The following is a 65836-nucleotide window of genomic DNA, read 5'->3' on the forward strand; positions in this document are numbered from 1 at the left end:
TTTTTTAAATCTTATGTGTATAGTAACTGGATTATGGTCTGAGAGAGATTTATTCAGAATCTCTGCTTTTACCAAGCTCAATGTCAATTTTTTAGAGGCCCAAATTGTGTCTATTCTCCCTCCCAATTTTTTATCTTCGGAAAAATAAGTAATATCCTTTTCAGTGGGATGCTTCAATCTCCAGGTATCGAATAAATTAAGATTATCAGTCAAAAGGAAGAACGATAATGGTGCCCATGTTCAAACAAACCCACTTGAGGGTGTGTTTTTTTAAAAAAAGAGGACTATGAAGATTTGTCTACATTGGGAAAGGGAGCTAAATGTGTATATATGAAGGAAGCCTTCAACAGGTCAAACTGCTGAGCTGTTAACCAAGAGACGGCAGGTGGGGGTGGATCTAGTGCATGATGAGTCTACGGCTGGCCGTCTGATCATCTGTGGCAGCTATAAAAATGATAGCAAGCAAACAAACAGAAGAAAAAAGTGTAATGGAAAAAGGAAAGAGGAAAGAGGACAGAAGGGAAGGGGTAGAAGCAACCAGTATTATATAAATGTATGTGTGGATTTTTTTTAAACAAAACAACTCATTCAATGCTCTCTGGAGTTCCGGTGAGCACGCAGGGTCTCTCCACCAACCCACCACAGTCTACAAAAGACAAGGCAATAAATAAATAAAAGATCAACACATACTGAGCGTCCCATAATTCTCAACCGCCTAGCAGCTTCCAGCTGGTTGGTTACTGGTGATACTGGTGAAGGAGCGTCTCCACCCCCATCGTTCAGCCTAGACACTGAGATCCAGCGCCTAGGGCCTTCTGGCGGCTCCCTCATTGCGAGAAATAAGGTTACAGGGAAACAGACAGAGGGCCTTCTCGGTAGTGGCACCCACCCTGTGAAACACCCTCCCTTCAGATGTGAAGGAAATAAGTAGCTATCCTATCTTTAAAAGACATCTGAAGGCAGCTCTGTTCAGGGAAGTTTTTAATATTTAATGCTGTATTGTTTTTAATACTTGATTGGGAGCCGCCCAGAGTGGCTGGGGAAACTCAGCCAGATGGGCGGGGTATAAATAATAAATAATAATAAAATTATTATTATTATTATTATTATTATTATTATTATTATTATACTGTAATGCACTCTATGTGTGGCTGCCCTTGGGCCTTGGTTCAGAAGCTACAGAATGGGGCAGCCAGACTGCTGATAGGGAAATCTGGCTGGCAGTATGTGATACCCTTGTACGAAACCAGGTTTAAAGTCCTTGCATTAATTTGCGAAGCCCTGAAAAACTTAGGCCCTGAGTACCTCAGGAACCACCTGGAGTGCTGCAGCTGCAGGAGTGTTGTTGGTCATTCCCCAGATTGGTGAGGCAGAAAACAACAGAAAACCGAGCTTTTAGTATCATTGGCTCAGTTTCGTGGAATGCTTTGCCAATAGAGATTCATGGGCCAGGAGTCAGCTTCTGAAGGAGCAGAAGGCAAAGTGACTCCACCTGCTGCTGATCAGCCGTCTTGCTCCTAATGAGAACCACCTGGCTCCAACTTTCTTAAGCAGGGTTTCCAGCCTCAGTCAGTTGCTGCAAACAACATTCGTCGTTCCTGATCAGATCTTGCTGCTTCTTGTGACCTTGGACCCTTGCCTTTCTTGACTCCTGGAACCTTCTGACTATGTGAACTGAGATGCTCCTGATCTTAGGACTGGACTAGACTGGACCTTGTATATGAACTCTGCCTCTAGACAAGTACCTCACTGAGACTTGGCTGGCTGGTTGGTTGGCTGACTTCTCCCTCCACTGAGCTCTGCCGTGGCTTGGCAGCATGAGACTGCGACATAAATGCCTGCTGAAAACTTTTCTGTCAGGTTTATGCAAGCAATTAAGAAATACCTCTTTCCGCAAGTTACCCTATTTCTGATTTTAACACTTTTATATGGCTTTTATTGTCTAGTTTTATGTTCAATTGGTGTAAACCTTGGATATTTTTAATGAATAACAATATATAATTTTTTTTAAGCATGCACATGGACATACACCATGCCTGGATCTAGAACCAAGACTACCTGTAAAACAGAGAATGGCTTTTGGAGGCAGAGAATTTTGAATTCTATCTCCTGCATAAATTAGCCATAGCGAACTAATTCCACACATATTTCCTTAAGCTTGCAAGTTTCAGTCTTGATATTGTTTTGGAGAAAGGAGTGATGCCAGCCTCATCCTGAAGCTATTCTGAGCAGCAACTCCCCCCCCCCCAAAAAAAAATATTGTCTGGCACTGAACAAGTTGGGACCAAAGTTGCTGGAGCCACTGTTAGCCCTACTCAAGAGCAGACATCTTGAAAATGACTTGACCTAAAACAGTCATGTTCTATTTTCTATGGGTCTATTCTGAGTAGGGATAACATTGGATACAACACTGTATCCCCAAAATTGTTCAGGGCTTGATCTATCAGCATAAGTCTTTTAAAGTGGGTTCTATGCTGCCCCCTTTCTTGGGCAGAAAAAGGGTTCTGATTTTGGGACAGGAACGTGGGGCATGTTTTTTGTAAGGACTTATCCCTCTTGTTAAAGGAGAGGGACAAATAAGGGTATAGAGATGGGCCCAAGCAAGAAGCCTTGTGGAGGAACACTTTGGGACTCTAAGAGGATGTTTTACAGAACATTTCTCTCAGCTTTTAAGTTGGTCTGATGGTTTTATATTAGTATACCACTCAAAGACTAGCAACTGTGTTATTTTGATGATGCCTTGGTTCTTCTAGAAAGTGGAGAGTGAGGCAGAAATAGTCTTACCTGGTGCAATCTGAATTTTGCAGCCTGACTCTGCCTGAATCCGGGAAATCTGCTCACCGCCCCGGCCTATAACTAAAACAAAAATTTCAATTGATCAGAATTTAACTGTTGCTCACAGACTAGAAGTTTTGTTTTTTTATCAAGAGTAAGACCCAAGCAAATACCTGGACTGAAGTTTTGCACACATCTGTGTCGGGAGCAACTGAAAACTTGTGTCTTGAAGAACAGGAGGTGGAGATGCCAGCACTCCCAAATCTTTAGTTTAAGTTCTTCACTGTCCCCCACCTGCTTTGGTTATTAAGCGTAACTGAGTTGACACACCTTCAGTCCTAAAAGTTGAGGAAGAGGGGTCAACAAAGAGCTGACCACTTCCATCCAGCACTGCTAATTCCCATATTCTGCTGGAAGGTTATCCTGCTTGTCGGCTTCCTATTGCAGCACCTGGTTGACTACTGTGAGAACAGGATGCTGGACTAGGAGGTGATGATTATTATTATTATTTATACCCCGCCCATCTGGCTGGGTTTCTCCAGTCACTCTGGGATGCTCCCAACCTGAATATTAAAAACACAATACGGCATTAATCATTAAAAACTTTCCTAATCAGGGCTGCCTTCAGATGTCTTTTAAAAGTAAGATGGTTGCGTATTTCCTTGACATCTGATGGGAGGGTGTTCCACAGGGTGGGCGCCACTACTGAGAAGGCCCTCTGCCTGGTTCCCTGTAACCTCACTTCTTGCAGTGAGGGAACAGGCAGAAGGCCCACGGCGCTGGATCTCAGTGTCCGCGCTGAATGATGGGGGTGGAGAGGCTCCTTCAGGTATACAGGACCAAGGCCGTTTAGGGCTTTAAAGGTCAGCACCAACACTTTGAATTGTGCTTGGAAACGTACTGGGAGCCAATGCAGGTCTCTCAGGACCAGTGTTATATGGTCCCAGTGGCTCTTCCCAGTCACCAGCCTAGCTGCCGCATTCTGGATTAACTGCTGTTTCCCAGTCATCTTCAAAGGTAGCCCCACATAGAACACATTGCAGTAGTCCAAGCAGGAGATAACTAGAGCATGCACCACTCTGGAGACACAGTCCACGGGCAGGTAGGGTCTCAGCCTGAGTATTAGATGGAGTTGGTAGACAGTTGCCCTGGACACAGAATTGACCTGCGCCTCCATGTACAGCTGTGAGTCCAAAGTGACTCCCAGGCTGTGGTCCTTCAGGGGCACAGTTATCCTGTTCAGGACCTGGGAGTCCTCCACACCAGCCTGCCCCCTGTCCCCCAAGAACAGTACTTCTGTCTTGTCGGGATTCAACCTCAATCTGTTAGCTGCTATCCATCCTCCAACCGCCTCCAGGCACTCACACAGGGCCTTCACTGCCCTCACTGGTTCTGATTTGAAAGAGGTAGAGCTGGGTATCATCCGCATACTGATGAACACCCAGCCCAAACCCCCTGATGATCTCTCCCAATGGCTTCATGTTAAAAAGCATAGGGGAGAGGACGGAACCCTGAGGTACCCCACAAGTGAGAGCCCAGGGGTCTGAACACTCATCCCCCAACACCACTTTTTGGCCCAGGAGAAAGGAGCAGAACCACTGTATAAGTGCCCCCAACTCCCAGCCCCCCCCCCAACGGTCCAGAATGATGTTATGGTCAATGGTATCAAAGGCCACTGAGATCCAGCAGAACTAGGAAACAACTCTCACCTTTGTCCCTAGCCCGCCGGAGATCATCAACCAGCGCGACCAAGGCGGTTTCAGTCCCATGGTGAGGCCTGAATCCCGATTGGAAGGGATCCAAATGGTCCGCATCCTCCAGGCGTGCTTGGAGTTGTTCAGCAACCACCCACTCAATCATCCAGCAAGCTCTTATGTTCTACTGCCACTGTCAGAGGCAGTGGCTACCAGTTACTGGGACTTGCAAGTAGGGATAGTGCTATTGCACACATGTTCTGCTTGCAGGCTTCTCATAATGTGTGTCTAGTTGGCCACTGTGAGAACTAGCTAAGCCTCCCCTTCGGTTCTACTTCCATGGTTGGAACCAGGATGCCTCTGAATATCAGCTGCTGGGAATCACAAGCAGGGAGAGTATACTAAGCCTGATGGCTTCCCAGAGGCATCGGGTTGGTCAGTGTGAGAACAGAATGCTGGACTAGATGAGCTCCCTTTAGTCAGATCCAGCAGGGCTTCAGTTATGAAGCTGGGACCCTGAGCAGGCAAAGCACATGCTCCATTATCAAGCTGCGCATTCTCCCTGTGAAATGGCTCTTCAGTGGTATATCCTCTTACCACGCACATATGCCCCACACAATTTCCCCTTCGCTTATCCCCCACAGCACATTACTAGCAAAGTTTGTCATCAAGATCTTTAACTACAGGCTGCTGTAGCAGTCAGGAAGTAACTAAATCATCCTCAATTTATTTTAAAGTTCATATGACAAGCATTTCCCCTGAAACTGCCATGTTCTCAGAAGGATTAACAGAAATCTGCAATGCTATGCTGAGCACTACCTATCATAATACAAGTTAGTCTTCCGATGGAAGGAGTGTTCATAGAGGCCCCCTATGCAGCCAAGAGAAAAATTGCCTCAAACTAGAATACTTACTGAATCCAACCATTTTGTCAGGCACTTTGAATTCTTCGGTTATTACCCTGAAGAGAAAAGAAAAGGGGAAGACTTAAAATGACAGGGAGAAATTAATGCCTTTTCCAATAGCATCAACAGTCTCAAAGCATTTCAGAAATTATGTTTTAGTTCCCAGAAAGTGAAGTAGGAACTGTCATGACTAAAGTTTTTGAGAGCAGAAACAGGAAAGTGCTGGAATATTCTAGCAGGTTCACTTCTGAAGCAAATATTGTTTTGACTACATAAAGGTCACGCTGAGCCAGGATAAAATCCTATGCTCAGCGAGCTGCTCTCTCCCTCTTTCTTTCACTTGTACAGTGCTTGTAATGAAGTTTGTTGCCTCAGTAAAGTTTTTGCCTTTACTGTGAATCTTTTGACTCTGCGTCATTCTTTGATTCTTCTTTATTGCAAGACACCACTGTCCGTCAGTAACTAGTTAAAACATTCTGGAAAACTGGGCAATGAAGAATGGAGTTTTCAGCTGGTGGCCTCCATCAGCTTCCTAAGAGGATATATGGAGGAGTGACCCCAAACCCAGCTAGCCTGTGTCCTGAGCACTGTGCAGAAGGCCCTGTCTGCTCTTGCCCCATCCCTAAACGTGAAGCACATTACAGACACGGGATAGGGCTTTTCACTTTGGTGGGGCACCAACTCTAAAAATGTCCTGGTACCAATGCTGCTGAGTTTACAGTACCAGCTGAAAAGACACTTTGTTGTCCAGTTTCTTGCAGGGATTTGATTTGTATCTGTGAATGCCAGATAGTAAAGGATACATAATGTTATATGAAATTCCAAGGTCAAAATATTTTAATACGTTCTCAGGGCTAATCACCACCCTTAGTGTTGGGGTCATGTGTATGCACTGCAGAAGCTGTCATACAGTTAAGCTCACTGCAGAAAAAGGCCATTTAGCAGAGTTGTCTTTACTAGGCCACCACCAACATACACTACTACTACTACACACACACACACACACACACACACACACACACTTTTTTTTTAAAAACAGATGTACAAGTAGTCTTCTCTCACTAAGTCCAGAGGGGGTTCTTTGCTTCAAAGTTCTTGCTGTGTTAAAGTCCACAGACAAGTCCCTAGTTTACAGTAGTTGCTTGCAAAGATTGGGTTCTAAAGTCTGGCAATTTTCCAACTTCTTCCTCAGATGATCTCATCAAAAAGTCTTTACTCAAATCCACAGGTCCAATAGATATGCTGTAACCTGAGCCCTTTATACACAGAGTTACTTCCCAAATCTGCCCAGTAACACAGATAAGAGTCATAAGATGTATGCAGGTGCATTGTGGGGAATGAGTAATCCCTGCTGATTTAAGGATAATTAAAATATTCATTAACATAGTGGCATTGACAAAATGAAACATATGCTGACTAGCAGGGCTAAACCTGTTATGTTCAATCCAGTTAAGTTTGATAAAAGCTTCCCAACTCAGAATAGCCTATGAGTCTAGCCTTGTGACCTGAAACATGTGTGTATGTATGTGTTTTATGTTATTAACTTTGCTTGTTAAAATCTGTTTGCTTATTTGTTTTTAGGCTATAACCTGTATTAGGTTGACCGATAAATTTTGATTCAGCTTGGCTGGCTGCCAATTGAGTAAGTGGTTTACAAAAAAGAATAAAACAATAAAATATCAGCAAAAACTGCAAAAAAGTTATTTAAAACATTCAAAGAATAATTTAAATTGGCAATATGTTAAAAACCAGATTAAAATGCATGTCGACATTCTACATGTCTGGATATGCTTGCCTAAACAAAAATGTTTTCAGCAGGTGCTTAAAAGAATATAGCAAAGGTGCCTCCCTGATGTCAATAGGCAGGGAGTTCTAAATTGTAGGTGTTGCCACATTAAAAGATTGATTTCTTACAGATGCGAAACAAGGAACATGTGGCACCTGTAATATTGGCAGTTCCTGAATTCTAACGGTTTGAATTCTCATTGCAGCTTCAGGGAGACCTTGCAATCAGGAGCAATGATTGCTGGAGTAGACTGACGAGAGTGAGCTTGTGTCTTTTAGAGCCTGATCATTCTGCGGAAACACAGGATTTGAGGGGGAAGAGTTACAGTTGAGAGGAAGCCAGGTTGAGGGAGGAGCTAGAAGCCAGCAGCAGTCAAACTTAGCTCAGTGCACACAGGTGTTTGCAAGAGCGTTTAGCAGGGGACTTTAAAGGGGAGGCCCAGAACTCTGTCCCTTGGTGTGCATAGGACCAAGAGACATGGAGGGTGAGGGAGCTGCTGCAGTGACCTGCAACATCTGTGCTATGTTTATCTTACTGCCAGGGAACAAGCAACAGTACACTTGTAGCAAGTGCAAGCTGGTTGTCTTGCTGGAAGAGAAGCTCCAGCAACTTGAGGCCCGTCTAGCCACACCTCAAGCAATAGGACAACATGCAGAGTTGCTTGATAGAGCTGAATCGACTGTGATGGAGCAGCAAGACAGATGGGGTGCCCCTAGGGAGGTGAAAGATTGCCCATTGCAATAGATGAACCCCTGGAGGAATCTGATGCACAGAAGTAGAACATTCATGAGCCATGCTTTGCGTGGCAAGACCCCTCCCCCAAGAGAAATAAAGACACTGGACACATAATGTAAGGTTAATGGGCATAAAAAGGCCACAACTTTATTGATTACAGAAATGAAGGTATTGGCCTTAGGCATTGGCACCTAACGACTACCCGGCATGCTGGCCGGGAAGGGTTAACCACAAACCGCGGGAGTCCTGTTGAAGTACGCCAACTAGGATTCCACGGGTGTCACCGCTCGGGGGCGTGCCGGAGGCCCTTACCTCCCTAGGTTTCGGACAAGGCCACGCCCCCCGGAGTCCTCTACCGGACTACCCTTCTTCTGGGGGAAGGTGATGGCGCTTCCTCCCCCCCCCCCCCGTTTATTTGCATAACAATAATCCCCTGCCAATGCCTAACCGCCATATACCAAAAGTTGTGACGATTGCTACGAGGTAGGCGAAAAAACCAAAAGGCAGACAGTGCGCCAAGTTGGAAAAATTCCTACCAGGCCCCTTGCGGCGACCAACCGGAGTCCATAGCAAGGTCAAATCTAGCTAATCCTAAAGGGTGGGTGGGATGGGAAAATTCTTCTACCAGCTGGCGAGGGGAAAGAGGGCGGTCCCCGGGCGTACCTGGCCTTAAGTAGGTTAGGCCACGCCTCCCCAGCCCGCCAATTGGCGGGTCGGGTCGCAGGCACGCCCGGGGATTCCCTGAGTCTCGCGGGGGCAAGGCCCGCCCCCGCGTGTGTGGGAGGGTGGCTGCCCGCAACCCCCTCTCCTCAGGAATTCGGAAATGGCTTTGTCATTGGAGTTGCAAAATCGCTTCCATGCTCTGACCATTGACACCAATTCTGTGCCAGAGAAGCTACGACAGCAGTTGCCGTGAGCAAGTCGCACACAGTAGCAAAAATGTCTGCAGTTGAATACTTGATAGTCTATCTTTCAATAAACACTACATACAAATACATAATTATGTTGCTTTGTTCTTCCCACCACCTTGCTGCTCTGTTCTGTTCACTGCTGACTGCAAGCTCCTGCAATCACATCCTTGCAAAACGGCTGTATCCTAAAAGCCTGAAAGTCTCCTGTTGGAGTGCAAAGGCAACTGCCTGCTCCAAACTGAGTAAATTGTACTTACTGTAAACCAGCTCGTGACCTTGAGCCTTGGACATAAAAGCAGATGCATTGGTCCTGAGCCAAGTACTCCAATTAACTGTTGCTGAATGTGCAAATTACTGACACCAAGGTGGCTGTGAAAGGTACAGTGCACAGAATGATTCCTACCACCCCCAGAGAAGAAAGAGACAGGAGAAGATAGATAGACTTGGAGGAGTCTTTCTCCATTCTTGATCCAACCCCTTTGGATCCAGAGTTCCTGACTGAGGGTGAGTATGCAGATAACCCATTTACTACCTTCCATGGAGACGATACTGGAGAAAAGAAACTGCAGTCGAGACATGATAAGGCGAGAGGAAGGAATAGGAAGTATTCAAACCATAAGGTTCCTGCCTTTGTAACTTCTCAAGAATATCAAAATAAGCTCCAATAGACAAGTGGAGAAGACTCAAGAACAGCAGGTGGAAGAACAGCAGGAGGAAGAGATGTGTGGTGGTGATAGGTGACTCCCTACTGAGGGGAACCAAGGCAGTAGTGTGCCAAAGATTCACGATGTGACAGAGAAGTTGCCAAGTCTTATAAAGCCCACTGACCACTATCCCTTCCTTCTGATTCATGTGGGTACTAATATTACTGCCACACACAGCTTGCAGTGCATAACAAGGGACTGTGAGACCCTGAGCAGGGAGCTGAAGAGACTTGGGGCACAGGTAGTCTTTTCATCACTCCTTCTTGTTGAAGGTTGTGGACCAAGGAGAGGAAAATACGTGAGGTAAACCACTGGCTGTGCAGGTGGTGTCATCAGGAAGGATTTGGCTTCTTGGATCATGGTCTCGGCTTCCTTGAAAAAGGACTTCTGGTGAGAGATGGGCTGCAACTCACAGCGGCTGGCAATAATGTGTTTGATAAGAGTATCAAGAACCTGATCAAGAGAGCTTTAAAGTAGATGTTAAGGGGGAGGGAGACAACATTACAAACGACAGAAGAGCACCTGGCACTGAGGATAATAGCTTCACTGATGCACAGGAAACTGAGGTGGTGCTCCAGAAACCTGCTAAAGGGCAAGAAACTACAGGAAAGAAGCAGCTGGAGGGAACGAATCCTGGTTTCTGTTGTCTCTACACAGAGTATGGGAAACAAGCAAGATGAACTGGAGCTTTTAGTTCAGGATGGCAAATACGACCTGGTTGGCATTACTCAAACCTGGTGGGATGAGACTCATGACTGGAATATAGGAAATGAGGGGTATAACCTGTTCAAAAGGAATACAGTGGTACCTCAGGTTACATACGCTTCAGGTTACAGACTCCGCTAACCCTGAAATAGTGCTTCAGGTTAAGAACTTTGCTTCAGGATGAGAACAGAAATCATGCTCCGGTGGCAGCAGGAGGCCTCATTAGCTAAAGTGGTGCTTCAGGTTAAGAACAGTTTCAGGTTAAGTACGGACCTCCGGAACAAATTAAGTACTTAACCTGAAGTACCACTGTAGACTAAACAGGAAGGGAGATGTAGCAGCATTATATGTAAAGGATGCAAACACTTGTGAAGAAATCCATGACCTGGAGCATGGAGAGCAGATTGAGAGTATATGCATAGAAATTGTAGGAGAGAGAAACAACAGTGACCTTACTATGGGGATCTGCTATAGACCACCAACCCAGACTGAAGACTTGGATGATGCATTCCTAGAGCAGATTACCAAACATTCAAAAAGAAGAGATATAGTAATGGGGGGGGGAGGGGCTTCAACTTCCCCAATATCTGTTGGAACTCAAACTCTGCCAAGAATATAAGGTCTGACAAATTCCTCCATTGCCTCACTGGCAATTTCATTTTGCAGAAGGTGCAAGAACCAACAAGGGGATCATCTATTTTGGACCTGATCCTCGCCTATAGGGAAGAACTGGTTGACAAAGTGGAAGTACTTGCAAACTTGGGAGAAAGTGATAATGCTCTCCTGGGTTTCAGGATACAGAGGCAAGGGAGAGCTGAGCGTAGTCAGACATGCACTCTGGACTTTAAGAAGGCCAATTTCAAAAACCTTAAGGAGCTACTGGGTGAGATCCCATGGTCAGGAATACTCCAAGAGAAGGGAGTCCAAGAAGGATGGGAGCTTCTAGCACCCGAGGCCGATCAACTCCCAGAAGCCTTTCCGGAGGACCTCTGGGAACTTGGACGAGAGAAGTGACAGCAGGAGTACTGAGCGCCCTTGCACCATCAACATTGCAGTCCTACACCAGAGCATGGTCCCAATTCGAGGGGTTCAGAGATAAGTTTGGTTTACGACGCAGACGTGCTGCTAAGGAGCATGATGTTCTAAAATATTTGGTTCACCTAAAGCGTAGAGGCATGGCCCTTAGGACCATCAGCCTGCACAAGGCTGCTATCTCATACTTCAGCAACTGTTTTTGGTTCCCAGACCCCTGTAACACTTTCCACGTAAGGAAGCTTATTGCAGGGTGGCGTCGCTCCCACCCGCCCATTCCAGATAAGAGGAGGCCAGTAACCATTGAGATCCTCCAGACGATATGGGATGCGCTCCCCAGCATTTGCTGGTCCAACTATGAGGTTAGGCTCTTCAGGGCGGCCTTCTCCCTGGCCTTCTTTGGTGCGCTCCGTATCGGAGAGTGCATTGGGGGCACACTGTCACCTCATCGCAGGGGCTTGTCTGTGGCTAATATCAACCTTGACAAGCGCATGATACAAGTCAAAATCCGAACCTCCAAAACCGATCAACTAGGTAGGGGTTCCACGCTAAGTCTAGCCTCCTCCCCACACACTGGACCATGCCCTGTCGCGGACACACGAAAATTCCTGAAGGTACGTCCTCCGGGACCAGGCCCCCTCCTCATTCATGCATCAGGCCGCCCCATGACCCGTTGCCAATTTGTCTCAATATTGCGTAAGGCCATACATGCCTGTGGAGGCGACCCAGCACAATTTTCCGGGCATTCCTTTCGCATTGGTGCAGCAACCACGGCAGCTGCGAGCGGCCTCCCGGCCGAACACATAAAAACAATGGGGCGGTGGCGTTCAGCTGCCTTCAAAGGCTACATTAGACACAACCAGCAGGCACTGACAGATACCATATAATCCTTTCTTTCAGACTCAACCCCCAAACATGTGTGGATCTTCGGCCACAGCATAGTGCATTGGGCGGCCATCCACGCCACTACTGGTCCAGGCGGTGAACATCTGGGTCTGCAGCCAAAGATCTCCATTACCTGGTTCGGACAACGTGGAATGCGGTGGGATGCCCTGCTCCCTCGGTTGCGTCACGAACTTGCGTTCCGCCACCCGCCAAGCGCGGTTGTGCTCCACCTCGGCGAAAATGACTTGGTCGTGCGGAAAAGCATAATTCTGATCAAAACAGCGATCGCAGACCTGGAAAGCATACACGCCACTCACCCCAGTATCATGATTTTCTGGTCCGAACTTCTACCACGCTTGCATTGGCGTGGCAACATCAAACCCACTAGACTCAATTACACTGTGGAAAAAATCAATAGGGCAGTGCGTTCTGCAACCACTCGCATGGGAGGTCGGGTCGTGAAACACCCCAACATTAAAGTTTACATGCAGGAGCTATTTCGGCCGGATGGCGTGCACCTATCGGACCTTGGTAACGAGCGTTGGCTAAGCGACATCAGGCATGGCCTGATGGACTGGTTGGAGGATGGCAAAGGCGTTTTTCAGATGTAGGTAGTCTTGGCGGCGAGAACGCAATCTTTGCGGTCTCGGGTGGCGGTATCAGGCCTTGGGCGGAATCCTTTTGTCCATCTTCCTCTTGCGGCGGCGATACCAGGGTTCCCCGTTAAAGGGGTTTTCTGAAGGGAGGCTTTGGCCGTACACCGAAAGGTCGTCATTGCTCTCCCCTTCGGCGGCGGCGTTACGGGGGCGGCCATCTCTGCTTGAACATATGTTCTCCAGAGCCGGCCCATCCCCCCCCCCCACACACTGGATAACCCTGATGCTCCCTAGGTCCCCGGCTGGGGACCGGGGAGGGAGAACGCCCAATGCCTGAGCCAAGGTCTACCCACATTTGAAATTTAATAAAGTTGTGGCCAATTTAATCCCATAGCACGTTGTCTTGAGTCGTTATTCCACATGACGGGGGGACCGTGCAGGATCTGGGGACTCCGCCTGTCCACGCAAATAACAAATCCCTATTAACTTCTATGTTTATTTGAAATAATCCAGAAATTACCTTTATAATCTTTTGCCAATATTCCTTAACCAGATTACATTCCCACCACATGTGTGAATATAGTCATTTTTCCTGACCACAATGCCAGCATTTGGGACTAAACCCTTTCACTATATACGCCATTTGTGCCGGAGTTCTATACCATTTTAATAAAAAAATTCTAAATTCTTTATATTTTTCTATTTTAATATTGTTTATATTCTTCATCAGTTCTTGGGCAGTGTTTGGATGGATCATACCTTCCTGCTCCCATTTAATCTGGATTATCCTTATCATTCTTTCTTTGTCGCTTATCATCAGTTTATATAACATCCCTGCTATCCCTTTCTCAGTCATTTGTCTTTTGTTCAGCACCATTTCTAGTTTCATTTCTGTCCTCTGCTCTTTCCGTTTTTATTAAATCATAAAGTCCTTGCACTTTCAGCCAATATTGTTTTCCTATTTTTTCTAAAAAAACTTTTTTTGTAATTAAATTCCTTTCTTCATCAAACATATCTTTTAATTTATAAAATCCCTGATCTTCTAATTTCTTCCACCAACCAGGTTCCCTTTGACCCTCCTGCATATATTTTAACGGCATCCACCTTGAGTATGTTGGCATCCATTTCGTATTCCAGTTCTTTCAGATTCCTAACACAGTTTTCCTTGGTCCTATTGTCTTCTTAAAAGCCGTGTTCATATCTCTATTAAATATCCGTTATCTTCCTATTCCTTCATTTATTTCATTCTCCAGCCTTATACATTTAATCCCTTCCTTATATCCAATATCTATTAGATTTTTCAAAATACCTTATTCCATGTTTTAAACCATATTTTCCTAATGGGTAGTGTAATTACTTGAAATAAATATAATAATTTTGGTACCAAAATTATTATAAACTGCTCTAACCCTACCTAGAATACATAAATTCTTATTTTTCCATGATTTTATATCCTTCTTGATTTGCCTCCACGCTTCTTTGTAATTTACATCTGGAATCCTAGCAATATTTTTAATAATATTTACCCCCAAGTATTTAATTTTTTCCAGTTGATATCCATCTTTGTCATTTTTGCAAATTCCTTCTTCTCCTCTTTATTTACATCCCAAAATAAAATTTCAGACTTCTCCAAATTTACTCCCAATCCCGACTCCTCTTTAAAGTCCTTCAGGATTATCATAAATTCTCTTACACCCTCTAAGGGGTTTGTAAATAATAATAGGATACCATCTGCATACATGTTTAACTTGAATTCTTCCTTTCCTTTCTTATATCCTTTTATCCTTTACTGAGTTTCGTATTCTGTCTGCCAAGTACTCCATACCCAATTGTCAGGGGTTCAGGAGCAGAGGCACAGGAAAGGGAGGAAATAGAGAGCGAGGGGGAGGAGTCCGAAGGAAATGTTAGCGATGACAGCGGTCCGAGGTCTCTGAGTCTTTCCAGCGAATCGGAAGATTCACAGAAAGGGGCTCCCATGGTCAGAGCAAGGGGGGTGCCGAGGGGGACACCCCAGGAAGAAGGGGCCAGAGGGGACTCAGAGAGCAGCAGTTGGAAATCAGGACCAGCGTCCACACCAGAGTGCAGTAGGGGGGAGGAGTCCCAGGCATCGGGATCAGGCGGCGCACTGCCAGTGGGAGGACATGAGTCAGGATTGGCCACGCCTCCATCGGGGAGCGAGGAAACGGTCGAGAGGAAGGTTGAAGGCTGGGCGCACGCGCCAAGTTCAAATGTACAGGAGGGCGGCGCAGTTGGCAGCCCGGATAGGGAGCCAGGTCCCAAAGCCCGCCGAAAAGAGGGGGAGGAGTCAGGGGGGTCAACGTCAGCGTCAGAAGAATCCAGGAAGGAAGGGACCCCGGGGGGTAGCAGGACCCAGAGGAGAAAGGAGAGACGGAAGAGGTGGAGTAAGGCTAGAATCTTAAACTGGTGTACAGGGGGCGGAGACTCAGATGGAGCTTCGCCGATCTAACCCCTAGACGTAGAGCTGGGGCGCTGCGGCTTGAAAATGGAAACTGTACTTCAATAAAGACTTTTGTACATTACTGCCGGCTAGCGTTGGTCCTCTGTGAGCTGGGACCTGGAGCCAGCTCTGACAGTAAGCTCCATCTCCAAAAGTTTTGCACCAAAAACCTCGTAACGTGAGTGGACGCAGCGAGGGAAGAAGATTGGTGCTTCGCGAGCTCACAAAAGTCAGGCAAGATGACTACAGAACAGCAACTAGCAGCCCTGCAAGATGCAGTGACACAACTCAACGCGGAGGTACTCGCATCCAGGAAAAGGGAAGAGGAAGCGGCTGCCGCCTGCAGGGATCTCCAAGCCAGGTTGGAAGTGCTTGCTAAGCAGGGGCAACCGGGACCCAAATCAGAGGGGATTGGGCTGGCGAAAAGAGGAGGCAGCCTGGTATCTCATTTCGATGGGAATTTGCAGCAGTACCCTAACTTCCGAGCAGACGTGCTGTTTGCGCTGGAACTGCTGGATAAAGACTTTAGAGATGAGCAAGAGAAGGTGGGGTTTATCTTGTCCCATTTGCATGGGGAAGCTAAAGCGTGGCTGCGCAATCTGTGGAGAGATAAGGATCCGGCGCTCCAAAATGCGGATGCATTCATTAAAGTGATGGATTCGTGTTTTTTATCAAATATAGACATTGATATCGCCAGAAAAGACATACATGGGCTCAAACAAGACAGAGCCAGTGTAAGGCAGTACCATTCCCGCTTTTTTGCGTTAGTCCATGCGCTGGGATGGGAGAAGGATTCTGCCCCAGCCAGAGACCTTTTTTGGGAAGGCTTGAATGCAAATGTGAAAGATGAGATTGCAAGGGGGGAGAGACCAAAGAGCACTAAGGAGGTTGTCCGGCGGGCGCTGCAAATTGGGGTGCGTCTGGAAGAACGTCCATGGAACAGAGAAGAAGGACGTTGGGGACGTACGCCAGTGAGAGCACCTCCCCTCTTTCCCAAGGATGCAGCGCGTGCGCAATCCACACCTCCGCAGGGAGGGGGAGAGGTACCGATGGAGATTGGAAGCGCCAGGGCTCAGTCAGCAACCAGAGCCCTAACACCGGGAGCAGTCAAAGCGAAGCCTCCTAGAGGGAACAGGAAGTGCTACATCTGCGACAGTGCTCAGCACATGGCGAAAGAGTGTCCCCAGAGGCTCCACAAGCACACTGCAGCCTCAGCAACAGTAACAGACGCAACTCAGCAGAGAGAACCACAGCAGGGAAACGACAGAGTCTGGTTGGAGGAAGAGGCACTGGGGCCCAGCCAGACAAGTCAATGAAGCCGTCCCCAGAGATTTTGCAGCCCACAGACCCCCTCCCGCCCAAACCAGTGGTGCAGCTCACAGCATCGCTCCAACTACCCAATGGACTCACTATGGAAGTGCCGATTACCATTGACTCTGGTAGTAACGCAGACTTCATAGGACTGGATTTCATTCAAGAGCACAACATAGCACTCCTGCCAGCCACGCTGCCTCTGAAGGTTGTCACGGTGGATGGCAGGGAATTGCTGGGGGGGCAGGTGGTGCAGCAAACGCCTCCGATGGTGATGCAAATTGGGAATCACCGAGAAGTCATCAGCTTCAATGTCACCCAACTGTCGGACACGCCTATAGTATTAGGCATGAGTTGGCTGCACAGGCACAGCCCAGCATTGGCGTGGTACCAGCGACAACTGACCTTCGGCTCCTCATACTGTGCGGAACATTGCATTCTGCCTAGCCCGGAAGGGGAAGAGGATGACCCGCAGCTACAATTAGGCACGCTGCAAGCAGTGCCACTCAAGTACGCAGCGTTTTTGGAGGTTTTCTGCGAGAAGGAAGCGGACAAGCTGCCTCCCCACAGGTCCTATGACTGCAAGATTGACCTCCTGCCAGGGGCGACGCTGCCAACCGGGAAACTGTATTCCATGTCTGAAGACGAGCTGCAGGAACTCAGGGAGTTCATAGACCTCAACTTGAAGCGCGGTTTCATCCAGGAGTCGAAGGCAGTGGGGGGCAGTCCTGTATTCTTTGTGAAGAAGAAGGACACGCCCCAAAAAAGGCTTGTGGTGGACTATAGAATTTTGAACTCGAAAACCAAGCCCACAGCCTTTCCCATGCCCAAGATAGATGACCTGCTCGCAACGGTGAGGAAAGGACGCGTTTTCACAAAGTTGGATCTGCGAGGGGCGTACAACCTGATTCGCATACGGGAGGGCGACGAATGGAAGACTGCCATGTTCACGCCCCTGGGCACCTATGAATACAGAGTTATGCCCTTTGGATTACAAAATGGCTCCCACTGTTTTCAAGCCTTCATGCATCACGTATTGGCGGGTCTCCTCTACAAGAAATGCGTCTGCTTCCTGGACGACATCCTGATATTTTCAGAATCAGAGGAGACCCACGAGGGAGACGTCAAGGAAGTTCTGCAGAGACTGCAGGAGCACAGGCTGTACGCCAAGCTGGAGAAGTGCCAGTTCGACATGAAGGAGGTAGATTTCCTGGGCTACAAGTTGTCGGACAAGGGGCTCGCCATGGACAGCGCCAAGGTTCGCTCAGTGTTGGACTGGAAGAGCCCGCGCAATCGGAAGGAGGTCCAGCGGTTTGTCGGTTTCGCCAACTTTTACCGCAAGTTCATCAAGGGGTTCGCGATGCAGACGGCGGCCATTACCGACACGCTCAGCTCCAAGAAGAAGAAGTTCATCTGGACGGAGCAAGCGGAGCAGTCCTTTCAGAAACTCAAGCGTCTCTTCTCGTCCGAAGAGCAGCTACTGCATGTGAATCCCAGCAGACCGATGAGGGTTGAAACGGACGCCTCAGACAGAGCCGTGGGAGCAGTACTGTTGCAGCAAGACCCGCATGGGGACTGGAGACCGTGTGCCTTCTACTCCAGGAAGCTCAGCAAGTCAGAGCAGAACTACACCATCTGGGACAGGGAGTTGCTGGCCATTCATGCAGCATTCAAGGCGTGGCGGCACTTCCTCATTGGAGCCAAACACACAGTGCAGGTCCGCACGGACCATAAAAACCTGGAGTACTGGCGCACGGCAAGGTTCCTGAACCAGAGGCACATACGATGGGCGGAGTTCTTTGCGGATTTCGACTTCAGGATAGAGTACATCCCAGGCGACAACAACATCATGGCGGATGCACTGTCCAGAAAGCCGCAATACCTCGAGGAGGCGGCACCAGCAGCGGCCAAGCACATTTTCGCACCGAAAGCGTGGGCGTGCGCTTCAGCAACCGTGGACCTGGATGCTGTACGTCGAGCACTGCAGAAGGACCCCTTCGCACAAGCCAAGATGGAGGAGGTGCAAAGGGGCACGGCGGAGGACGACGAGTTCCAGATACGCGACGGATTGCTCATCCGCAGAGGGGCCCTCTACGTACCGGGAGACGACCTCCGCGCGAAAGTACTGCAGCAGTTGCACGACGCACCCACCGCCGGGCACTTTGGCAAAGAGAAGACGGTAGAATTAGTAGCCAGAGATTTTTGGTGGCCCAAGATGCGGGGGGAAGTCGCGGATTACGTCTCGAGGTGCGACACCTGCCAAAGGGCCAAGTCAGTGCACAAACCGCCGGCGGGACTGCTCGAACCGCTGCAGACACCGCTCGAACCGTGGGAGAGGGTGGCCCTGGACTTTGTCACGGACCTACCCAGCTCGAGGGGCAAGACGGCAGTGCTAGTGGTGGTGGACATGTTCACCAAAATGGCCCACTTCATTCCGTGCGCGAAGGTGGCCACGGCGGAACAGACCGCCAAACTGTTCATAGACCACGTGTTCAGGGTTCACGGTCTGCCACGGTCTATCCTGTCCGACCGGGGGCGACAGTTCATCTCGAACTTCTGGCAGAAGCTGATGGGTTTCCTGAACGTCAAGATCAACCTAGCGTCGGCGAGACACCCGCAGACGAACGGACAAGCGGAGCGAGTCAACGCCATCATGCAGCAGTACCTGCGATGCTACGCAAATCAGCAGCCGGCAACATGGGTGGACTACCTGCCGCTCGCTGAGTTCGCCTACAACAACACGAAGCACGTGTCCACGGGGGTGACACCGTTCTTTGCCAACAACGGGAGGCATCCCAGAACCTTCCCGGGATTAGCGAGAGCGGGGGAGGGGGAGCCACAGGCAGCGGAAGCCTTAGCATCAGAGTTGCAGGAGGTTCACGAACAGCTTCGGAGGCAGTTAGAACTAGCAAAGCACGCATACAAACTGCAGGCTGACAAGCACAGAAGGGTTGGGGAAGACATACAGGTGGGAGACTGGGTTTGGTTAGCAGCCCAGGCAGTGCCGGCCAGATCGTTAGCGAAGAAGAAGCTAGGGCATAAGCAGCTAGGACCCTACCAAGTCGAGGCACAGGTCAATCCAGTGGCCTTCCGGTTGACACTGCCGGAGGGATCCAGAATGCACCCAGTTTTCCATAGATCAGTGCTCACGCCCTACAAAGCACCTCATAGATTTCAGGAGCCAGGCACGGCACCAGACCCGTTCAGGGAAACGCCCACAAGGGGGGGGTCGCCAAGGCGGGAACCCGTCAACGAAGTCACAGAGATTTTAGACTCGAGATGGGGGGAAGAGGGAGTAGAATATCTTCTCGCCAGAGAAGGTACCCCGGCCAGCGCCAACAGTTGGGTGCCAGACTATGCCTTGGACGAACCTCTTCTCAAGGACGAGTTTCATGCCCTTTTCCCACACAGGCCCATGCCAGCCGAGTATTTCGACGACTGGCTTTTCACACCCACATTTTCAGCTAGCACATTCCAGGGGTTCACCTCGGACGAGGAACCGGCACTAGAAACACGTTCCCCGGAGGGATCACCCTCGGGGTCTGCCTCAGACCGTTCCTATTGGTGGGACGATCGACCAGAGGAGCAGTGGCGCAGGAAGTGGCTGGGGGGTCCTTGGCAGGCAACGTCCCCGGAGGAGACCGGGGGAGAGACGGACATGGACGTGTTGGGGGAGGACCTTGGGTTCGAGCACGGCGGCAAAGAGATGGAAGCAGAGGAAATTGAGGTCGGCGAGAGCACGGAGGACGAGCCGGACTTATCCGGCTGGATGCACGCCACGGGGGACGAACTGTATCCGGCACTCACCCCCACAACGACGGAGCACCCAGTACCCACACCTGAAGGAGGGGAGGGGGGAAGGGGGGGCTTCGAGGGGGGGATGGATGTCAGGGGTTCAGGAGCAGAGGCACAGGAAAGGGAGGAAATAGAGAGCGAGGGGGAGGAGTCCGAAGGAAATGTTAGCGATGACAGCGGTCCGAGGTCTCTGAGTCTTTCCAGCGAATCGGAAGATTCACAGAAAGGGGCTCCCATGGTCAGAGCAAGGGGGGTGCCGAGGGGGACACCCCAGGAAGAAGGGGCCAGAGGGGACTCAGAGAGCAGCAGTTGGAAATCAGGACCAGCGTCCACACCAGAGTGCAGTAGGGGGGAGGAGTCCCAGGCATCGGGATCAGGCGGCGCACTGCCAGTGGGAGGACATGAGTCAGGATTGGCCACGCCTCCATCAGGGAGCGAGGAAACGGTCGAGAGGAAGGTTGAAGGCTGGGCGCGCGCGCCAAGTTCAAATGTACAGGAGGGCGGCGCAGTTGGCAGCCCGGATAGGGAGCCAGGTCCCAAAGCCCGCCGAAAAGAGGGGGAGGAGTCAGGGGGGTCAACGTCAGCGTCAGAAGAATCCAGGAAGGAAGGGACCCCGGGGGGTAGCAGGACCCAGAGGAGAAAGGAGAGACGGAAGAGGTGGAGTAAGGCTAGAATCTTAAACTGGTGTACAGGGGGCGGAGACTCAGATGGAGCTTCGCCGATCTAACCCCTAGACGTAGAGCTGGGGCGCTGCGGCTTGAAAATGGAAACTGTACTTCAATAAAGACTTTTGTACATTACTGCCGGCTAGCGTTGGTCCTCTGTGAGCTGGGACCTGGAGCCAGCTCTGACACCAATACAAATAGTAGTGGTGGGGGGCCGCCAGGGGCGCATTGAAAGATGGCCGACAATACCATCTCTCCGTCTCACACAGGGTAATTAAGAGGCTGATATGGGAGTATGCAACCTCCCTTGTTACCTCAGGGAACGGGGAAACACTGCCTCGCCTGCTGTTGCCATAAATCACCCCCGAGTTCGAAAGAAGGGGGTGAAGGCACTAGGCGCACAGCACCCGTGGGAGACGGCTCTCCCTGACGCTGTCTCTGATCGCGCAAACTGGTTGCAGGAGCTCAAAATAAACAATTAGAGAGAAGCAAATGCACATATTTCAAGTGAAGAACGGGAGTTAAGACTGCTAATTGAAGTGACCTCTGTGAAGTAGAGTGACGGGTTGGATTCAACAGGACAATAAATCAAGAAGAAGATACATCAAAGGGTCGGTATGTCGGAACGGGACTGGAAGGGGGGGACTTTTCTTTTTTTCTCTCTATGTGATTACCTAACAACCCCTCCCCAAGAAAGAACCGTTGCACAATTGACTATAAGCGGGATGATTAAAAAACTGTGTGGAAATGAATTATTAACCAAAGGTTTGGCTTATGGAGACTTGGAAAAGAATAAGGGCTTTTGGAATGACGCAGCTATAAAAAGAGAGTCACCATGTTGGCAGGTTTTGTCGAAAGATTGATGATCGAGGAGGAGGAAGCTATGGCTGTTATCATACTGGACTCCTGGCAGAACCTCCTCGGAAGATCGAGAAAGGGAGTGACAGGCCTGCAAAGATTAACGAACGGACGGTAAAATTGTTTTCTCTATGGAAGTGATGAAAGGCGGCAGCCGTCTGAATATGACTCTTGGATGAATGGAAAAACCCACACAGGACTACAAAAACATTTGTCTTCAACTCGCTTGCAGAGACTATCAGAGGCCACAAAGAAAAAGGAAAAATATATGAAAATAACAAGAAGAGATGTGGAAAACAACAAGAAAGGATTGGACAGAATCGTGAACATCATTTGGACAGAATTGTGGATATTAAAGCAGCAGCAACAAGATGATTGGATCCCTTTCGGAACTTGAAATATGGGTACCCCCAACAAAAATTTAAAATTTGGCTCTGTAATTTGGAATTAATGTGATTTGATTTGATTGGTCTGTTAATAAAAATTATTTTAAAAAAAACCAAAAACAAATAGTAGTGGTGAGAGTGAACATCCTTGTTTAACTCCTCTTTGTATATTGAATTGATCTGAAACCCCCTCATTCACTCTGACCACAGCCTTCCCTTCTCTATACAATTCCTGGATTGCTTCCACAAAGTTCTCTCCTAATCCTACGTCCCGCATAATATTCCATAAGAACTTATGTCTAATCGTGTTGAAGGCCTTATACACATCCAATTTTAAGACCACCAATTTTCCTTTTACCCTGCTTGTTAATACGTTTAACACATTTCTTATAGGATGGCCTATGTATCTTCCCTTAACAAATCCATATTGATCTTCCTTAATTATTTTAGGTAGTACCTTTTCCAGTCGCCTTGCCAGGATCTTTGTAAATATCTTATAGTCTTGATTTAATAGGCTAATTGGTCTGTATGACCCCACCTCTGTAGGGTCCTTTTGTGGTTTTTCAATCACTACTATTTCCGCTAGTTTCCAAGTGTCTGGGGCTTTCCCCCCTTCTAAGATATTATTAAATACTTTTTTTCAGTTTTGAGCCCAGGATATCAATTGTTTATTTATAAAAGCACCCTTTATCGGATTGCCCATTAGTATCCGTAAATCATAGATCTCTGCAAACCCTTCTATCATGTCCTGGAATGTAGCCGGACTTTCATGTAAATTAGCTGACCCAGATTTTATAAATTTTCTTGATTCTCATAATATAATCCTTTTGCAGGAAACTTGGTCTCTTAAACCTTTAGATATTCCTAATTTTATTACTTATAATTTACCCACCACTAAAATGTCAAGAAAAGGACACCCCAAATCCAGTTTGATCTGTGGTATTAAACAGTCTTCTAACCTTAAAATTAATTGCATTAGAAATATTGGGCAGTATGCACAATTGTTATCATTTTCCAATGTTCACAAGGAAATTCCTCTTTTAAATACATATTTCCCTCCCATAGAGTAAGAAGCCAGACCAGATTATTGTTGGAATATAGTGTTTGAAGAGCTGTACGTAATACGCAGTAAATTTCCAAATATCCCCCTGATTGTAATGGGGGACACTAATGCGAGAACTGGATCACATCTTAAGGCAGCCCTGTTCAGGGAAGTTTTTAATATGTAACGCTGTACAGTTTGGAAACTCAACCAGATGGGCGGGGTATAAATAATAATAATAATAATAATAATAATAATAATAATAATCAGATAACACAGCTCTCTATAAACACTATGTCTCAACTCTAGCTGAAGATGCTCCACTTCCTTTGAGAATAGGGAGAATTTCAAAGGACATTACTGTTAATAAAGCGGGAGGAAAACTCTTACAATTGGTTTTAGAATTTAATCTTTCATTTTTGAACGGTTCAAATGGCCTGATACTCCAGGAGATTTTACCTTCTGCTCCAAAAGGAGCAGGAGTGTAATTGACTATTCCTTAGTCTCCTTAGAAATGTTAGATGAAGTTGCCTCTTTTACAGTTGTACTCCACTCTGAGAGTGACCACTTTCCAATTGTTTTAGAGATGTATAGAAACTCCAGAATTAATGACCCTTGTCCTCTTATTAGTACCGATAAGACTAGTTATGCCAAAATAATTTATATAAGTGATAAAAATAGGGAGGGTCTATTAGCAGTATTTGAAAATAACCCAGTTATTCTCGAACCTTTGGCTAACCAAAATTCGATACTTTTGGCAGACATTGAGTATTATTACAATACTATTCAGGAATTATTTTCTTCTTTTTTAAAATCTGTAGTTCAGCAACAAACCTTTAAATAAGTATAACTGGTTTGATAAAGAATGTATTAACCATAAGAAAGAACTTAGAAATTGTCTATAAGAAGCCTCTATTACTAACTCCCAAGATCTCTGGAAGACCTATTTTGAAATGAAAAACGCTTTTAAGAACATGCTCCTGGGGGGAAAAAATCAATGTTTTCACAAGCCAAGTGGTCCAAAATTGTTACTGCATTAGAAACTAAAGATACCAAAACTTTTTTGTCACTCCTTTCAATAAAAGATACCACTGATTTGCCTAATATAAGTGATGAAGCTTGGATTACGCATTTTACTGCTGTTTTCTACGATTCCCAAGTTTTTAAGAAGGAAAATTTTAACTCTTCTTCAGCAATAACCACACATTTTCAAATTACTGTTGAGGAGATGAAAAGGATAATTATTTTGTTTAAGCAAGGAAAATCTCCAGGTATGGACGGCATCTCAATACACCTGCTGAGATTAAATGTGGAATGGTGGGCCACTAATCTTGTCCCGCTCTTTAAGTCTATCTATCACTCAGGCTTGGTACCTAAATTGTGGAATAACTCAATAGTGATGCCGATTTTTTTAAAAGGTGATGGGAATTGCCAAGAGAATTACAGGCCTATTAGTGTGTTACCATGCATAAGCAAAATCTATGCCAAATTCCTGCTTATTAAACTGGAAGACTGGATGCTTGCAAAAGGTCTACCTGGTAAGGAACAAGCTGGTTTCAAGGCAGGTTCTTCAACTCTTGACCAGTGTCTAGTGTTAAGTCATCTTGTGGACAAATATGTCTTGAGAAACAAACGAAGACTTTTTGTGGCATTTGTAGATTTAAAAAGTGCCTTTGATTTGGTCAATCGTAATAAACTGTGGACCAAATTGGAACACCTCGGTATTGACCCATACCTACTTACATTGATTAAAAGTTTACACTCTAGTAACCAAATATATGTTAAAGTTTCAAAAGATGGTAGACTTGCAGGTCCAATTCTGAATAACCGAGGAGTTAGGCAAGGCTGTATCTTGGCCCCTACCCTGTTTAATCTCTTTTTATCTGACCTCCCATTATTTCTTCAAAATGCAACCACTCATATTCCTTATTTAAACAATATCCCAGTTTTTTTATTACTTTATGCAGATGATGCAGTAATTATCTCACTTTCCTCTTTGGGTTTAAAAAAATATTTAAGAGTTTCTCAAATTTTTGCTCTCTTAATAACCTCAAAATTAACTATGATAAGACAAAAATTATGCAATTTACAAAGAGAGGAAACCCAAAAAATTGGATAATCAATGCACATCTAATACAAGAAGTTAAGCATTTCAATTATCTGGGAATTGTATTTAAAAATAACATGAATTGGAACACAAATATCTGCGCTGCAATAGCTAAGGCTAAAGTGACAGCTCACCATATTAAATCGTATTTTTTTTTTCTCCTGTAGGAAATAGATATATTCCAGCTGTATTGCAAGTGATTGATATGAAACTTTGTGCCCAACTTTTATATGGCACCCCAGTGTGGATTTCAGGTGATCTCAAGAGGGTTGGATAAATTTCATGGATCCCTTCTGAGGTCATTATTAGGACTTGCAAAGTCTGTAAAATATGAATCAATATGTTGTGAGTTGGGAATACTTCCTTTATCAGTAAGAGTATGGCTGAGAACCTTGAAATATTGGATCTTCCTGCATCATAGAGCCCTAACTCCTAATTCTCTCCTTTACGACCTCTTAAGTGATAATATAATTTACAATTTATCATTTATTTTAATAAAAATAAAAATAAAAATAAAAATAAAAATAAAAATAAAAATAAAAATAAAAATAAAATTTATTTATATCCTGCCCTCCCCAGCCGAAGCCGGGCTCAGAGCGGCTAACAGCAGTAAAATAATACAGCATTCCAAAATCAATTCATTATAAAATCAGTTCAAATCAAATTGATGGCAACCATTGGGCTAGAGTTCTGTGAAGAATTACCAAAGGAGGGGGTCAGGCTGTGCCTTGGCCAAAGGCCTGGTGGAACAGCTCTGTCTTGCAGGCCCTGCGGAAAGATGTCAAGTCCCGCAGGGCCCTAGTCTCTTGTGACAGAGCGTTCCACCAGATTGGAGCCACAGCTGAAAAAGCCCTGGCTCTGGTTGAGGCCAGCCTAACCTCTCTGTGGCCCAAGACCTTCAAGATGTTTTTGTTTGAAGACCGTAAGGTCCTCTGTGGGACATACCAGGAGAGGCAGTCCCATAGGTACGAGGGTCCTAGGCCGTATAGGGCTTTAAAGGTTAAAACCAGCATCTTAAACCTGATCCTGTACTCCACCGGGAGCCAGTGCAGCTGGTATAGCACTGGGTGAATGTGATCCCACAGCGAGGACCCCATAAGGAGTCTCGCCACGGCATTCTGCACCCACTGGAGTTTCTGGGTCAGACGCAAGGGCAGCCCCACGTAGAGCGAGTTACAATAATCCAGTCTGGAGGTGACCGTCGCATGGATCTCAGTGGCTAGGTCAGGGCGAGAGAGCTAAGGAGCCAACTGCTTAGCTTGGCGGAGATGAAAAAATGCCGCCTTTGTTATAGCTGCAATCTGCGCCTCCATGGAAAGGGAGGTGTCGAAGATTACACCCAAACTCTTAACGGACGGTGCTGGCACTAATTGCACCATCGCAAGAGATGGGAGTTGCCCCCTCAATCCCATATCGTCCCGTCCCAGCCAGAGGACCTCTGTCTTCGAAGGATTTAACTTCAACCGGCTCCCACATAACCATCCAGCCACAGCTTCCAAACATCTGATAAGTGTGTCTGGGGCCGAGTCAGGATGGCCATCCATCAACAGATAGAGTTCGGTGTCATCGGCATACTGATGGCAGCCCAGAACAAAACTCCGGACAAGCTGGGCGAGGGGGCGCATAAAGATGTTGAAAAGCATCGGGGAGAGTATCGCACCCTGCGGCACTCCACACACCAAGGAGTGGTGCGACAGTTCCCCCCCAAGTGCCATCCTCTGTCCCCGACCAGAGAGAAACGAGTGCAGCCATTGAAGTACTGTGCCTTGGTTCCCCACGTCGACGAGGCGGTGGTCCAGGAGTTTGTGATCGACCATGTCGAAGGCTGCTGACAGGTCTAAAAGAATCAGCAGCCCCGACCTGCCTCGATCCAGCTGCCTACGGAGATCATCTGTTAGGGCCGTCTCGGTCCCATGACCAGAGCGAAAGCCAGATTGGAATGGATCCAGAGCCGATGTTTCATCCAGAAACCCACCAAGTTGTTCAGCAACCGCTCTCTCAATCACCTTACCCAGGAACGGAAGATTCGAAAGCAGGCAGTAATTGGATAGATCTAAAGGATCTAATGATGTTTTCTTTAAGAGCGGGCACACCACTGCCTCCTTGACTTCCCCTGGGAATGTCTTGGTGGCAAGGGGACAAATTGATGATATCCCCTAGGGGGACCCGCACCTCGTCTGGACATGCTCTAATCAGCCAGGACGGGCATGGGTCAAGTGGACAGGTGGTGGGCTTTCCAGCTCGGAGGAGTCTGTCCACATCGGCTGGGGATATCCGGTCAAAGTGGTCCAATACTGGACCCGAGGACAGTTGAGGGGCCTCCAGTTCCGTTATTGTATCCAAATTTGCAGGGAGGTCACAGTGGAGCAACAGGACGTTCTCCGCAAAAAAGCTCGCAAATGCCTCACAGCTGTGTGTCAAATTGTTAGTTAAATTTGGCTGTCCCTCCAGGGACGTTAAAGACCTAATTATACTAAATAATTGCACCAGGCAAGAGCTAGCGGATGCAATGGAGGCTGAGAAGTCAGACTTCTTAGCGGCCTTCACTGCCATCTCCTAGGTTTTCATAAAAACCCTGTAAGATGTTCTTGAAGCTCCATCACGGGCACCCCGCCATACTCGCTCTAGCCGTCTGAGGTCCCGCTTCATTTTCCGGAGCTCCTCGGTAAACCAGGGAGCCCTGTTTCTGCGGGGTCGCAGAGGGCGCTTAGGTGCGATCTCATCGATGGCTGCCAGGAGCTGGATATTCCAGCCCTCAACAAGCTCAGTCAATGAGTCGCCAGGGGGAGCAAGGTCCCGCAAGGTTTGACGGAATTTATCAGAGTCCATCAGCCTCTGCGGGCGAGCCCAAATCGGCTCGCCACCTAAGCAGGGTGGGGATGGAAAGTCAATCCTGGCTTTCAGAGCGTAGTGATCAGACCATGGCACCTTCATCGAAGGAGACATGATCACATCTATACCGACGCCAAAGATCAAATCCAGCATGTGGCCTGCTTGATGTTTGGGGCCCGAAACAAACTGGGAGAGCCCTAGTGTCGCCATGGAAGACACCAGGTCCAGAGCCTGTGAGGAGGGAGTGGCATCAGCATGGATGTTGAAGTCCCCCAATACCAATAAGTTAGGGAACTCCAAGGCCCAGCCGGCCACTGCCTCCACTGCCTTCTTCCGTGGAGCGAAGCCGCGTAGCTGTTACCGGAGAGCGCTGCCTTTTTCCTGGGACAATTTGGCTGCAAAACAACGATCCGTGAGTAGGCTAATTTCGGAATTAAAGGAACTTTACAAATAATTTGGCGCCGAAGCGGAGAGGCATAAACAGGAAGTCTGCCTTCCGTTCTTGTAAATGGAGTAAAGCAATGAACTTGTAAGCGGAAACCTTAAAAGACGTCGGAAAAGGATTATAATTCGAACATCAAACAAGCGATTCCCCCCCCCCTTGATTGCAGGGGAGGAGGGGGGAAAGGTTTGAACTGTATTTCCCTGCAAAAAGAGAGGAAAAGAAGCTAAAATCCACCGCTCAAAACCCTGGAACAGGTTGCCAGTGAACAGTAAGAAAGCCGTATTGTGAAATGCGCTGTTGCTGAAAGTACTCTTTGACAGTTAACTCTGCATCTGAGATACCTTCCATCTAGAGCGCCGGTGGTGGAAAACTCATTCTGAATCAGACCGGACACGGGTTAGAGCTCAACGTCGAGCCTACCAAGTGGCAATGGCGACGGCGAAGAGGGACTTCTTCGCCGCCTCCATTGCATCTGCAGAAAACAGCAGCAGGAGACTTTTTCAGGTGGTTCGCAATCTATCGGAACCACCTGTACCACCGGGGCCTGGTAGGGACCCCAAGATCTCCTGCAATGCTTTTGCAAAGTTTTTTGCAGATAAAATCGCTCAGATTCAGAAGGAGGTAGACTCCACCGTGGGAGCAGGGCCAGGGCGGGAGAGTGCTAGAGTTCTGTCTGGTCCTGTTACATGGGATCAATTCCAATCTGTTACCTCCGAGGATGTGGACAGGCTGCTTGGACAAGTGAAACCGACCACCTGTCTCCTTGATCCTTGCCCATCCTGGCTGATAAAAGCGAGCCGGGAAGGGCTGGGCGATGGGCTCTGCGGGGTGGTGAATGCTTCCCTCTGTGAGGGAGCCTTCCCAGACCCGCTGAAAGAGGCAGTCATTAAACCGCTTCTTAAAAAAACATCTTTAGACCCGGCCAATTTGGCCAACTATCGCCCAGTCTCAAATCTGCCATTCTTGGGCAAGTTGATTGAGCGGGTGGTTGCTGAACAACTCCAAGCACGCCTGGAGGAAACGGACCATTTGGATCCCTTCCAATCGGGATTCAGGCCTCACCATGGGACTGAAACTGCCTTGGTCGCGCTGGTTGATGATCTCCGGCGGGCTAGGGACAAAGGTGAGAGCTGTTTCCTAGTTCTGCTGGATCTCTCAACGGCCTTTGACACCATCGACCATAACATCCTTCTGGACCGTCTAGAGGGGCTGGGAGCCGTGTCCAGAAAGTGGGGGGGGGATGAGTGTTGAGACCCCTGGGCTCTCACTTGTGGGGTGCCTCAGGGTTCTGTCCTCTCCCCCATGCTTTTTAATATCTATATGAAGCCGCTGGGAGAGATCATCAGGGGTTTGGACTGGGTGTTCATCAGTATGCAGATGACACCCAGCTCTACCTCTCCTTTAAATCAGAACCAGTGAAGGCGGTGAAGGTCCTGTGTGAGTGCCTGGAGGTGGTTGGAGGATGGATGGCAGCTAACAGATTGAGGTTGAATCCTGACAAGACAGAAGTACTGTTTTTGAGGGACAGGGAGTGGGTTGGTGTGGGGGATTCCCTGGTCTTGAATGGGGTAACTGTGCCCCTGAAGGACCAGCTGCACAGCCTGGGAGTCATTTTGGACTCACAGCTGTCCATGGAGGCGCAGGTTAACTCTGTGTCCAGGGCAGCTGTCTACCAGCTCCACCTGGTACGCAGGCTAAGACCCTACCTGCCCGTGAACTGTCTCGCCAGAGTGGTGCATGCTCTAGTTATCTCACGCTTGGACTACTGCAACGCGCTCTACGTGGGGCTACCTTTGAAGGTGACCCGGAAACTGCAATTAATCCAGAATGCGGCAGCTAGACTGGTGACTGGGAGTGGCCGCCGGGACCACATAACACCGGTTCTGAGAGATCTGCATTGGCTCCCAGTACGTTTCCGAGCACGATTCAAAGTGTTGGTGCTGACCTTTAAAGCCCTAAACGGCCTCGGTCCTGTATACCTGAAGGAGCATCTCCACCCCCATCATTCAGCCCGGACACTGAGATCCAGCGCCGAGGGCCTTCTGGCGGTTCCCTCATTGCGAGAAGTGAGGCTACAGGGAACCAGACAGAGGGCCTTCTCGGTGGAACGGCCTCCCATCAGATGTCAAAGAGATAAATAATTACCTGACATTCAGAAGACATCTTAAGGCAGCCCTGTTCAGGGAAGTTTTTAATATGTAACGCTGTACTGTTTTTAACACTGATTGGGAGCCGCCCAGAGTGGCTGGGGGAACTCAGCCAGATGGGCGGGGTATAAATAATAAATTATTATTATTATTATTATTATTATATATTTCACCACTGGTGGACGTGCCCAAGGATTAAGGCTTTCTGGGAGATGATATATAATGAATTGAAAAAGGTATTTAAATATACCTTCTTGAAGAAACCAGAGGCCTTTCTCCTGGGCATAGTCGGCCAACTGGTGTTAAAGGAGGATAGAACTTTCTTTATGTATGCCACAACAGCAGCAAGAATACTTATTGCAAAGTATTGGAAGACACAAGACCTACCCACTCTGGAAGAATGGCAGATGAAGGTGATGGACTACAGGGAATTGGCGGAAATGACTGGCAGAATCCGAGACCAGGGAGAAGAGTCGGTGGAAGAAGATTGGAAGAAATTTAAAGACTATTTACAGAAATATTGCAAAATTAATGAATGTTAGAATGATGTTGGAATGAAGCTAGGTGGTTTAAGCAGTAATGCCATAAAGGTGTATGTAAAAAAGGATTGATAAGAGATGAAAATTTAAAGTTATAGTATATTAAGTTAAAGGACCATGAGAAAACAAAGAGGGAAAGAAATTGCTGACTTAACTAATTGAACTGAAATACAAAAAAGGGAGGTATGAGGAGGTCAGGGAAACAAGGATATGAATGTAAGCTATGGAAAGATTGATCTATTTTTCTTTTTTTTTCTTTTTAAGTGTCTTTTATTCTTTTATTTTGTATTTTGTATTCTGTATTTTCCCAGTATTTTTATTTTTTGTTTTTGTGTAATTCTTTTTTTCTGAAATTTTAATAAATATCATTTAAAAAAAGAGAGAGAGAGAAAATCAAACTTGATAGAGCTTAATCTAACTGACTTTGAAAATTCTGACCCCAAATATACTTGGGAAATTATCAGGAAGAATTTTACAGAAAAAAGTGTTGTTTCCACTCTTGAGGTTGCAAAGCACAGCACTTGCTCTCCTCTCTATTTAAATCTCCCTTTGTGTAGAGATTTTCAAAAGGGATACATGACAAATCTGAAGAATCATGAATTGTGCAGGCTGTTTATGTTAGCCAGATTTAATATGTTTCCCTCGATGATAGTAAGAGGAAGATATTTAGCTCTCCCAGAATCAGAGCGCCTCTGCAAATGTAGTAAACAGGAACCTGATACTTTGGAGCATATTTTCTTTTCCTGTGATTTTGGCATTTATGCCAGAAGACAATTACTAGAGGACTTGCAACTCAACAGGCTCAATTCTATGCTACCAACGGTTCAGGACCTGCTCTCTGACAGGAATGATCAAATTACTTTAATAGTGGCTGGATTTTTGAGTGCTGTCCATGTAGAAAGATTGGGCCATTATAAAGAGATTTAGTGGTTCTTAATTGATCGGTATGTGGTAGTGTTGTATTGTATTATTTATGCAAATTGATTTTCTCTGGAGTTAAAGATCTGACTGGGACAAACCTTGTTATGTTGAGCTCATATTTGGCACATTTTGCATATGGTGTCTGTTTGATAATGTGTGGTTTGCTATGCCTAATAAAGGATACTGGTATTTAAAAGGACAAATATTGAAGGCCCAAATGCAGACAATACCAATAAGAAAGAAAAGTGGGGAGGCATCTAAGTAAAGTGATAAGGAGCTTAGGGATGAGCTGAGAGTTGAAAAGGGCATGTATAAGAAATGGAAAGATAAATCACAAAGGAGGAGTATACATGAGCAGCCAACAGTTGCAGGAGGAAAATCAGGCTGGCTCAGAATGAGCTCAGGCTTGCAAGAGAGGTTAAAAATAATAAAGGTTTCTTTGGCTATGTCCGAAGTAAGAGGAAGAACAAGCAAGTGATAGGTCCTCTGTGTGGGGAAGATGGAGAAATGCTATTGGGTGACAGAGAAAAGGTGGAACTGCTCGACACCTACTTTGCCTGTCTTCAGCCAAGAGGAAAGCGGTGCCCAGCCTGTGGATAACAGAATAAATGATGTAAGGAGGGAGCTGCAACCCAAGATAGGAAAAGAGGTAGTAATGGAACACCTAGCTACTTTAAATTAATTCTCCAGGGCTGCATCCAAGGATACTAAAGGGGCTTGTGGATGTAATTTCAGAGCCTTTGAGCCTTTGTCTATGATCTTTGAGAAGTCTTGGAGAACAGGCGAGGTCCCTACAGACTGGAGAAGGGCTAATGTTGTCTCCATCTTCAAAAAGGAAGACCCAGGTAACTACCAACCAGTGAGCTTGACATCCTAGAACAGATAACAATGGGCAACAATTTTTTACTTTTTGTATGTTGTCTAGATTTCTACAATTGATTTAGGGTATTTTTGCACTGCTGAATCCGGAAATGGCATCCGTTTCTCTCCATCAGGTCAGGTTTTTGTGCTATGTTGATTTGAAAAAAATCAGATCTTGTGACAAAATCGATTACATTTTTGTGGCATTATCAGCTGATTTTTGTCACCACGTATCATCCTAAATATGTTTTTAAGAGAAAAGAATGTTTTTCCAACAACATATATTGATTACCTGATAGAAACATCGATTTCTGTAAACTGAATGGTGGGCATTGATAAAGGTAAGTACACGTAAATTGCATGTTGCTTCACCATTTTTCAAACTTCAGGGCTTGAACTTCCATTTCTTGGAACTCCTGGAATGCTCAGCGGCAGGGAGGTCTCTCTTCAGAGTCCAACAGTAGTCAGCCATCATGACTGCGTCCCAGCGACCCTGAGACCTGGTCTCCATCTCTTTCATGTCCTGATGGAATCTCTCCCCCTGCTCGTCACTCATTGAACCCAGGTTCTCAGGAAACCGGTCCATATGTGAAAATAGGTAGTGCATCTTGACGCTCATGTTGCAGCCCAGGTTTCTGAAAGCAGTCAGCATGTTGTTGACAAGTTCTGCGTAGTTTCTGGCCTTATTGTTGCCAAGAAAGTTCTTCACTACCAGAAGAAGAAGAAGAAGAAGAAGAAGAAGAAGAAGAAGAAGAAGAAGAGTTTGGATTTGATATCCCGCCTTTCACTCCCTTTAAGGAATCTCAAAGCGGCTAACATTCTCCTTTCCCTTCCTCCCCCACAACAAACACTCTGTGAGGTGAGTGGGGCTGAGAGACTTCAAGGAAGTGTGACTGGCCCAAGGTCACCCAGCAGCTGCATGTGGAGGAGCATGTGGAGGAGCGGAGACGCGAACCCGGTTCCCCAGATTACAAGACTACCGCTCTCAACCACTACACCACACTGGCGTGCCTTCCACGCTTCCAGTTCCACTTCGTTCATTGAGTTTCCGAACTCTGGATCTCTGATGAGCTGACGGATCTGAGGACTGTCAAAGATGCCAGCTTTCAACTTCTCCATGGTCAATCCTGGAAAAGCCTGGCACAAGTAAGTGAAGCAGTCACCATCCTTGTCCAGAGCCTTGGTGAACTGCTTGATTAAGCCGAGCTTGATGTGCAGCGGTGGGAAGAGTATTCTGTCTCTGTCCACCAGAGGGTCGTTGATGACGTTCCTTTTTCTGCAAGGCACCAATTCCTCCCGCACAGGCCAGTCCTTCTTCGTGTAATGCTGAGCACGGTCCCTACTATCCCACATGCACAGAAAACATGGGTACTTGGTGAAGCCAGACTGTTGTCCCAACAAAAAGTTCACCATCTTCAGGTCAACACAAATAAACCACTTATGCTGATCATAACCAATTTTCTCCAGCACATACTTCACCGCTTCATAGTTCTCCTTCAGTGTACTCGAGTGAGCCAGGGGTATAGAGGCAAACCGGTTGCCGTTGTGTAGCAGAACACATGTCAGTGATCGCTTGCTGCTGTCAATGAACAGTCTCCAATCTTTGGGTTCGTACTGTGGCACTCCAAGCTTGAGCAGAAGCTGCGCAATATCTGCACAGTACACCAAGTCCTTCTCTTCCGAGAAAAAACGGAGGTACTCTTGATGCCTGTTGCGGAAGAAGCTGATGTGAGCACTGTCAGAGAGGAGGTTTTTTCCTTCAATCTGGATGTCAACAGTTTGGCAGAGTCCTTTGACAAGCTGAGGTCGCGAACTAGATCATTCAACTCCTTTTGGGAAAATGGATGTGGAGCATCATCTTCAAGAACCACTTCTTCCTCTTCATGTCCTTCAACACTGGAGGCATCTTCGTCACTAATGTCAGGAAGTTCTCCGAAGATAGGCACTGGAATTTCATCACAATGAGCTACAGGACGACGTGCTGATTGAAGATCAGGATACTTTAGGCTGCTCCGGTTCTTTCTGTTGATCCCAGTCACATCAACAGCGCAGAAGTAGCAGTCAGTGACATGGTTTGTCGGCTCCCTCCAAACCATGGGAATTCCAAAGTTCAGACTCCTCTTGCCATTGGTCCACCCACCTAGAGTCTCGGTGCACGCCTTGCACACCATGTGTGGCGCCCAAGCTTTATCCTGGTCACCAAGTTTAATACCCAAATAACTTTATGCTTTGCCGCACCAATTTATGGAAGATTTCGAGGTTTTATGACTTCAAACTGATCCCTTTTCGACATAATCACCCAGAACTATCGGACCTGAATACTTCTTGTCATTAAAATAATCATTTCCAATCAAAACAATTATTCAAAATGGCATTTTACCCCCACCAACTTCTTCTAAAATGCTCCACACAAGCGTACATGTGAACAAAAACGTAAAAAACCCGACATGTGGCCATAGCTCAAAAACTTGACCTGATTGAGCAAAACCAATGTGATTTTTGGATTCAGCGCATCAGAGTCATCCTAAATCATCTGAAAAAACGCTGTGATTACTGAGACCCAGCATGGGTTTCTCAAAAATAAGTCATGCCAGACCAATCTGATTTCTTTTTTTGATGGAATTGCAAACTTGGTGGATCAGGGAAATGCTGTGGACATTGTGTATCTTGATTTCAGTAAGACTTTTGACGAAGTCCCCCATGATATTCTCGTGAGGAAGCTGGTAAAATGTGGGTTGTACGAGGTTACTGTTAGGTGGAATTGTTAGGTGGTTGACTGACCGAACCCAAAGAGTACTCATTAATGGTTCCTCGTCATCCTGAAAAGCGATAACTGTGGTGCCACAGGGTCCTGTCCTAGGCCCATTGTTGTTCAATTTCTTTATAAAGGACTTGGACGAGGGAATTGAGGGGATGCTCATCAAATTTGCAGATGACACCAAACTGGGAGGGGTAGCTAATGCCGCAGAAGGCAGAATCAGAATTCAAAATGACCTCAACAGATTGGAGAACTGGGCCCAGGCCAACAAAATGAATTTCAATAGGGACAAATGTAAGATTCTGCATTTAGACAGGAAGAACCAGGTGAACAAATATAGGATGGGAGACACCTGGGAGAAAAGGATCTAGGGGTCAAGCTTAACATGAGTCAACAGTGTGATGCAGCAGCAAAGAAAGCGAATGCTGGTCTAGGCTGCATCAACAGAAGTATAGTGTCCAGATCAAGGGAAGTAATAGTACCACTCTATTCTGCTTTGGTCAGACCACACCTGGAATACTGTGTCCAATTCTGGGCACCACATTTTAAGAAGCTTGTTGACAAGCTGGAATATGTGCAGAGGAGGGCAACTAGGATGATCAAGGGTCTAGAAACTAAGCCTTACAAGGAGCGCTTGAAGGAGCTGGGTATGTCTAGCCTGGAAAAGAGGCTGAGAGTAGATATGATAGCCATATTCAAATATCTTAAGAGCTGTCACATGGAAAAGGGAGCATGCTTGTTTTCTCCTGCTCTGGAGGAGGGTAGGACTCGAACCAATGACTTCAAGTTACAAGAAAGGAGATTCCGACTAAACATCTGAAAAATTTTGACAGTAAGAGATGTTCAGCAATGGAACAGACTCCCATGAGAGGTGGTGGACTCTCCTTTCTACAGACGCATAGGAAATGAGTGTCGGGTCTATAAAAGCAGCTTTGCTTTTGCTGTGCATTGACTCTCCAGGATGGACTCATGACTGTCTGCTGGGATTCAAGTGTATGGACCACAGCCAGGGCTCTGACTGCTGCTAATGGACTCCTGTATATAACTATAACAGTTTAACATCTTAATTTGCCTGACGGTAGGTCTGTCTGAAGATCAGTTGTCCTGTCATTTATCACTACTCCAACCTGGGTCTCCGCATGCCGGAAGCTGTGTGCCGGGCCTGATCAATCGAGTAGCTGTTGTTTTTATGGAAATTGGCACACCATAACAATTCCAGCAGAAGGAACCTCAAGGGTCATGTAGTCCAACCCCCTGCAATGCAAGAATCACAACTAAAGCATCCATGACAGATAGCCATCAAAGCTCTGCTTTTAAAAATCTCCAATGAAGAGGAGACCACCTTCTGAGGGCACCAGTTCCACTGCTGAACTGCTCCTACTGTCAGAAAGTTCTTCCTTTAAAGAAAATTAAAAAATAATTAATATTTTTATTAAATGCAAATTAGAAAACATACATATTCACAACAAAAGAAAATACAAAAGAAAAAGAAAATACATCTAACCAAGGAAAATAAATTAAGAGACTATTTTGTCTCTTTTCATATTTACAGTTATTTATACCTCTATAAAATGCTATTCACAATAAAGCAGTGAAAGATAAAATATTAGAAAAAAGAAAAAAAGAACAAAGAATAAAGAAGTAAGAGAAAAAGATCATAAGTGAAAAATTTTTAAAGTAGATAAGTACTCACAATACATAGCCATTTCCCATCTATATTTATATTCAATTGTATAATTTCATCTTGTCCTTATCTACCTTTTAAAAAAAAGAGAGACTTCCACCGTTTACCTCACGCATTTTTAATAATCCGTTCGTCAGAACCTCTGTTCTTCATATTTTCCCTTTGGATTTCCTTAATTCTCACTTTGTATTTTTTATATTACGCACAAGATTATTCTAAACACAACCAGATTTTTGTAGTTGAGCCCTGGTTTTGTAAATAATCATTTAAGAACTCCCATTGCTTCATAACCATAGTTTTGGATTTTCTCCTTATTACAGCTGTCAATTTTGCTAATTCCAGGTACTCGCAAACTTTCCCCAACCATTCTCTTTTTGTTGGGATGCTGTCTTCTTTCCAGTAGCCAGCAATCAAAATTCTTGCCGCTGTTGTCGCGTATAGAAATAAATTAGTTTTATCTTTTGGGATATCTTTATCTAGAATTCCTAATAGATATGCCTCTGCCTTTTTTGTGTGTGATGTCTTTATCAATTTTTTTATTTCATCATGGATCATGTCCCAAAAGGTTTTAATCTTTGAGCAAGTCCACCACATGTCCACCACATGTGGTATAACGTACCTTTTGTTCCGTTACATTTCCAACATTTGTCGTTGTTCCTTTTATTTATTTTTGACAATCTGTCAGGGGTTAGGTACCATCTGTGGTGAATTTTCCTGAAATTCTCCCTTAATAAATCACACGCAGTAAAATTTTTGTTTTCCTCCCAAAAAGTTTTCCATCTTTCCAGATCTATCTCATATCCCAAATCGTGCTCCCATTTTAACATGTTTTCCCCTTTCGTCTCTTGTTCTAAGGTGGTTTTCATTAATAATCTATACATATTTGCAAGTATTTTTTGATCGCTTTGCAATATTTCCTTTTCTAATTTTGAGGTTTTATCTTCACCCCCCCTTTTTATGTCTTTTTCATATGTTGCTTTTAATTGATAATATTGTAACCAATTTATTCCAGATGTTTGTAATTGTTTGTAAGTTTTTAATTTAATATTTCCGCCTGCATCCTCTAATATTTCCCTATATGTTGGCCAAATCTCTTTTACATTACTCTTTAATGTTGTGGTTGCTTCCACTGGCGAAACCCATTGGGGAGTTTTCTCAATAATTTTTCCTTTTGTTCTTTCCCAGACATCCAATAGAGCCTTTCTTACTATGTGATTTGTAAATTTTTTATGTTGTTCTTTTTTGTCATAGAATAAATAGCAGCGCCAGCCGTATATTTTGTCCCAGCCCTCTAATGTTAAGACTTCATTATCTTTTAATAATATCCATTTTTTTATCCAACACCAACACGCTGCCTCAAAATACTTTCTTAAATCTGGCACTGCGAATCCTCCACTTTCCTTTGGGCCCGTCATTACTTCTCATTTCATCCTTGCCTTTCCCCCCTGCCATATAAAATTTGCAAGATCTCTTTGCCAGCTTGTAAAATATTTAGTTCCTATTACAATTGGAATCATTTGGAATAAAAATAGAATTTTGGGGAGTATCATCATTTTAATCATAGATATTCTTCCTCCTAATGATAGTTTTAGTTTCCCCCATTTATCCATACTTCCTTTAATTTCTTTCCATTTTTTGATATAATTATCCTTAAATAAATTTGTATTTTTATTTGTAATCCATATCCCTAAGTAGTTCACTTTATTTTCTATTTTTAGTCCTGTTGTTTCCTCCAATTCCTTTTTCCCTTTCTCGCCTATATTTTTAGTTATCAATTTCGATTTATCTTTGTTCCATTTGAATCCTGCTACTTCGCCAAATTCTTTCATTCCTTCGAATGCTTTTTTAATGCTTTCTTTTGGTGTTTCGGTTGTAATGATCACATCGTCTGCAAATGCTCTTACTTTGTACCACTGTGTACCAAGACATATGCCCTTTATTTCTTCGTCCTTCTCAGAGCTATTAATAGGGTTTCTAATATTGTTATAAATAGGAGTGGGGATAAAGGACATCCCTGTCGTGTCCCTCTCTCGATGTCGAATTCTTCTGTAATTTCGTTGTTTAGGATTAATTTGGCTCTGTTTTTTTGTAGATTGCTTGAATTCCATTCATAAATCTTTTACCTAAATTTAAACTTTCTCAGTTTTTGATCATAAATTTCCAAGAGACACTGTCAAATGCCTTTTCAGCATCTACCAAAAGCATTGAAATTTCTTTACTTGGGTTCATTTCGGCATATTCTATTAAGTCTATAATTATTCTAGTGTTGTCCTTTATTTCTCTGGCTGGCAAAAATCCTGCCTGATCTTTTTTAATTACCCGTTTTAGCAGAGTTTTCATTCTATTTGCAAGAACTCCAGTAAATATTTTATAGTCTATATTCAATAATAGTCTATATTCCTCCTCCTGTCTTTATATGTAAATGACAGTCCCTCTGGGAATTCCCATTTAAACCTTATTTTGTTTTTCTTTAGCGCTGATGTCATGAATCTATAATTGTCCCTCCTCCTCAACAAGCGTGTTGGGATCTCTCTCATAAATTCTACATAGCTCCCTTCTATGCAGAGTGGGTCTCTCCTGCCTTTCAATAGTAGTTTATCGCTAAGCAGTCTTGAATTTAAAAACATCAAACAGTCTCCAGGTCCTTTCCTTGTTTTGGTCTTGTCCACCTTTATTCTAAATATTTTTTCAATGTCCAATATCATCTCTTGTTCTTGAACCCCCAGCCATTCTGCTATTGCCTTTGTCAATTTTGTCAATATGTCTTCATCTTGATTTTCCTTGATACCGCACACGCGAAGAATCATTTCTTTTTGTTTCATCTGTAAGATGGCCAAGGAATCCCAAGTGTCTTCCTGTATCTTCTTCAGTTCATCTATTTCTTCTTTATTTTTTTCTTGGTGTCTTTTCATTTCTCTTTGTTCTTGCAAGCTTTTTTTCAGACTTTTGTCCTGCTTCTGTACTTTTATTTTGCTCTCCTGGACTGTTTGATCTAAATTTTGGTGTTTTACTGTCAGTTGGTTCACTTGGGTTGAGAGGTCCATTATCACTTTGGAATTCTTTTCTATTTTCGCCCCCATACTTTCCATCTTCCCGTCAAGCATTCTTATATTTCCGTCCAGAGCTGTTATTTTTTCTCCTAGATTTTTCTCCATTCTTTCCATTGCTGCTAATATTTCTTTCATGTCCATGTTATTTTCACTTTCTGCTTGTGCTGGTCCTGGGGGGAGGTTACTGTGAGGCGTGGTCAGAGTCCGGTCCTGGGCTGAGGGTCTGGAGACCGTCCACCAAGGGCGAAGCGGGGTCCAAAGCAAGAAGCCGGGCGTGGTCGGGAACTTTGGAAGAACAGGTCTGGGTGCTGGCAGAAACAGGTTTCCAACGACGTTGCTCCTGCAACCTGGGACTGGGCTGACAGGCCTTTATTTCCTCTGAGGCCACGGGCGGTCCCGGCCCACAGATGACCCTCCTCTCCTGGCCTTAAGGCGAGCATTCCTCCTGAGAGAACCCAGTTCCCTCCGCCTCTCTGCCCTGAGCCTCTGCAGCTCAGGAGAGGCTGGAGGGTTATTGGACCCAGGGGCAGCTTCACCTTCATCTGACATGGCTGGGAGAGGCACACCTGCAGGCAATGGGCCCTCAATCACCTCCGGAGCCAGAGTGGATACATCTGGTGTCTGCTCCTGAGGATCCGGCACAGGTGCAGGCCCTTCAGATTCAAGCCCCTGCCCCGGCTCAGTCGGCCCTAGAGGCGGGGACTCCTGTGCAGGCTGGGACTCCTCAGGTTCAGATTCTGAATCAGATTCCCAGGCCATCACACCATCCCCCCTCCCAGCCCCCCCCCTCAACCGAGGGTCCGGACCCGGCTTGCTGGGGTACGCCGCATGGAAATCACGGAGGCAGGCAGGCGCGTGGACGTTGGCTGCTGGTTCCCAGGAACGGTCCTCAGGTCCATACCCCTTCCAGTCTGAGATACTGCAGCTTCCCCCTGCGGACTCAGAAGGGACCTGTGGAATACCGGGTGAACCTTCAGGGCTGCGGGCAACCGGAGACGGAATGCCACAGGCGAGACCTGGTCCACGATGGGAAACGGGCTGGTAAAGCGGGCGTCCAGCTTCCGTGAAGGCCGAGAGGGGTGGAGGTGAGGAGTGGAGAGCCATACCAGGTCACCGACGTGGAGTTCCGGCCCCACCTGGCGGTGGCGGTCGGCCTGGGCCTTGTACGCCTCCTTGGCCTGGCGCAGTTGCTCCATCAATAGTTGTTGCTGAGACTGGAGCTCCTGAAGGCACTCTGTCACCGCAGGGACTGCGGATGCCGGCAGCACATCCGGGAACAACCGCAGATGGTAACCGTAACTGGCCTGGAATGGGGTCTGCTGGGTGGACGCGTTCACCGCGTTGTTGTAGGCGAACTCCGTCAATGCTAGGTGGTCGACCCAGTCATCCTCCTAGTAGCTGCAGTAACACCGGAGGTACTGCTCCAGCACCGCGTTTGCCCGTTCCGTCTGGCCATCGGTCTGTGGGTGGTAGGCTGATGATAGACAGACCTCTGTCCCGAGGGTCTGGGGCAATGCTCGCCAGAAACGGGATGTGAACTGAACGCCCCGGTCGGACACCACACGCTCAGGTAGGCCATGCAGGCGGAAGACATGCTGAAGGTCTTCCTTCAGCAAGAAGCCGGGCGTGGTCGGGAACTTTGGAAGAACAGGTTTGGGTGCTGGCAGAAACAGGTTTCCAATGACGTTGCTCCCGCAACCTGGGACTGGGCTAACTGGCCTTTATTTCCTCTGAGGCCAGGGGCAGTCACTGTTTCCTCCTTCAGTTTCCTTCCTTCCCTGTGTTTCTTTCTCTGAGGTCTTTAGAATCTCCTCTTTATCTCCTCTTCTTATCTTTGTTCTCAGTAATCTCCGTCAATGGTGGAGGGCCCCCGTGACTCAGCAATCGCCCTCCATACCTCTCTATCTCCTCTCTCACACAGGTATGTCAGTTTTCTCAAGTTATTTTTCCTCAGCGGGTCTGTTTTTTAGTCATTTATTTTCGCTACAGTTTTTTTTTTTTAAATAATTTTTTATTAAGGTTTTAAACAAAGAAAAAAAGAAAAACAACACACACACACACACAAAAAAACCAATACAAGATTTAACAATAAAAACACAAAACATAACAATTAAAAACAAACTCTCTTTTCCATTCCCAATTTTAAATTACTTATTTTCTGGACTTCCTCATACCTCCCTCTTTTGTATTCCAATCTGCATTATTTGTCCAGCAGTTTCTTTTCCACTTTTTTAAACCCAATCTTTAATTTAATAAAATATCAAAATATATAGCTTCAACTTTTTTAAACATAATCCTTGTTCTTAATGTCATATACCTTTAAATTTTTCCCTTTTATTATTAAATTTCCATTTCTTTAAACATCTTTAATCTTGATCTTTAATCTTGATCTATCCTTAACTTTAACCTGTACAGCTGGAAACCACTTATTTTCAATCCAACATCACTCTAACATTCCTTAATTTTGCAGTGTTTCTGAAGATAGTCTTTGAATTTCTTCCAGTCTTCCTCCATCGACTCTTCTCCCTGGTCACGGATTCTGCCAGTCATTTCCGCCAATTCCATATAGTCCATAAGTTTCATCTGCCATTCCTCCAGCGTGGGAAGTTCTTGTGTCTTCCAATACTTTGCGATGAGTATTCTTGCTGCTGTTGTTGCATACATAAAGAAAGTTCTATCCTTTTTTAACACCATTTGGCCCACTATGCCCAGGAGAAAGGCCTCTGGTTTCTTGGGGAAGATATACTTAAATACCTTTTTTAATTCATTATATATCATTTCCCAGAAAGCCTTAATCTTTGGGCACGTCCACCAAAGGTGAAAAAATGTACCTTCAGTTTCTTTACATTTCCAACATTTGTTATCGGGCAAGTGATAGATTTTCGCAAGCTTGACTGGGGTTATGTACCACCTGTATATCATTTTCATAATATTCTCTCTTAAGGCATTACATGCCGTAAATTTCATACCAGTGGTCCATAACTGTTCCCAGTCAGCAAACATAATGTTATTCTTAGATAAATTGATTTATTGCTCAGATAAGCCTGAGGTCCGGCACGCTTCCCCATCGCGGGCCTCTGCATTCCAAAAATCCGATACTTCTGAGCATAGCAGAGTTGAGATCAACAGCGGCTAGAGGAAGCTGCAAAACACTCCAGTGCATTCTTCAGTGTGCTTAAATAAAGTCCACACAGGATCTTAGCAGCTAAAAGCAGCTTTATTTACAGCAGGCTATCCATTATCTATCACAGCGAACAGCATCGCGAAAACACGTCCTCTCTCCTCAAAAGCGAAAGTAGAGAGAAAGAACAAAGGCTTTAGCCTCTCGGAAATGACGCAGCATTTCCCCCCCTCCTTTCCACAGTACGCAGAGCGTACACTCTGAGCTGTTTAACCCTGTAAGCTCAGGTTCTCCTCACACCCCCTCTCGCTCTGCGCTACTGTGGGGACAGTAAGTACAGAACTTACCCCCAACTCCAAACCACCACAAAACTCCCCATGACGCTGGAAGCTTAAAGGTTTGGTAAATCCATCGGCCAGGTTACTGTGACTGGCACAGTACTTCAGTCGTATCAAACCTGACTGAACACTCTGACACACATTTCGGAAACGTATGTCCAGATGCTTGGTTCTGGCCTTAAATTGCGCAGATTCAGCCAACTTCAAACAGGGTTGATTGTCTTCCCAAACCGTGATGGGCAAGCTACAATCCCCATAGATCTCTTGCACCAAGCATCTATAGAACTCTAGTTCTCAGCACAAGTCTGACAGTGCACTGAATTCAGCCTCAGTAGAAGACAGCGCAATGAGACTTTGCTTCCGGGACTTCCACCCAACCAGTGACTTCCCAAACTTTATCACCAATCCAGACACAGACTTGCGGTCCTGCGAATTCGCCCAGTCACTGTCCGCATAGCATGTGAGCTTCGCCTCACCTTCAGCTGGCAGCTTAAGACAGAAGTCTTTGGTATGCTGCAGGTAGCGCAGTACCCGCTTGATACCGTGCCAAGCACTCACACTGGGCTTTGACGCTTCCCTACTTAGCAGGTTGGTAGCAAAGGCAATGTCTGGTCTGCTCCATTGGGACAGATACAACAGACTACCTAGAGCTGACTGAAAGAGCTCAGCATTCTCAAACTCAGCACTTTCTGCTTGCTGGCTATCTTTCATGAAGTTCGTCTCCATGGGTGTCCGAACTCCTGCACAATCGGACATTCTGAACTTCTCCAGCAACTGCTCAATCTTGCCTTTCTGACTGAGCAAGAAGCTACCATCCTCAGTTCTCGCTATCTGGACGCCTAGGTAGATCTTTACTGCACCCAGGTCCTTGAGCTGAAACTGTTTCCCAAGCTCTTTGGCAAACTTCTGCACCTGTTTGTCTGCCTTTCCAACATGGATGATGTCATCAACGTAAAACAACACCAGTTCCTGTGAGTCTCCTGATCCTCTAAGGAACAGGCAACTGTCAGCAAGACTCTTCCTGAAACCTAGCTTCTCCAAAGCTTCATTCAGGCACAAGTTCCAATTCCTGGCCGACTGCTTCAGGCCGTAAATTGACTTGTGAAGTTTCCACACAGTACCTCGCTCATTGCCCTCAAACCCAGGAGGAGGAAGCATGTACAGATCCTCCTGGAGGTCTGAGTTCAAGTAAGCAACATCCACATCAAAGTGATGCACCAGCAAACCTCTTTGTGCAGCGATGGCCAAGACCAAGCGTAGAGACTCACTCCTACACGTGGGCGCATAAATCTCCGTATAATGCAACCCCCTGCGCTGTGTGAATCCTCTCGCCACTAATCTGGCCTTATACTGCGGTTCTCCTGCCGCTGTGGGCTTAAGACGGTAAACCCAGCGACTACCCACTGCCTTTTCACCCACCGGCAACTTCGTGAGGGAGAACACACCTAGAGACTCCATTGAGTTCATCTCCTTCTGCATCGCCTCATGCCATTTCCTGGCTTCTTCCTGAGGCAGTTTCTGAACATCCTCAAAACTCTCGGGTTCACACTGTGCCATTCCGACCCACACACTAGTGACGGCAAACCTTTCAGGAGGTTTCCCCTTGGTCGTCCGCGTTGAACGGCGCAGCACTACTTCAGGAACCCCCTCTGACCCACTAGGGCCAGCCAGAACGTCCTTGGCATCAGAGAGCTCCCCCTCTGACTTACTGCGCCTTCTGGACTTCTCAGCCAAACCTGTGGGGGAAGATGGAGCACTGCGTTGCTCGATCTTCACAGCCTTGGGAGAAGTTCTCCCCTCTGCCTGCACTGGGTCTGGACTCTGAGCCTCAGTAGCAGGTTCAACCTCTTCCTCTCCTTCATCAGCAGAGTCTAGCAGACTCTCTGACAGGATGTCAGGGTTCCCATGTATCCTCGCCCAGCCACTCTGCTCACAGAATTCAGCACTGTTGCTGAGCAGAATCCTGGACTGATTCCCTGATGGATACGCAAACCTCCACCCCTTGGTCCCTGGCTCATACCCACAAAAAATCATCTTTTGGGACTTGGGTTCACCTTTCTTGCGTTTGGCCTTTGGTATGAGGACCCAAGCCTCACAGCCAAAAACGCGGAAGTAGTGCACTTTCGGTTTCTTGCCATGGAACAAGAAATACGGTGTGTCGCCTACCACTGAATTGAACGACCTGTTCAGAATAAAGTTGGCCGTTCGCCAAGCCTCCCCCCAAAAACGCCGTGGGAGCCCGGCATCAAACAAAAGAGCTGCGGACATCTCCCCTAGAGTCCTGTTTCTGCGTTCCGCGATCCCATTCTGTTGGGGACTGTGTGGAGAAGTCAACCTGTGTTGAATCCCCTTTTTGCGGAAGAAACTTTGCAGTGCAGACCCGGTGAACTCCCCACCGCGATCGCTCTGAAAGTTTTGCACCCGTGTGGAAAACTGCAGTTCCACAGCCGCAATCCAGTCTTTGATTAGCGGCGCAGCTTCATCTTTGCGCCGAAGCGTGAAACACCAAGAATTCCTCGTATGGTCATCAATCAGAACCAGCGAATATTTGGCTCCGCCCAAACTGCTCACAGAAAACGGTCCACACAAATCTGCATGAATTAACTGAAAAGCCCTAGTGGTCACCCTCTCAGACCTATGGTATGTGCACGTTTTCACCTTTGCGGACTTGCACGCTCTGCAATCTAGAAACTTAGCACATGATTTCATTTTGCACCCTTGCGTATACTCTGGGATCCTTTTCACCGACCCCCACGAAACGTGTGCCAGGCGTCTGTGCCAGAGATGTGCACACGCATCATGAACTGGAACATTGGCACACTGCGCTTGAGCCTCCTCCGTGTCATCCGTGTCATCTGGACCTGCAACAGAAGCATTTATCACAAACAACCTGTCTTTACATTCAACACTGACTAGGTGCTGTCCATTCTTGGAAATAGAACACTTATTGTTCTCAAAACACACTCTGTAGTTCTCAGCAAGAAGTGCACTGACAGACAGCAACGCGCAGGACAGTCCTGGAACAACAAAAGCCTGGATTGAGTCCTGCAAGAAAGAACAAAACAGTGAGCCACTCTGCGTGAGTGGGTGTCGAGTCCCATCTGCTAAACAGACAGTCTTCCCAGATTTTACAGAGGTGCAGTTCTCCAGGAATCCACCAGATGGCACTAGGTGATGAGAGGCTCCACTGTCGACCACAAAAGCTAGCACAGCATCCTGTTGACAACTCTTGACTACAGCCATAGAGGCAGCCAAATGTTTACGTTCAGTGTCTCTGCCAGCTGCCTTCGGCTTGCCTTTCCCACGCTTTGAAGACGAGCTCTTTATCTGGTTGCTACGGGAGACGGCCTTGGGCTGTTCCTCCACTGGACATTCTCTCACCAGATGGGAGGGGGAGCCACAGCGATAACAGCGGCGACGCGTAGCAACAGCTCTCACAGCTCCTTCTTCAGCCATTCCTTTGTTCTCAGCACCCCCACCTTTGGGTGCACAGCCTGGGCCTGCACGCTCCCCAGCACTCTGGTTGTAGGCCTCAACATCACACGGCCCCTCGGAGACAAAGCAGCTACTCCCAGCTGTAACCTCAGGAACATGGCCAGCAGCCCCCTCTGGGCTCTCGGCTTCCTGCCTGCTCTCGGCTTTCTCCCGGCCCTGGGCTCCTGCTGAGTTCTCACACAGACTCCTCAGCACCTGCCAGGCGGCCTGAGCCGACTCAATGCCCTCCAGGTGGGGCAACAGGATAGCGTCCACGCTTGCTCTCAACATGCAGAGCTCCCTTTGCATTCTCAGCTCTCTATCTTCCAGGAGTGCAGCCTCCAGTTCTGCTCCTCCTTCTTCAGCAGCAGCTGGCATGGGTGGGGCCGGCTCCTTCTGGGTTATACTCCAGAACCCTGTGGCCAAAAACCACCCCCTGACTCTTCTAACCCAGATATCCCAGGACTGGGTTGTGAGCTTTTCAAACGGGACATCATAAAAGTCCTGGAGCTCAGCCATCTCCTCCCCCAGTGCTCCCAATGGGGCTTTGAAGTACTCACGCGTACCAGCCAGCTTCAAAGGAGAGGCCTCCAGTGGCTCTTTGCAGCACACAGCTTACATCCAGCTTTGCAGCACACAGCTTGCAGCCAGCTTCCCTGCTTTCTCCCAGGCGAAGCCTCAAAGCAGGACTTTTGCCTTCCGACAGCAAAAACAACAGCTTCTCAGTTTCTCAGCCTTCTTAAGCACACAGCACATCAAAGGCAGGCTTCCTCTAATTGCATTAACTGCCCCCATAACCTCTTAGATAAATTGATTTATTGCTCAGATAAGCCTGAGGTCCGGCACACTTCCCCATCGCGGGCCTCTGCATTCCAAAAATCCGATACTTCTGAGCATAGCAGAGTTGAGATCAACAGCGGCTAGAGGAAGCTGCAAAACACTCCAGTGCATTCTTCAGTGTGCTTAAATAAAGTCCACACAGGATCTTAGCAGCTAAAAGCAGCTTTATTTACAGCAGGCTATCCATTATCTATCACAGCGAACAGCATCGCGAAAACACGTCCTCTCTCCTCAAAAGCGAAAGTAGAGAGAAAGAACAAAGGCTTTAGTCTCTCGGAAATGACGCAGCATTTCCCCCCTCCTTTCCACAGTACGCAGAGCGTACACTCTGAGCTGTTTAACCCTGTAAGCTCAGGTTCTCCTCACAGTTATGTCCTACGTCCTGTGCCCATTTAATCATAGCCGATTTTACCGTTTCATCTTGAGTATTCCATTTCAGCAGCAAGTTATACATTCTTGACAGATTCTTAGTATTGGGTTCTAACAATTCTGTTTCTAATTTTGATTTTTCCACCTGGAAGCCAATTTTCCTGTCTAATTTAAATGCCTCCATTATTTGATAATAATGAAGCCAGTCTCGCACTTTGTTTTTTAGTTTTTCAAAACTCTGCAATTTCAGTCTATCTCCGTCTTGTTCCAAAATTTCCCAATATTTCGGCCATTTGACCTCCATATTGACCCTTTTCGAGGCTTTCGCTTCCATTGGTGACAGCCACCTTGGGGTTTTATTTTCTAGCAAATCCTTATATCTTATCCATACATTAAATAGCGCTTTCCTGACAATGTGGTTTTTAAATGCTTTGTGTGCTTTGACCTTATCATACCATAAATATGCATGCCATCCAAATACATTATTAAAACCTTCCAAATCCAAAATGTCAGTGTTTTCAAGAAGTAGCCATTCTTTCAACCAGCAAAAAGCTGCTGATTCATAATAAAGTTTGAGGTCTGGCAGGGCAAATCCACCTCTTTCCTTTGCGTCTGTTAGTATTTTAAATTTTATTCTAGGTTTCTTGCCCTGCCAGACAAATTTAGAAATATCTTTCTGCCACCTCTTGAAACAGTCCATTTTGTCCACAATCTGCAAAGTTTGAAACAAAAACAACATTCTAGGCAATACATTCATTTTTATCGCAGCAATACGGCCTAGCAGTGAAAGCTTCAAGTTTGACCAAATTTCTAAATCTTTTTTCACTTCTGACCAACATTTTTCATAATTATCTTTAAATAAATTCCCATTTTTTGCTGTCATGTTAATCCCCAGGTATTTAACTTTCTTAACCACTGTTAACCCTGTCTCATTCTGAAACCTCTCTCTTTCAAACGATGTTAAATTTTTCTCTAAAACCTTGGTTTTTGATTTGTTCAATTTAAATCCTGCCACTTGACCAAATTCTTGAATCAGTTCTAAAACCCTTTTTGTACTAGATTCTGGCTCCTGTAACGTCAATACTAAGTCATCTGCAAATGCTCTCAATTTATAGTGTTTAGTTCCGACCTGTATACCTTTAACCATCTGGTCCCTTCTAATCATATTCAGCAACACCTCCAGGACCGAAATAAAAAGAAGAGGGGAAATTGGGCAACCTTGTCGTGTCCCTTTTTCAATTTTAAGTTCTTCCGTCACAACGTTATTTACAATTAGTTTAGCCTTTTGTTCTGAATAAATTGCACTTATACCATTCTCAAAACCTTGGCCTACCCCCATACCCTGAAGATTCTTCTTCATAAAATTCCAGGAAATATTGTCAAAGGCTTTCTCCGCGTCTACGAATATCAACACTGCTTTAGTGTTTATATTCACTTCTAGTTTTTCCAAAATATCAATTATATTCCTCAGATTATCAGACAAGTGTCTTCCTGGGAGAAAGCCCGCTTGGTCTTTATGAATCTCTTCCAACAACACTTTTTTAAATCTCTTCGCCAAGATATCTGCAAAAATTTTGTAATCCACATTAAGTAATGATATTGGGCGGTAGTTCTTTAGTTGTGTCTTTTCAGCCTCTGTTTTTGGTACAAGTGTAATATATGCTTCTTTCCACGACTCTGGTGCCCTCCTCCCCTCCATTATTTCGTTGCAGACCTCTTTCAATGGTTGAATTAGCCATTCTTTTAAAGATCTATAGTATCTAGAGGTCAAGCCGTCTGGGCCTGGAGATTTACCCAGTTGCATGTTTTGAATGGCACCTTCTATTTCCTGTTCCGTTATTCTGTCATTCAAAATTAGTCTCTTTTCTTGAGATATTTTTTGTAATCCATTTGTTTTCAGAAATTGGTCTAAGTCTGTTTCTTTCACAGGCCCTTGAGTGTATAGTCTTTTAAAATACTTCTGGAAACAACTTCTAATCTCTGCAGGGTTCTGTATATTCCTTCCATCCACTTCTAAATTCGTAATCGTATTTAGTTTTTGTCTCTTTTTCATTTGCCATGCCAACAATTTACCACATTTATTGGCCGATTCAAAAGTCTTTTGTCTCATTTGTTTAATTTTCCATTCTATTTCCTGATTCATTATTTTCATATATTGTACTTGATATAACTTTAACTCTCTCAAAATCTCTTGAGATTTGGGATTTACTCGCAATCTTTTTTCACATTCATTCATTTTGTTCATAATTTTATCCTTCTTCTCGTTTTGAGTTCTTTTCTTTATCGCGTTCTGTTGTATTAAGAACCCTCTCATGACAGCTTTACTTGCATCCCAGATTACTCTTTTCTCCACGTTGGAACTAAGATTTATCTCAAAGTAGTCTCTTAGAGTTTTTTGGGCCTTCTTAAGAAATTCTTCATCTCTAAATAAGGTGTCATTCATCTTCCATCTGAAGGAGCCAGTTGGCATTAGTCTCATTTCCATCTTAACAGCGTTATGGTCGGAGCAAATTTTCGGGCAGATTTCCACCTTTCTTGTCTTTGGTGCCATTCCTCTAGTTATCCAAATTTGGTCAATTCTTGTCCAAGTCATTTTGGCTTCAGAAAAGAAAGTTCCCTCTTTTGCCAAGGGGTTTCTAATTCTCCAAATATCCACTAAGTCCAAGTTGTCTGTCATATCAAAAAAGGTTTTCGGTAGTCTACCATCTTTGGTGACTACCTGTCTTTGTGCCTTGTCCATGTAAGTAGATACCACTCCATTCATATCTCCCATCAAAATTATGTTGTAATCCATATGGTCCATCAAGGTCTCATGCAACTTCTTAAAAAAGTCAGATTTCCCGTCATTTGGTGCGTAAACTCCTACAATCAAAAATTTTTCTCCTTGTGTTTGAATTTCAATTGCCACAAATCTTCCTTGGTCATCCTTGAAAACAAATTTTGGTGATAAATTGTCTTTTGCGTAGATCACAACCCCTCTCTTTTTAACTTTATCTGACGAAATAAATTCCTGACCAAGTCTTTTATTTATCAACAATTTCCTGTGTAATCTTGTTATATGTGTTTCTTGTAAACAAATTAGGTCTAATTGTTCCTTTTTTAATATATGAAATACTGATTTCCTCTTCTGAGGGGAATTCAAACCCCGGTAGTTCCATGTTAAAAGTTGCAGGGCCATGATGTTATTGTTTTAGTTCTCCTCCTACTGCACCTAGTGCCTGTTCCTCGTCCGTCGGTGGTATCCCTTCTTTCGAACGGTCTTTTGGTTCCGGAAATAGTTCTTTTTGTAAGTCTTCTCCGTGGTCCCTGTAAAATTTATCTTTATCGTCTTCCGATCTTATTTTCCTCTTCTTTCCCTTGTAACTAAAAGACAGGCCTTGAGGGAGTTCCCACCTGAAATTGATGTTGTTCCTTCTCAGCAGGATAACCAGGTCTTTGTATTTTGATCTGAGATCCAGAAGATATTTCGGAATATCTTTGAATATTTCCACCCTTTTCCGATGGATTTCCAATGTCTTCTTGAAATGTAGGCCCAAAATCTTATCCCTCTCTTCTTTTGTTCTAAAAGTAATCAGGCAGTCTCTCACCTTCTTCTCTCCTCTTCTCCCAAGTCTAAAAGCATTTACTATTGTAAAACTGTCTTTTGCCAGTTCTGGGTCCCAAAAGTCCAAAAATTCCTGCGTGAGAAATTCAGCTAAATTGTCCTTTTCCACCTCTGGTACTGATCTGACCCGAAGATTCACTTGCTTCTCCTTCAAATCTATCATAGACAGAGTTAGTTTGTGGTCTTCCAATTGTTTATGCAGTGTTGGTAATTCCTCTTGAACCTCCTTAACATCCGTAGCAGAAGTTGTAGCAATTTCTTTAGCCTCTTCAGCAATCTGGCGAATTGAGGCCGATTCCTCTAATAATTTCTGAATAGTCTCTGTGTTAGTATTTACTTTTTGGCCCAAATTATTTATACTTGCTGTATTCTGGTTAATACTTGCTGTATTCTGATTGATACTTATTGTATTTTGGTCAATCTTATCAGAAGCCTCTGCTACTTGTTGACTTATTTTATTCAAAGATTCATTAACTTTGGCCAAAACTTGAGCAAAGGCTTCTTCACTTGTCGAACTTTTTACCTTTGATTGTGCCGATGAGGCTATTGTTGAGGTTCCAGAAGGGCCTGAGGCCGAGGCTCTCCTTTGTAATCCTTCTTCTGTGCGAATATTCCTCCCCGATCTTGTAGTCGAAGCATCCGCCTTCTCTTTGTCTGCCATTCCTTAGATAATTCTCAAGGTCAGACACGTAGTTAGAATTGAACAGTGGAAATTTCCTCCCAGGCAGTGTGAGAACTCCTCAAGCCTGCTACAGTTACAGTCATAACAAGTTGCAACAGTTCCAAGTTCCACTAGGGGGACACTGTAACAGTCATAAAAGTTCTTGGATACTTTAGTTTCCTTTTTAAGCCCCCCTAGTTTGTTCAGAAGGAAAACAGTCTACCACAATTTCCAACTTAGGACCAGGAGATATATATTCACAAAATCTGTCCAAACTTTTATTTCCAGTGCAGGACTAGCTGTCAAAATATATTACAAGACAGTACCTCTCTTACTTTCCTAGGATCTGGAAAATCCTTCCCCAGGAAATTGAGTGATGGTTTAGTCTCTTCTTTTCCACTCTTTATAAAGAAATCACCTCCAGAGTTCTCCCCCTTTTCCCCTCAACTTATAGAGGGAAAAGTCCAGGTTAGATGATTGGATTAAAGTCCGCTGAAACGTACTTTCCAAATGCTTCCGCTTTCAAGTTCAATGCTTTAAATTTATCTACAATAAAGGAGGCTGACTTCCTTTTTAAACCTCCTTCCGTTTTCAGCCTAATTTCAGTTTTCAATTTGTACAGTTCCAATTTGAGTATATCCTACTCACGGATCGTTGATTTCCAGGTCCGGATTTTAAGGAAGAAAGGCAGCGCTCTCCGGTCAACAGCTTGCGGCTTCACACCACGAACGAGCAGACAGCCCACAGCACAGCGCTCTCCCCCGCTCCGATTTCAAGCCCGTTTCTGGGCTTTTTGCCGGGTTGGGGGGGGCGCCAAATGTGCCCGCTGGGTCCCAGGTTCACAGGCTTCCCCCGCCTGTGATTTTTAGGGGTCCCCCGCTGCGCCGAAGCGGGATTTGACCCTTTTTTTCGTGGCGCTGATTCCCTCTAACCGAGGAAATCCGCCATCGACCTCTGGCGCCGCCTCCGGAAGTCTATTTTCGCTACAGTTTTTAGTCCATTATAAAGTCCTCCAGTAGTTTACTCTTCTAGTTTCTTCTAATTTCTAGTTTCAGTTCGTTTATTTTTACTCAGTCTGGTGTATCTAGGCACGCTTTTCTTAAAACACCTTGTGCAATTATTAACAGAGGGTTTTCACGTGAGGAGTACGGCCCCTTCTCTGTTGTCTGTTCAGTTCTGTAGTTCCTTTCACAAACTGTTTCTTCCTGCCTCCCCCTCCCTCCACTGAACAGGCAGAGGTTTTTCAATTGTTTTCTTTCAATTTTATTTTACGGGGAGGCATTTGCTTTTAACAGTCTCCTTTTTATAGGAGAGTTCAGCGCTGCTGTGCCGGGGAATTGGGGCGTTTGTACCAGAGAGTGGTTTTGCCTCTTTGCGCAAAGGTCTTCCCCACGTTTTTCTATATCAATTTTCGTTGTTCTATAATATTGGGAAAACTCTTCTTTTGAGCTGCCTTAGGCTTCTGCCCTCATGTTCCCCCCCCCCCCACCGAGGTCGAGGTGACTTGCGCCTAGTCCCTCGTTTCTCTCTCTCTGGCACCAGGTCCGCCTTGAGATTGCAGGAGCGCTGATCTCCACCCGTCTCTCTGGCGTGCTGCTCTGGAGGTCCTCCAGAAAGTTCTTCCTATAGTTTAGTTTCAGCTTTTGTGAGATTTTGGGTGTGTTTTTTCACCTTTACTGATGCAGTACTTGGGTTTTTCTGAGTGTTTTAGAAGTTGAATTAAAACACAGTGATGAAAGACAGGGGGGGACGTGCAGCATGGCACCCTACCCAGTCATAAGCTGTTGCTTCCTTCTCAGTGCCCTCCAGTTGGAGGACAGTTAGGAAGGATGCAACAGTTGTGCGCCCTGGCCCCTGCAAGCCCAGCACTGCTTTTGTGAGCGTGCTGTGAACTGTTGAATCCTTCTCACAATGCCCTCCAACTGGGGGAGTGGCTGAGAAGGATGCAACAGACATGTGCCCTGACCCCTGCGAGCAGTGCCATAGCATGCCTGTTGCATCCTTGTCAGCTGTAGGAATGTCACAGCAACTCACAGCGCCCTCACAGCCAGCACCACTTGCAAACGCAGTGCTGGGCTTGCAGGAGCCAGGGCACACACCTGCTTGCGGTGCCCCGCGAGCCCAGCCTCGTTTATATGAGTCTTGCAAAGTGTTGCTGCGCTTGCAGGGTGCCATGCGTGTTCCCCACTTTGCAGCAGTGGGCAGGGGTTGCTCCGGTGGTGAGCCCAACCCATGGCCTTGCCCCCACGGTGTGCCCTGCACACATATGCCTCAGACGCAGGTGGGGAACGGTCCACCGCTGACTGAGAGTAGAGGAAATCTAATAAATGGGTATCAAGTGGCTCCCCAAACCCCCCTCCCAATTCTTTCATCATAACACTAGACAGGCCTCTGTGTGGAGGGAATTCCCCAATTACTAATAACATATATAAATGAATGCTTGAGAGCTGCAGATTTTCCCTCAAACACAGAGTGAATTGAACATTGTTCTCTTCTCACTGTTATCTTTTTACCATGTGAACCTGAACAGTAAGGATGTCTGTACTGGATGCTCCAAGCTTAGACTGTGGCTTCAGCAAGCCATTTTTGTGTTTCTATACAAATAATTTAGAAACTTTTTGAAACTAAGTTGTACTGTCTGTCTTTTCTTGCTGCTGTGTTTAAAAGCACATGAATCTGACCTTTGAGGAGAGTATAAGTAAACTATTTTCAAATTACCAAACGTGGGGCCTCTTTCTAGCCTAAGGGAAGTGGGTAGCTTAGGAACTGACTTAGAAGGAGATATTTTAACAGTATAACAGCCTTTATTTCAACGTGATTTTAAATCTCTGCAGGGGCTCTCTCACCAATGAGTACTTGCCCCAAACCTGGATCTAGACATCCAGGAATTCTTTTATTTTACCTTGTTCTATTTTCCCCTTTAACCAAAATGCCAAAAACCAACAGCAGAGCCTCAAGCTTAATCTTTGAAAGCATCTCCAGGGAGGACAGGTGATGTCTCTTGGCCTCAAACCTGCAAAAGCTGCTGCCAGTTACAGAAGGCAATACTGAGCTAGATAGACTAAGCTGTCATTAATTTGCACATTCAGCAACAGTTAATTGGAGTATTTGCTTCAGGGCCAATGCACCTGTTCTTATGTCTAGGACATTGGAGGTGAGTTACTATAAAAGAAATTTGCACTCAGATTTTGTGTGGTTTTCAGGCATTTGGGATTCAGGCGTTTTGCAAGGAGGTGATTGCAGGAGCTTGCAATCAGCAGTGAGAGAACAGCAAGGTGGTGGGAAGAACAAAGCTAAAGGATTCTGTATTTGTACATAGTCTGTCTATTTTTCAATAAACACTATCAAGTATTCAGACGCTTCTGTTACTGTGCTCAGCTGGCACAAGGATTTTGTCATTCCAAGTTTTTCGTGGGAGTTTCCCAAATTCCATTTGGCTACCCTAAGCAGCTCTGTGGATCTTAGCTCAAGACACAATGTTTAATTAAATGCAGACCTTCCTTTATGTGCTACCCATGCCATACATGCCCCTCATTCCTTTCCCAAGACATGCAATATCTAGAAATGCAAGCAAATAAGTTCAGCATGGAAGGGGTTTGCGGGGTGCACATGTGGGAAGATGAGAAATTGAGTCTATGCAGTTCTGCCACATTCTCAACCTCTGACTCTGTCAGTATAGATGGCAGATGAATAAATGATTAGAAGTGATCAATAAAAGATAAAACATAGCCCACTGCTTACCTTTGATGTTCCAGGGCCCCTAACTGGTTACCTACTGTGTCAGAGAAGAGAGAGAGAGAGAAAAAAAATCAAAGCATCAGCACAGATAAAATAACTTCATCTTTATAGCAGGAAAAGAAATACGTTCTTACCATTTTCATCGGGAGGGAGGGGGAATAAAGGAGAAACAGCACTAAAGAACAGCAGCTTGGGTTCAATAGCTGAAATGAATGGGTTACATGGGAGGAAAAGCAGGTGATTTATTGATCAACAGAAGCTGAGAAGTGAAGTGTCTAGCTGAATGCAGGATAGGAAAATGATCTGTTTTGCCATCATGCTGTGAACGGCAAGGCGGGGGGGGGGGGGGGTTCTGTCTCGGGATCCCAAAATCCTTAGTAAAGTACAGCCTGTCCCACTGCCAACCTCCCCAAATTAAACCTGATGTAAAATAAAGGAGATGAAGCAGACTGGTACAACATTTAAAAGGGGGGAGGAAAGAAGTCACAATACACAAAATATCTGGAGGGGATATTTAGTCTAATCAAAAGCACTAAGAGAGGAGAGAGAAATTGAAGAGGGGGGCAGGAGGTTTGCAACATAGTTCCCTGAGTCTGTCTTAACTGTGCTCCATGGAGCCAATTTCCCCAAAGACCTGTTAAAGGAATAGGGCTGTTAAAGAACCTTGCACCCTCATCAAGTTTTATGGCCTCTTACATTTCTACTCAGTATGACCAGGGGATGAGCTATTTACAACGTTGTCAAGGGGGGGCATCTTCTACACAGACCAGTCAGAAAGCTTATGTTAGTTATCATCAGCGTTAGAAATTCCCCAGGCACAGTTCCAAAAAGAAAGCCAAATCTCTTTTAGAAGGAGATTAAATGATGATTTATTAGATGATCAAAAATTTGTTGAAAAAGCATAAAAGACCCTGACGGATTATTTTGAAATAAACAGTCAAGGGCAAACAAAATTACAGATGGTCTGGGACACAAGCAAGGCTGTAATGAGAGGACTCTTTATACAACAAAACTCGTTTAAAAGGAAATTGAGAGAGAAAAAGAAAAAAGAAATATTAGAGGAAATTATGAAAAAGAAACAGCTGCCAAACAAGGCAAATAAAGAGGCAGTAAAACAGGCAATTAAAACATTACAAACCCAATAGCCTGAGCTTCCTCCGACCCCAGCCCCCAGAACGGGTCCGGGAGCGATGGCGAGGTTGCGCTCAACCTCGCCATCGCTCCCGGAGCTTGCTGCTATCCGAAGCCCGGGGAGCGTGGTGCTGTAGCCCGCTGCGCACCCCGGGCTTAGGGCAGCTATCCGCAAGCCTGCGGGCGCCCGAAGGTGCTACGCTCCCCGGACTTCGGGCTGCAAGCACCTATCTGCAAGCCTGCGGAGCCCGGCGGGAACTCCCACCGGGCGCCGCAGGCTTGCGGATAGCTACCCTTAGCCCGGGGTGCACAGTGCCGCGCTCCCCGGGCTTCGGGCTGCAGGCAGCTATCAGCAAGCCTTCGGAGCCCGCGGGAGTTCCCGCTGGGCTCCGCAGGCTTGCGGATAGCTTCCTGAAGCCTGGAGAGCGAGAGGGGTCGGTGTGCACCGACCCCTCTCGCTCTCCAGGCTTCAGCGAAAGCCTGCATTCGCCCCATAGGACGCACACACATTTCCCCTTCAGTTTTGGAGTGGAAAAAGTGCGTCCTATAGGGCGAAAAATACGGTAGCTTATAAATTGAGATTCTAACACTGAGTACAATTTATTACCTGCTCTTCACCCTAAGGTCCCAGGGCAGCTGACAACACTTATAATACACATTAACGTTAAAACACAATATTGGTCTGCGAGCGGATAATGGAGGACGACAGAGACTGCTCGCTCTGCGCAGCCTGATTGCTGTGAGGGTCTGGGAAGTGTGCTCAGGCAAATCAGCTTCTCAAAAAAGCCTGAAGGAAAAGTTCAGGTCCCAAAGGGTCCGGCGGTGTCAAAGGACACTCTCTAGGATCTCCCAAAGCTCCAGAGGGAGCTGAGAGAGATCTGAGATTGAGCTCAGACACAAGGTGCAATCGAGACTCACAGCAAACTGCCTCTAGTGCCTCCATTGAAGCAAAGGAATTCGGACCAATTTGACAACGTAATAAAAAAAACCTAAATTAGCAGCAATAAAACAATTAGATCCACACCAGGGTGTCAGGGAATTGGAGGCTGAGAAGGAGATGAGGGGGGAGAAGAGAGGCACTTACAGAGAGCCTAAGTCTTTAATCAGCAGCTAGTCTTCCTCGTCAGAGGAGGAAGAGAAATAAACGTTCGGAGACAGTGAAACGGAGAGGGGTGACCCAGTTCTGGGTATCAGCCACTCACGGAGCAGAGGAAAGAGGAGGGCTGATCTGCGGAAATGGGTCTGCTGGGCGCGGCGAAAGAAAACGTCAGACGATCCAACTGACTCATTGTGATGGAGTGTGCTTTTTGAACTCTTGTAAGGACTTTGAAGCTAAGCAATAAATCTTTGTACAGATATGGCTGGCTGCCCGGAGTTTTATCTCTGCTAGCTTGTCAGCAATTCCCTAACACAGGGTGTTAAAGAGGAGCCTGCCCCCCTCCGGTGCAGGAATTGATCTGGCTGGAAAAACTCTGCAAGGACTAAAGGGAAGTTCTCTTTCTGCAGTTCTCTTTCTGCACATAACTGTGGCATTAAGTCTTGCTATGAGAACTATTGCTTCTTTTCTCTTGCATTCTGGGAAGTTTTTGCCTCTGCACATGAGTCTGAGAATGTTCTGAACAGTTCCCATTGAGTTCATGAAACAGTGTATCCTGACCTGTTCCTAATGCATTGCTGACCACATCTACGGAACGTGATTGTTGTATTCTTTCATGTTATGTTCTTTCAATATCAATCTTTAGTTATAATTTAATTAGGAGGTTTCATGCCTGTCTAGTTCCAGCTCCGTTTCTCAGCCTTTGATCTATCAGTGATAGATAGTTATATGTAATTCCCGCCTTGTACCTATATTAACCAATCAGCAACAAGATGCTTTGTGTTTGTATCAACCAATCAGCCACAAGCACACCTGTGGCAATGTTTGTAATATTCAATAAAAGAGAGTTCCTGGGGCTTGCCCCGGCAGACGCCTCTCATATGACACCTACCACTCGTCTGTCGTGAATTCAACCCAACATCTGGTGACCCCCGACGTGCCAGATCCCTTACGCAGCCAGCCCTCATACTTCACTCGACTGGAAAAGTCTCAGCGCGCTACTTCGTGAGTATGGGAGGGGAATTGACTAAATTCCAAAAGGAGCATGCTAAAGAATTGCTTTATTTAGTTAGACAGCGAGCGGTGGGTGTTAATGTTTCCTTAAAAGAAATTGAACAATTGCTATGTGAGATTTCTTGCCAATATCCCTCCTATCCAGAGAAAGGCTCTTTGGAAGTAGAGACTTGGCAAAAGATCGGAAAGACCCTTTTTACAGAACCAAGGGCTCCGATTCATTGTCTGCTCACTTGGCAGAAATGTGCAGACGCCGTTGCTAAATTAGGGGTGTCTCCCTCGGCCCCTGCACTTCTAGCCATCGCAGACAATCCCCCACCTTACCCAAAGCTTTTGCCTCCTTCTCCTTTGCAGCCCAGCCAATCCCTCCCTGCGTCTCAACCTCCTCAGCCTGCATCCTCCCCGCCATCCCTCCGCCTCAGCCTGCTTCCTCCGCCCCCATCCCTCCACCTCAGCCTGCATCCTCCCCCCCATCCCTCCTCCGCCTGCCACAGCCCCTGTTTGCTCTATAGGAGCTGTGCGCGCTGCGCTTTCTTTGGCCAGGCAGAAAGGGCTCCTGTCCTTAGAGGAGGAGTCTGAGTGGCCAGGTGAAATGCCGTCTGCTTTCCCTATCACCTATACAAACCCTGGAACTGCTCAACAGCAGGTTTTTTATGAGGCACTTCCTTATTCTGTAATGAGAGAATTAAGGAAAGCCATTGCTGACTCTGGTCTAAAATCCTCTTATGTAACAGGTATGCTAGAAGGAATAGCAACTGGTTACACAATGCTACCTCAAGACTGGAAAGACCTGATGCGCATGCTTTTATCCCCAGCTCAGTATGTGGTGTTTGAGAGTGAATTTAAACATAGCGCATCAGCCCTGTTTGATCCACAGCATACTGCCAATCAACTTTATGGCGCTGGTCAGTATGCTGATATAACAGCCCAGGCGACGCTGACACCTGTACATTTTAGTCGCACCGCGACCTGTGTACAACGCGCCTTTCGGAAAGTCCCTGTCTCAGGGCAACCGCTGAGCTCCTTTGTTAATATTAAGCAACAGCATTCGGAGCCATACCATCAGTTTATAGATAGATTGAAAGAATCAGTCACTAGGCAGATTGATAACACTACAGCTCAAAATGAATTGATGAAAAAATTGGCCTTTGAAAACGCAAACACCGATTGCAAGAAAGCTTTGCAGTCAATCATACATCGCCCTAAATATGACCTGGCCGATATGATTCAAGCTTGTGCGGATGTCGGTAGCCAGAGCCATGCGATGTCTTTGCTTGCCGGCGCAATCCAAGCTACTAATAGACCTACAGGTAATTGCTTTAATTGTAAGCGCCCAGGCCATTTTGCCAAGCAATGCAGAGCCCCTGGCGGGGGGGCCAACAAGGATGGTGCTGCCAACAAGACTAAACCTTCTAAAAAATGCCCGAAATGTGGAAAAGGTTATCATTGGGCTAATCAATGCAGGAGTCCGGGAAACTCCATTGCGGCCCCATTCTCGGGCCAGGGCAATTAGAGAGTTTTCCACCTTTAGTTTCCACTGCTGCAAACTTCTCTAAAAAAACACCCTCTGAATTTGCCATTGATTTGATCAATCAAGAGACCAAAGACTCTGTTTTACCTGGTGAAATTGTGCTTATGCCCACTCAATTGGCAGGCCCACTGCCTCCTAAAGTCGCAGGTTTAATTTTACCCAAATTTTCTGCGGCAAAAGAAGGAATCCAGGTTATTCCAGGAGTTCTGGATCCTGACTATGTAGGCACAATAATGGTTCAACTCTGGAGCCATATGCCCATGCAATTAAAAAAGGGTGAGTCTTGGGCGCATTTGGTGGTGCTCCCTTCTCATCCTACTGCTTCTATTATGGATACTAATTTGCACGAGCTCTCTTCTTTCCCTCCACAGCTGTTAGCTGTAGTCCAGAGGATTGGTGAAAAGAAACTTCTTCGTAAGTATAAAATCAATGGTATTGTGCTGGAAGGCTTGATTGACACAGGCGCAGACGTTTCTGTAATTTCCAGTAGTTGCTGGGACCCCACGTGGCCCCTTGAGTCTGCCTCTGCAGTCTGGGGTGTGGGTGGCCCCCAAACCTCTTCCAAAAGCGTACAGTGGCTGCCTGTTTCTCTGCCTGATAGCTCTGAAACCATTGCATACATCCAGCCCTGTGTGCTGAAAATCCACCTCAATCTGTGGGGAAGAGATTTACTACAACAATTACAAGCTACCATTCAATTTAATGAGTAAGCTTGCACTTCCCCTCAGCTGGAAATCTACCAGTCCTGTATGGGTGGAACAATGGCCCATAACAGGAGAAAAGCTACTTGCTTTAAAACAATTAGTGAATGAACAATTATCAGCAGACCATATAGAGCCTTCAGTTAGCCCCTATAATACACCTATCTTCGTCATAAAAAAGAAGAGTGGCAAATGGAGATTTCGCCAGGATTTAAGGAAAATAAACCAAATCCTTGAACCCATGGGGCCTTTGCAGCGTGGTCTGCCTAATCCAAATATGATTCCACATCCTTATCAATTGGCTATAATAGATTTGCAAGATTGTTTCTTCTCCATTCCCCTACAGGAGAAAGATCGTAAATTCTTTGCTTTTACCGTTCCTGTGTTAAACAACAGTCAGCCCACGGAACGGTACCAATGGAAAGTCCTACCACAAGGAATGTTGAATTCCCCTACCATGTGCCAACAATACATCAGCCATGGCACACCTTGCTGCTTAAGCCATTTGTCCATCGTATTACCCAAAAAGCATCATTTCACCCGCTCTCGATATCGCCGCTCTATTGAATTGACTAATGATTGTGATGCTTTTGTCTCTCTTCTCAGTAGGTCTGAATATATCTCTTTAGCTGTTTCTCTCTTAGGAGTCCCTGGATTGGCTGTATGGAATCGTATGAACATTACTTCTTTAGCTTATTCTGCAGCAAAAACTCTGAATTTTACTTCACAAGCTCTTCACCTTTTGAATAAAGAACAGAGTGAACTACAAAATGGACTTTTACAAAATCGTGCTATCGATTATTTGTTGATGCTTCATCATTATGGCTGTGAACAAGTGAATGACATGTGTTGCTTCAATATTACTGACAATTCTAGAGCCATTCAAAGCCAAATCTCTCATTTGCAAAATCTTACACATCACATTAAACAGGACGTTGGATTTTCTGGCCTCTGGGATTCTTTCACCCAGTGGCTTACCGCTTGGTTGCCAAACCTTACTTGGCTTCATAGTCTTTTTCAATATGCTATTGTCATAATTTGTATACTTATTTTGCTATGCTGCTTCCTTCAATGCGTTCCTAGCCCCATAAGTCTTTTCTCTCGGCTTCTCTCTCCCCCTCAACCACCCAGTAAACTCCTTGCTGCTTACTTTGCGAAATGGCAACACCAACAGTAAACTTTAGGGGAGATGTGGGCGGACTTATTTTGGGCATGCGCTGGCAAACCACGTATCCCGAAGTATTTTTGTCCCATCGACCCTGGCGAACTTATTTTGGGCATTCGCTGGCACACCACGTATCCCGAAGTATTTTTGCCTTATTTACCCAGAACGCCTCGCAAACAAGAAAAGAAAGGGGGAGATAAAGGGAAGTTCTCTTTCTGCAGTTCTCTTTCTGCACATAACTGTGGCATTAAGTCTTGCTATGAGAACTATTGCTTCTTTTCTCTTGCGTTCTGGGAAGTTTTTGCCTCTGCACATGAGTCTGAGAATGTTCTGAACAGTTCCCATTGAGTTCATGAAACAGTGTATCCTGACCTGTTCCTAATGCATTGCTGACCACATCTACGGAACGTGATTGTTGTATTCTTTCATGTTATGTTCTTTCAATATCAATCTTTAGTTATAATTTAATTAGGAGGTTTCATGCCTGTCTAGTTCCAGCTCCGTTTCTCAGCCTTTGATCTATCAGTGATAGATAGTTATATGTAATTCCCGCCTTGTACCTATGTTAACCAATCAGCAACAAGATGCTTTGTGTTTGTATCAACCAATCAGCCACAAGCACACCTGTGGCAATGTTTGTAATATTCAATAAAAGAGAGTTCCTGGGGCTTGCCCCGGCAGACGCCTCTCATATGACACCTACCACTCGTCTGTCGTGAATTCAACCCAACAAAGGACTGAATTAAGAATGAGAATAATAGCGGCTAATTTTTACAAGCATTCCAGGCGATGAACTGTGTTTAACCTGTGCTTTGCCTAAAGCTCTGGATGCAGAATCTTTTAGACATTATAAATATTTTCAAACTGCAAAGAACCCTAACAATTGTGGAGGGAAAGAGATGAAAGCGGGACATTGACTTTGTATGTGTGTGTGTTTAATATATACTCTAAGGACTATTTTTCCTTTTTATGATTCAAAAGAGACTGACACCGTGGGGCTGAATTTATTTTGAATTGTCTTGTGGATTGCTGATTTTTGTTTCTTTTTAAAAAATCTAACCTAAGGACTATTTTTTTATTTCCTTTGCTCCTTTTTATGATTTAAAAGAGACTAACATAGTGGGATTGAATCTAACTTGGTCTATTTTCTGCTTCTTGTTTTTTTCTTTTTTTGGTCATTAAAATGGATTTTCTCTTTATTTTTTATTTGGAACTGACAGGGGCTAGATACAAACTGGAGTTGGTGTAATTTACTTTACTTTCATTTATACATGGATTAAGAGGTGGGCTTTTTGGAAGAAAGCTGAAGAAAGGGGAAGGGAGATTTGGTTTTAAAAACACCAGAATTAACATAAATAAATGGATAATTGCAGGGCCCTTTGAAGTGGCTGAAGGAAGAATCACACTGCTGAGAGACATGGTTTTTGTGAATGAAAAAGGAGACTTGCAAAACCTCTGTTTGAGTTAAAAAAGGGGGACAAGTTGGGTTTAAAGGCTTTCTTATTTTATTTTTCTACTCTTTTCCTACTCTTTCCTTTTGTAGCCTGACAAGCTTTGCAAGTAAGTTGTAGTGAAAGAGGGAAAACAGGAAATCAAATATCAAAATTAGATTTAAAGGGAAAGTACAGCGTGAGGAAGTAGAGTGAGAGATTAAGGACGGAATTACAGTGATATAGTGACACAGTGTGGCTGAAAAAAATAATTGCCATTTTTCTATTTATCTTTTAAGTATTTCCCTATAATAAAGGAGAGAGTCCCATCCAGTGACATTTGTATATAATTACAAACATTGAATATATATATATATATATAATACACACATTTTATTTCTTTTCTCACCTTCCTCCCTTTTGCTTTAATTTTTTATTTCTTCTCTATACAGAAATTGAAAATTGAAACTTAATTGTTGAAAATTGTTTAGTTATTCTGAGTTAATATTTTAAAGAATAAAAAATAAAATAAAATAATGTTCCAGTTATTTGTTCCTTTGTATTCTGAATATTTGAAAGGAAGTAGGCAAGGGAAGGGAGAGAAGGGCGGGGGAGGGGAGGGGAGGGGAGGAAGGAAGAGGGTTTCCATATACATAGATATAGATATATATGTGTGTGCTTTTTTTGCTTTTTTGTGTCCGTTTCCATTGTTGTGGACAAAACTATGGCTAATACAGGCAAAAAACACCTCCAGGCCCAACTACAACACCAAGTCAGAGAAAAGAATCAATTGCAGAAGGAGACACAAAGTCTGATTTAACAACAATTTTATTAGAAATGAAGAACGAGATGAAGAAAGGAATACAGAGACTGGAACAAAAAGTGGATTTCAATACCGTGGCAGTCACAAACTTAACAACAGAAATTAAAGAATTGTCACATAAAACTTCAGAATTGGAGAAAACAGTACAGGACTTAAAGCTTAAAACCTCCAGCTTGGAGGAAACTTCTAAGAAAAAGCAAGTGGAGGTAAGAG

General features: G+C 45.5%; 1 long non-coding RNA gene across 1 annotated transcript; it reads right to left on the reverse strand.

The window, feature by feature from the left end:
* Positions 1-587: 587 nt before the first annotated feature.
* On the reverse strand, positions 588-56779 carry LOC308467802. Its single transcript, XR_013981296.1, has 4 exons — positions 56736-56779; positions 5384-5430; positions 2785-2856; positions 588-646 (listed from the first exon to the last, which is right to left on the reverse strand). It is a non-coding gene; the product is annotated as an uncharacterized lncRNA (long non-coding RNA).
* Positions 56780-65836: the final 9057 nt, after the last annotated feature.

The sequence above is a fragment of the Podarcis pityusensis genome (assembly GCF_964106645.2).
Source record: "Podarcis pityusensis genome assembly, chromosome: W".
In the NCBI taxonomy this organism is placed as follows: Eukaryota; Metazoa; Chordata; class Lepidosauria; order Squamata; family Lacertidae; genus Podarcis; species Podarcis pityusensis.